The sequence below is a fragment of the Periplaneta americana genome, chromosome 7 (genome assembly GCF_040183065.1).
Source record: "Periplaneta americana isolate PAMFEO1 chromosome 7, P.americana_PAMFEO1_priV1, whole genome shotgun sequence".
NCBI classification, from domain to species: domain Eukaryota; kingdom Metazoa; phylum Arthropoda; class Insecta; order Blattodea; family Blattidae; genus Periplaneta; species Periplaneta americana.
The window spans coordinates 54494975-54567063 of NC_091123.1; the positions used below are offsets into that span (position 1 = coordinate 54494975).

The window sequence follows — 72089 nt, forward strand, 5'->3', positions numbered from 1 at the left end:
CGGACCAGCATATTTCGTTCACTATATCCGAGGTTCACTAAAACCGAAGTGTCTGTTTTTATATTACTGACGTTGTTATACATACAGTATTAATGCCCGTTTGGGACAGACCACGTTCAATATCAGTACTAATGTTCTCTTTATCTTCCAACTTAAACACTTTACACTTCGACATTCTGATGTTCACAGTTCGAAACTTCAATCTAATCTGACCATGTAGGTAGTAGGCACTGACCGATTTCGCACCTCTTCCCTCTAGAGGTATGCTACTGTGTACTCGGCCTTGGAATTTCCTAGGGTTCACTTTTACAAAGATGCGGGAGAAACGGTTGAGGACCATTATACTGAAATCCTTCTTATATTTACCCTTTGGTCATGAATCTACTCCCTTTTACAAAAGAAAACGCTTCCTCTTCCTATTCTTCTAATAACCTCTTTTAAAGGAGTCAGAACTAATCCTTCCTTTATCTCTCACTGCGTACACTATTCTCTTTAACATGATTCAAGCTGTCCAGGAGGCTGAGCAAATCCTTTGTCTTTCAATGCACTTAAGGAGTAGAAGGTTTGAGATTTTGTTCTGAACATATTCTTGGAAGTTTATAGGAGAAATGGTTTCCTAAATCACCATTTTGGCCATTTTAAAATTACATTTTCTTGGGAAAGTTATAGTTTTAGGTTCAATATAACCGAAGCGAGGGTTCTCTATAAACGGAAATATTAATGTACTTTTTAATGTATGCGGGTCGGGACCAACGATTTAGGTTCACTACAGCCGAATGTTCACTATAACCGAGTTCACTATATCCATAGTTGACTGTATTACAATCTTCTATCAGGAAACATGCTAGGAAACGTCACGAATTTCAATAATGCGAATTTTTCGCAGTTCATTCACCTCAAGAGAAAGTTCAGTCACTTCATACCCTTCTACTGGCATGTCATATCTGCGACCAGTTGGAATTCCAAAATATATACATACAGTCCCAATCAGTGCCCTTGAAAGAGTAAAGCCTCTGATGGATGGCCCGCTATACAAAGAAAAACGGAATTCCCTGTTAACCATTTTACCCAAAACAACAAAATACTGAAGGGGTAAAGATCCCACATTGGATCGCTTTCTCCGGTGCAGAAGAGAATAACAATTATATGATACCGTTTGAAATTTCTAAATATAGCTACATGGATAAATATATAATAGCATGCGAAACTCACTGAGTTTCCCGTAACACATACTAGAGGCGCTGTTGTAGAATTGATCGTGCTGCCATCTACATGTGGTTAGAGGCGTTATTACATCTAGCAGCGCACCAAGTAGCGAAAAGAGTAACTACTCCGTGCATCCAGCAGCGCACCCAAGTAGCGAAAATAATAACTAATTACTCCGCGTATCTAGCAGCGCGCCTGGCGGCGAAAAGTTGAACTATATGCAGTAAATATTCCTCCTCCCCCCCCCCGCCCCAAACCCTCAATTTAAAGTAAAACTTTAAAATTTTTATTCCTCACATCATCTTTCACTGAAAATTGTTATTGGAGCCAATAGTTGGAAGAGACGGTCTATTTTACACTACCTTATAATGTAACTAATTAAAATACAGCCAAACAGGGACAGAAAATAAAAGAAAACAAGGTTAGATAATTGGGATTTTATTCTTTAGGTAATAGTGTATAGTGCACTTTAAGTCTGCAAAAACTAGTTACATAATTGAAATTACTATATTACTGTATACTATTTTACAATACATTCAACGACACAATTTTGACAAGGTCCATCATATCACTGTTTAACATACACTACATGTGCACTAGGGTTACCAGATTGTAACAATTTAAAAGCAGGTCATTTTAAATGAAAAAGAATTTTCCATATAAAAGCAGGGCATAATAGACTAACTTGATACTTGACGTGACGTCTTTTTACATTCTGTTATATAATTAGGTAATTTGTTTGTCTTTGTACAATAAAACTGATACAAAACTATTATCATGAATAGAATTGAAGTATACGGATTCTAAATTAGCTTTTACCTTATTTAATTTTCGGATTGTTAATACTTCTCTGGTGACTCGACTTGTTTGAGCAAGAATTTTACAAACATAATTCCTCTAATGGACCCCAACTCAATAGTTACTCTCTTTTGTCCATTGGGAATTGGCAAGAAAGAAAAGCAGGACAATTTCTGATTTTTACGAACCCTGGCAGGATTCAGGACATGTCAAGCGAAATCCAGAACATCTGGTAATCCTATACACACAGATACACTTACATATTTAGTGTGCAGTACATTGGTAAAGTCTATACAACAAATTGAATAATTGAAATTGTGGGGCCCAGTCGGATAAGAGAAAAAGCCACATCTATATATTTATATTTTGGAATGCTCTGCCATCTGTGCTCGTTTACAGATGTAAATGATACCATTTGAATAATGTGTTGTCATATAGTTTAGTCAGAACATATTTCTTCACATTCCAATGAGATATCCTACGTATCGAAATTTATGGTTTGTCCCCTTCTCTGCCTGGACCCATCAACTATTGGTTAGTCAACTGTCCAAAAACAGGTTTGGACCCTACAAGTAACACTCATGGGACAATCAGAGCAGGAGGTAATGAGTAAGAGTGGCCAATTCCTTTCTCCCCTCCGTTGCATACATCGCTGACTAGGTACATATTACATTAATCGGATTTCAGATACTACAAAAAAATGTTTGATAATTGAAACTGTCATATTACTATCTACTATTTTGCAACACATTTTAGAACACTTTTCTAGGATCACATCTAAGGTTCTTAGACATTGTTGTTTGGCATACACATAACGGTAACGTATACAAAAATGTTGTATGTACTGAGGGTCAGAGTGAAATACATGAGCTGCATCACTTACTTGCATTATGTTGGGCAAAAAAGTTTACTAGGTGAACTGAAGGTATGTTAACCCCCAACTTCCAAAGTCAAATATCTCTCTTACATACACACACATGTACCACATACTGTAACTTTGCTCCCTACAATTACACAATATATTTAACATTTGCTAAAAACATTTTTTTCTGGGGCAAAAAATAAATAAATAAATAAAAATTTAAAAAAATAATAAAAAAAGCTATGAACTTTCCACCAATATGATATTATACCTTTTTGTTACACACAATATGAGCTATTTACACTACTTTAAAGACACTGCAATTTTTTCTCCAGTCTCTTCACCTTTGCTTTCAGAGCTGCCATTTTTAGTTTGTTGCTCCTGGGTGAAGATGAGAAGTGAGGACTCGAGAAAAGTTTTCGTTTTGCAACACCAGGACCTAAAGATTACGAAATTAACTTCAGATTAATCTAATTGCTGGGAACTATTTTAAATAAAAAATGAAACGTGACAACACCTTTAGCCTTGTTAAGTTAATGTAGGCCTAACAAAAGGCATGCAAGCTATGGATAGGCTATATAACATACTACAAAATTGACAATACATCAAAATGTGATCAATATTTACCAAGTTTGGAAGGAGGTGTAGCTGAAGCTGAAGGAAACTGTTCCATCTTGGATGTATTCATGTCAGTATCTAAGGAAATAAATGATAAATTAAATTGAAGCAAGAATTGAACAGACTTTGTGCTCCATTCATTTCAAACTGCTCTTAACTGTACAAATTATAACTCATATAAATGTTAAGTAATAGTAACAATCCAAAAGTTTAATGCTGCAACAAATTTGATTGTGTTAATCTGAATTGTTTGTTGTAATGTAATATAAAATATTTTTTTGTTAATAGGCTGGGCTATAGAGGACAACTGACACTAACAGAAAGGGATAATCAGTAGAGGTGTTGGGATATTAAAGAGAAGTCAGTAAGAGGGAATGCTAGTGTACTTCGTGTGTCAGGATATCAGTTGCAATATCGATCGTCTGGTTCAAAAGTGCGACAACTAAAAAAAAAAACAAGTTTTGAGATATCTTCAGTTGAAAGTTTCAAATAAATCCCCTAAAAAGGGACAGATTTGTGGTTCATAACCACGACAATTAGAATTGAGTCAGTATTCAGGACGAGTATATCACGATCTTCCAGTTCATTATTAATAGATTTCGAAATGTAGTAATAATGAATTAATAAAGTCCATAGTTATAATTACTTCTAAAGCAGTTTATTTCGTTTTTATTCTTTTTGGTTGTAAATATGACTTATCTCAATATTGAATCGGCAAGAGCTCCGAAAGGGGCTTTCAGTAGTATAAATAACTAAAAAATGGCAATTTTTGAGTTGTCGCACTTTTGAACTGGACGATCGATATATAACAAGATAAACACCCTGCCCTGTAGTTAAGAGGATTTGTTATTATTCGCTACTGTAAAAGAATGAAGTATGAAAACTGCAGACATATGGCAGGGGGCAATTAACTTAAATGATTACTAGCATGTTACCAGGCTCACAAGACAGTATCGCTTACCTTCAGCTGTGGGAACCACATTGAATAGGAACGATGGTTGCTGATAGCCCCTCAGCTGTTCACCAATCATACTGTTCCCTGTAATAATCACAAAAAAAAAGAAACATAATTAATTATGTATTTTGAAACATGTAATGTAAGAACAGCTGTTGAGAAACTAAGGCATTCCTTGAAATCCATAAACTTGACTAAGTGGAATAATTACCTTGTTGGCATGCATCTTTATTCATTCCGGCATATGCCGTCGAAGCAGTAATCTTTGAAGCTGGAGTACTCATAGGAGCAGGAATTGTTTGAGGCATAGCTGCCAAGCCTGCAGCCTACTCAGTTGCAGCTTGTAAACCTATGAGACTACGCGTACCTGAAAATAAAGAAAAGAGTAATGAAATCGGAAATTTTAAACATGAATGACATAAAAACATTGCTAGTGTACTAATTACCTTCAGCAGCTGCAGAATCAATCTTCGCCCTCCTAGCATACGTCCGCAAAGTCTTTTGATGCCTGAAAGTTGGGGTAGACCCCGGTGATAAGGTCGCTCGAAGCATAACTGGTCTAGATGGTGGGCTCCAGATTTTAGGGTTTGATGGCACCACTAATCCATTAGCATGAACAGTGGGCACTGCAGTTTGCTTAAGTATCACTTTTTGTGAAGAGCTATAATAGTCAGACTCAATGAAGTGGTCCATGCAGATTCTCAACCTGTGTGTGGCATCTGCGGCAACTCGATACCGGTCCTCTAGCCCACAAAATCGGAGCCACTTCCAACACCTAAAGCAATGGATTATAATTACTAATGAGATAAAGTAGAAGAAATATTGAATAGAAATCATGCAAAAATTGGGGAAAAAAATAATAAGTCATCTGCTGCATTTGTGTTATTTTAAGAGATGTCTAATGCGCATCACTAGGTGGTGAGTGACCATAGGAAAACTGGTAGCAGCAAGAGATATTGGGTACAAACTAAATTAAATATTAGGCCTAAGCTTATTATTATTATTATTATTATTATTATTATTATTATTATTATTACTACACATGATTGAGAATTTCTCCAGAATGGCTAACTACATCAAAGAAGGCATAATTTTATTTTCCATAACTGTGACATGTTTATACTAAAAACCACGTGGTTTTAGTTTGCAGCCATGTGGCCTAATGCTACAATTCAGGTTTACGAGGTTTCATTTTCAGCCTTCTTGCTCTTTTTCGTCAATATTTCACATTTCGTTACAGTTTGACTGAATTTCGGAACCATCTAAATTTATACTCCTACTATAATCCTAAATAAATTAGCAGAAAGCAATGCACAGCTCGTCTAACCTACTTCACCAAAAAGTACATTGTTTTCAAGTGTAAGGTTTAGGCTACACAGGACACAATAATAATACTAAAGCTTACCTCATAGGTTCCTGAGGAAAATAGAAAAAATGCTTCCCTCCCACAGTATTAACAGTCTTGCATCCAGGCGCTGAGCATCTTCCTCGAATCTTTCGCATTTTTCTGGAATCCATCTTGCCTTCATAACGCTGTTGGCTAGTCATCGGCCAACGTTCTGACTACTTCGTATCGGAGAGTGGAGAACGCTGGTCCTCACGTAGTTCTATGATTTACCACCTACGACGCCGGGCGCTGATCACCTTATTTCAGAATACCGCATCTAGATCGTGCTGTCCGCAGTTTCGCATCCTATTATATATTTATCCATGATAGCTATATAAAACGCAGTAAATATAGAAAAATAAATACTAATTATTATTTAGATTCTTTTTTTTTTTAGATCCAATTTAGATTTTTTTTTTCAGGTTCAACAGAATTTACATATGATTCTTATGACAATGATTCGGATAATTATCTAATAAATTATTAGTTTAGAAGTAAGGCAAAAAAATAGGCAAAAACCCATAAATCCGGTTCATAACAATGAGATATGAGACATAAAAAAATATAGATACGTATCGATATATAGGGTGATTTACGAGGATTTACCGTCTCTTACGAAGCTTATTTCCGAAGACATTCTTAGCAAAAAATGTCATATAAACATTTGAAGGGTACACGGGAATAACGATCAAGGTCCATTTTAGAAAGTTTCGAGAGAAACGAATTTTAAAGTTTAAGCACTTAATACTTTGTTATGTGTGTATTTAATAGAAATTGGCGTAGTGGAATGCCAAGAACGATTATTTCTTATTACTAGCTAGACCACATGAGAGTACTTCCTTTCCAATATAAGATAGCATTATTAACTCAATTTCGATTTTTGATGGACGTTGATCGTTTTTCCTGTGTATCCTTCATTTGTCCTAATCTCAATATTTTCAGAGCTACACTAATTTGAAGTTGTTTGTAAAATACCATTATTCTTTAGTTTTAAATATAAAAGAATATTACAGATAAAGAATGAACTATTCAGGAGTATCATTTCTTTAATTAGCTAGTATTCTGAAGCTAAAAATGTGTTGTGAATTCCATAGTTGCTTCGTACAGAATTTCTCCCCCCCCCCCCCGATTTTTAACTATAAAATTACATTTTTATGCATTTATCAGAACAATTGTTACGAATCACGCTGTTTTTGTAAATTCTTCAAGACTGTACATTAGGATGCATAATTAAACTGTAAGGAATCAAGTTTCTAAAGTCGTATGATTTGTAACAATGAATTTTTAGTTAACAATTCAAAAATAAAATCTATAAAAAGCAATTACCAACACATTTTTAGCTTCGGAAACTAGCCAATTAAAGAAATGATATTTCTGAATAGTTCATTCTCTATCTACCGTTAAAATTTAAGAAAAACGGTATTTTATTAACAACTTCAAATTAGTGTAACTCTGAAAATGTTGAGATTAGGTCAAGTATTTATATGACTTTTTTTTTTGCTCAGAATGTTTTCAGAAATAAGTGACGGGAAATCCTCGTGAATCACCTTGTATATCGATAGATAAGCCATGTATCAATGCACATCGACATAAATAAAAGATGTTTCATATAAATTAAGTATTTATTATTTTATGAAAGACACATTGAGAAAATTAATCAAATTACAAAGAAAACGTAATATCTGCTAAAGAATTTTTAAATAAGCTTCACTGACTGTGAGTATATAGCATCTTATGTACTTATATAGACTATACTTCTTTATTGTACAATGTTAATTCATTATGTAACAACAGTGCTGTGGTAACCCCGGCTCATTTATTTCTCAATAAAAAAGACCGAATTATAATGTTAATATGCTGTCATGTTAAACTTCTACACGCACAAGTACCAGTAACTCTGATATCACTTTTGTCTTGTACACATCGCTTCACGTACAGAACGTAAAGACAATTATCACTTATTACTGACATCTTGAAAGCAGTTTCACTAGCAACCACTAATAGCATTGTATTCTTATAAAAATTACATAAGAATGAAATACGATATTACAATAGTATACTTTAGCGGTTAACAATCTCTGGTCCGAGGACTCCCGCTGAACCAAGATGTGTTTTCAAACGGTATTTGAACTAAGTTTACTTTTATCACGTTCTCTGATTTCTATCAGCTTGCTGGAATATATTCTCTTTATCTCGGACATCTGAGATTGCGAGTATTAATAATTGTTTTCTCCTTAAGAAATCCTACAATTGTTTGTCCGGGAAGATCCACAAAGTCCATATTTTTTACATATTCTTCTCATTAATTGGTAATTAATGTAGTTGAATGTTCAGATATGTTATATGAACGCCATATTTCATTTAGATAGTGTTGTTAGAAACATTTCTTTCAATAATTTCAAGGGAAGAATTGTTCCAGGGCCGGGTATCGATCCTGGGACCTCTGGTTGAACGTACCAACGCTCTGCCAACTGAGCTACCCGGGAACTCCACCCGACACTGTCTCAACTTCTCACTTGAAATTATTGAAATCTGCATTACAGGGAGCCTTACCTGAAAGACTAGATTTGCATAATATATACGTCACTGTGTACGCTAACAGAAAACCACAATTCAAGTCACACAGAGATTGTGTGCACTCGATGTGGGTCTCTGGCGTTTCGTCAGCCCACGCGAGTTGTGTGGATATAAAGGGAGAAGTTGAGACAGTGTCGGGTGGAGTTCCCGAGTAGCTCAGTTGGCAGAGCGCTGGTACGTTCAACCAGAGGTCCCAGGATCGATACCCGGCCCTGGAACAATTTTTCCCTATAAATTATTGAAATCTGCTTTACAGGGAGCCTTACCTGAAAGACTAGATTTGCATTTGTTTCAAATAAATTATTGCCACTTACATATTTCTATTTTTTTATATTGCTAAATCTTCAACTCCGTTTTTCTCAAAACTTAGAAAAATGGAGTTATGGGGTTTTCGCAGAAACCCCACGATGTATTGTATTAATTCTCTAGTTTATGTTACGCTTATATTTCATCAGTTAAATTCTGAAAACCAAATTATGAAATAATAGATGAAGTATATGGACAACCAGGATTTCTTTTACGTAATTCAAGAAATATTTTCAGGATGAATATATTTTTAAATTACTTTATAACAGTTTAATATATAGAACATTTGAATATACTTCAATTATGTTGTCACCCTTACATAAAAATAATTATTAATTACCATATATAGAAACAAATTGAGACGCGTTTCCTCCGATATGTGTATTTAAAAAAAATAAATATGGTAGTAATTACTAACATTTCTTACTTGTATATTGAATTATTAAAGGAATTTCATTATGTAGGCCTAACTTCAATAACCTTGCGGTAGAAGATTGTTCGCGCAACAATATTATTCTTATATGAAATCGTTAATAGTGTAATTACTATGAGTAAGGAGCTATGACATCTTATTAATTGACTAGAAAGATGCAGTCAAAATAAATTGAACAAATATACAATTACTGGATATTCCTTTTTCCAATCAGCAACCTTTCGGATTTTGGCTTAACATTATAACATAATAAACAGTGGCGTTACAGCCCGTGAAGGGCCCAGACCGAACCAGCCGGCTGCTGGCATCACGCCCACATGCCGACGTGGAAGTGGACGATCATCCAACCAGAATGGAGGTATTGTGTGGTTAGCACGATGATCCCCACAGCCGTTATAGCTGGCTTTCGCAACCGGATTTCGCTACCTACCGTAGCTCCCCAAGTGCATCACGATGCTAGGTGGGCACCGGTCCCATACACTGGCCGATATTTCATGAGAAAATTTCTTCCCCCATGGCGATTCGGACCAGCTCGCATTCCGTAACCCGAGTCCTAGGCAGGATGCCTTAGACTTTAGACCAGAACGCCACGGGGCGGGACATTACAACATACTCTATATAAAATTGCTTTGTGAACATTTGTGCACGACATTTGCCTCAAATCTGTATAAAAATTTCTGATTTTACGTAGGTATAATGTTTTTTTTATTCTCATATTTAATGAGTTTGTGTTTTCTGTTACGCATTATACAGCACAGTATCTTTGGATCTTGCACACGCTGAATTGCTTGCTCGAGGATGCCCTTAATACCTCGAAACAGCACCTAAGTTGATGACTATTACACTGTGTTACTACTACGTAGTAATATTATCAGTAGTATCATATTCCTATTGACTTGGTGCACAAGTTCCTTCGTTTTTCTAGCGTTCGCTTGTTTGTGTTACTGCAGTACTATGAATGAAAGTACAGAAAAGAACCACGTTATGCACCAATTCAATATATTAATATACACTTTGCAAATTTTACTTTCAAAGTTCCATCATCGACCGGTTATGTTTTCCCCATCGTTCGGACAGTCTTTCATTAAAAATAAAACATCGAAGAAGAAAAAGTCAGCGCAGGTCTCGCGTGGCTTAGAAAGGACTCAAGATGATCTCCACCACAAGGAAGGGCTAACCTGGGCTACATTATATGTCTCCCAGATCGCACGACGTACCCCAAAGATGTTGAACAAGCTCACGCATCAGACCTGGCTGACCAAACTGTACAGTATACTTCGTGTTTATATAGTAATATTAGACTAAGCGTACTATGCGCAAGAGATAAAAATTATGCAAGTGTTGCAAATGTTATGTTACATATATAGTATATTCCTTTCATAGGGTCAGGTACTCATATATTTCTCTATCAAATGAGATTTATTTAAATTATCTACCCATGTAATAAAATGTGGGAGAAATTGCACTTTTTGTCCAGCTTAGTACTTATAGACTGCCTCCGTTGTCTGTTGGTCAGCATGCTGGCTTACAGATCTAGAGGACTTGGGTTCGATTCCCGGGCCCAGCTCTCGGTGAATTTTTCTTCAAGAAGGAAAATTACCTGGGTGTCTAGAGTCTAGAAATTTGTATGAGTGCGATTGTGAGTGTCCCGGGTTAATATTAATTAACCAATCATCAAAAATATAAAATACATCAGGACTGTCGCTGGGCAGTAACCTCAACACACGTTTCAGCGTCACATTGTTGACAAGTAACTCCATCTGCTAGCACAACCATAAAACATATAATAGATGCTATAGAGTTACGAAGAACGAAAAAAAAAAAAACGAATGTAAGAGCCATAACATTCTGAAAATACCAGTTCTCGTCCGATCACCGAAGTCAAGCAAAATTCCGCCTGGTCAATACTTGGATGGGTGAACGGATAGGAACACCACGTGCCGTTGGCGAAACCCGAATCACGTAAGGGAAGTGGGTAGGAATTGGACACACAAACACAAAAACACACACACTCATTTTTACAAGAGCCGAACATAAATGGCGGCAGTTATGTTGCAGTGATTACAGTTTCATCTACTGAATCGCCGATGACGTTTACTGAGTTCGAGGGTCGAAAAATTATAATTAGTAGTAGTTCGAAGACAATGAGTTCCTGAGTTCGAGCCCCATACATATATTTTATTATAGGTATAAAAATTGCTGCAAAAATCTAAAAACCTGTATACACAACGCAACTCTTCTGATAAATAACAGTCTGCAGTTTGAAACGGGTGAAGGCATTTCTTCCTGAGTTCGAGACTTGTAAATGTATAATTTGTTATTATAGGTGTAAGGGAATTGTTGGAAAAATTTGAAAACTAAGACAGTATACTCAATTCATCTTTTTCACTAAATATCTACATGTTTAATGGCGGAAAATTTTATGAAAACTATAGGCCTACTTCCTATGAGGTTGTGTGATGTCTCAATTGAAAGCTAATAATATTAATATTGCGGGAAAATCGAAATGTTTTGTAGCGAATTTCATAAAAACCTTTAAACTAATATATATATATATATATATATATATATATATATGCGTCAGTCGCAGCAAATCGTATACCGTAGGTCAGGACATCTTGCAGTCCATTTCGTAGTGTTGTGCAGAGGGCCGTGGTTCACATACTGGCTTTAAATGTAGCATACTTTATCTTCATTTGAGTTAGTAATACAGCTGTGTTAGGTTTTTGAAGGTCATAATGGTGTCAGTACTGTGGGGCTTTTGTGTAGACCTACAGGAAAGGCTATGGTTCAAATGATGAAATTTCAGACAATAAAACATCGAGTTTCTTTAAAACGATCAGAAATGTAGTTATCGAAGCCTTCTGTACATGCGAGAAATTGACGTCACATATATCATGCTTTTCGAAACCTCGATAACAATGGTTTTTTCATCTTTCAATTGTCACATATTTTTTTCGTGTTTCAATATAAGTGTGTTTTTATCTGTTACTTAAAAATTAATAGACTACTTGTTACGTTGTGACTTTAGTTATTCTTTATTAGTTTATTATTATGAGTATAGCTGGTCGACCAAGAAAACATCGTAGAACTTCTAGAAATATAACTGCATCAAGAACTCCTGAACGATTATGTAGAAATAATGTTTGTAACAATATTTCAAGAAATGAAAGAAATTATGCATGAAGACAGTATTACATATTACGATATTAGTCCAATGAACGAAATGTGTCACCACCACCACCACCACCACCACCACCACCACCACCACCACCACCACCACCATCATCATCATCATCAAAGTAGCAGCATTTTATTGTGGTTTTCAATCTCTATGAAGCAGTAGTTGCTGCTATAAGCCACTAGTCAATTTGTAATTTGAACTCAGTGTATGCATTATTTCCTGAGTTCGAGACCCGTGAAGATATAATTCTTTATTATAGGCATAAAAATTACAGGAAAAATATAAAAACTCGTTCACGCAATCCTCCTCTTCCGGTAAATATCAGTCCGTAATTTGAACCCAGTGAGTGCATTATTTCCTGAGTTTAAGCCCAGTAAATGTGTAATTTTTCATTATAGGTATAAAAGAGCTGGAGAAATCTGAAAATTTGTATACACAAAGCACTATTAATACTATTTATTATTATTATTATTATTATTATTATTATTATTATTATTATTCGCAACTATTATTATAACTATTGCTGTTTGTTTGTTTCTTTGTTTACTCTCCGAAGACAGGATTGATTCTAACAAGTGATACCAACATGGCACCACTTACGAGGCAACTAGACCAGGAGATAATGAGGTAGGATAGCCAGTTCCTTTCCTCATTCATTGCATAAATACACTAATTAACCTATTATTATTATTATTATTATTATTATTATTATTATTATTATTACTAAACATTTTTAAAACTACCACTGTAAATAGTAATGCTCTCCATAACTCTTTATACACCTACGAAAATGTTATGTTTGTACACTTCAGTGACGGTAATACATTCCATTCTGGCCAACACAATATTTCATTTTGTCTTTCAGGCGAAAGTTTATTTAATTATTCATTGGCTCGGCCTATTTTTTCAAAATATCCAAATAATACATTGTGCGTATGATGGGAGACGACTACATTGCAGGTGCTATGTAAACACTTCTTTATCCTGTGTGCACATACTTCTGAGTGTATGTGCCTCAAATTCGAAGTCTAGTGATGATTACCTACTGTTTCTATTTCAAAGTCATTTAATTATTTTCAAATTCAGATAATATAATAATAATAATAATAATAATAATAATAAATATTATTACAAATAGGCTATCTTTTTTATATATATTTATTTACTAATATTTTATTGTCCTGTACAACTAATATTGTTTTCATTTCGTTGTAATTATTATTATTATTATTATTATTATTATTATTATTATTATTATATTGTTCCAGTATTTCTGCCATCTTTATATTTACTGTTCTAATATTCGATGACTGAAAGAGAAACTACTACTACTACTACTACTACCACTACTAGTGCTAGTAGTACTGCTAATACTACTACTGCTAGTGCTAGTAGTACTGCTACTACTACTGCTACTACAAGTACTACTATTAATACTACTACTACTACAAGTACTACTATTACTACTACTACAAGTACTACTACTATTAATACTACTACTACTACTACAAGTACTACTACTACTACTACTACTACTACAAGTACTACTACTACTACTACAAGTACTACAAGTACTAGTACTACAAGTACTACAAGTACTAGTACTACAAGTACTACTACTACTAGTACTACAAGTACTACTACTACTAGTACTACAAGTACTACTACTACTAGTACTACAAGTACTACTACTACTAGTACTACAAGTACTACTAGTACTGCAAGTACTACTAGTACTGCAAGTACTACTACTACTACAAGTACTACTACTACTACAAGTACTACTACTACTACAAGTACTACTACTACTACTACTACTACTACAAGTACTACTACTACTACTACAAGTACTACTACTACTACAAGTACTACTACTACTACAAGTACTACTACTACTACAAGTACTACTACTACTACTACTACTACAAGTACTACTACTACTACTACTACTACAAGTAGGACTACTACCACTACCATCACTACAACCAGGACTACTACCACTACCATCACTACAACCACCACTACAACCACTACAACCACCACCACTACCACTACAACCACTATAACCACTACAACCACCACCACTACCACTACAACCACCACGACTACCACTACTATCACCACTGCTACCACTACTGCTACTGCTACTATTTTTTGCAGGGACCAAAATCTCTGAATCAAGCTATAAGTTATATTATTATTATTATTATTATTATTATTATTATTATTATTATTATTATTATTATTATTATTTATAAAAGTTTTAAGCAATAACAAGGTACAAACGATGAATAAACCTAACACAACTACAATGATGATAAAAGTTTTCTTTCTGTCATTAGGATTTAGGATGCTCATTATTATTATTATTATTATTATTATTATTATTATTATTAATTTTTGTTTTTTATTAGTTGTGTTTATTATTAATTGTCATTATTGAGTGTAATTAGTTACCACTGCCACCGGGTATATAGCCATTTGCAGTGTGAATAAATAAATAAATAAATAAATACATACATACATACATACATACATACATACATACATACATACATACATACATACATACAAAACTATCAGCGAAAAAGACAACGGAATGTTAGTCTGTGGAAGTGTCAAGTTTCATTCAATTAAGTAATTCGAAACTTTGAAGGCGACAAATATTTGTACCTTCCTTTCCGCGGTATTTTTTTATTGTTTATTTTACGACGCCGTATGAACATCTCAGGTTATTTAGCGTCTGAATGAAATTAAGGTGATAATACCGGTGAAACGAGTCCGTGGTCCACCACTGATAGTTACCCAGGATTTGCTCAGATTGGGTTGCCGGAAAAACCTGAACCAGGTAAGCTGTCCTGACCGGGTTTCGAACCCGGGTCACCTGGTTCCGCGGTAACACGCGCTAACCATCACTCCACAGGTTTGTACTTCGCAGTATTGTCCTAAGATTTAGTTTAATACACTAAAAGCATGTAACTGGATGAGTCAACTTTTATTTAAAATTTAATTTCAATACTTGTGTGGTTTGTTTTTTTTTTATTGTTTATTGTGGAATCAACATCAATGTTTCACATACAATGACTAAATGTACATACTTACATGCAACAATTCAGTTACTGAACATGTTTTCTGTTCTGTAAAACTTCATGTAATTGACTGCAAACAAACAGAACTTCGGCTTCAGTCTGTGATATTTGAAGAGCACAGGAAAAGAACTTGCTTTGTCCACTTTATCAAATTTTTCAGGAGAGCAATTTCAAAGTTTGAAACCGAATTCCAAGGATACTAACGGAGATATTAATGAACACTTTAAGTCAGTATGAAAGAACAGGTTATGTGAATGAATTTGAATTTAAGTTTGCATCCTTATTTTTGAAAATTGTAGTTTTATTGACATTTACGTAAAGTAATGTCATAAGTTACAGGGAAAAAACGTGCTTCTTATGTACGGAGGAATTAATTTTAGATTAAATATTACAAGTAAAGCTGTTTTCTTCCGGAAACGTGTTTGTATGTCTGCTTGTGCTTATTGTGTGTATAGAAATTTTGAATTAACATTCAGAATTTCAAAATCACGGGATTGACAAACCTTTAAATGATAACATAAGGTTAAACATTTTCTCTTTCCTTTTTTAACTTTTTCTGTAATGAAGTGGAGTGGGGCATAATAATAATAATAATAATAATAATAATAATAATAATAATAATAATAATAACAATAATAATAATAATAATAATAATAATAATAATAATAATAATAATAATAATAATAATAATAAAGATCACTTTTGTCACAAAATGCGCAGGGCCTCATAAGAATAAAACAAGATCAATTCTGTCCCAAGACACACAGGACATAAAAAAATAATAATAATAATAATACTAATAATAATGCTTGAAAGTAATGTAATTGGCTAGATCATGTAAGAAGAATGGAAAATTCAAGAATCCCAAAAATTATGATGCAATATAAACCTAGAGGACATCGTCGACCAGGAAGACCTTTAAGAAGACTGCTAGATGGGCCCGAAACAGGTCTACAGAGGCCTAATTCGTGAAGGATGATGATGATGATGATAATAATAATGCTCACTTTTGACTCAAAATGCACAGAGCCTCATAATAATAATAATAATAATAATAATAATAATAATAATAATAATAATAACAACAATAATAATAATAACGATGATCACTTTTGTTCCAAACTGCACAGGACCTAATAACAATAAAAAACACATTTGACCCAAAATGCACAGCCCAGTCTAGTGTGGAAGGTTTGTGTAAAACATCTATCTTCGTGTCCACGAAATTCCTTCAAAATCTGGAGCTCCTAATACTTTTCCTTCGATATTACCAGAGAAGTTTCTTTGTTAGAAATAATGTTACCGATATTTAAATTATTAGCGGATATAAAATAAATTATTCAAAATAATTTGTGTTTTGCTTCTGTAAGCAGGACATGGGTATTCTTCAGATTGCTGCTCTCGAAATCGCAGTGAAGCTCTCACCACCGATGAAATCCTAGTTCCATTACACATATCACGATGTTGAATGAGGTGAGGGTGTTCTTTCGTGATGATTACCCCTCTGATGGGCCTTGTAAGAAATGAGTATTTCCTCAAATATTTCTTCTGCAGAAATGACTCCCAACTTCCCATCATATCTTGATTGAACACCACAACATCAAAAGGCGTAGTTTTACTTCGAGCTTGTACCATGATCCGCACCCAACCCATTGGAAGTTCTGCTACTGCTTTTGTATTAGTCAGTCCTATATTTTATTACATTCCATCAACGAATGTTTCATTCTGTTCATAAGTTTCAATTCGTTCACAAGATAATTAAGAAACTTCAGAACAATATAATTCTTGCTCTGGCCTGAACATGAATCACAAAAATTTTCAAGATATCGGCTTTGTTGTCCATTATTCCTGTCACAAAGTGATTTAAAAAGGATACGACTTCATTGGCTCCTTTTCTACCATTATCTTCAGTACAACTAAAAAACACTGAAGTTTCATATGAAATTTGATGAATATTGGAAGAGTAAACAGATAATTGCCTTCTGTAATATTAATAGACATCATTGATACTAATGTACGGTAAGCATACATTTTTTCGTAGTCCATGAAAATTGCTTCTGTTTCTTCAAACTTCCGACTTCTTAAACGAGCATTCCTCTTTCTGCTATAAAATATTTCAACTTTGAGTTTATGGACCTTGTTACTGGTGATCTTATTAATTTATTCCAAAACTTGTTTCTTCATGTTGCCATCTAAATTATTTTCAGTCAGTCTTGCATTCAGCACTTCCATCTCAGCTGTGTACTTATCATATGCATGTATCACTCCTTGGATATCCAAATGCTATATTGAATTTGGTGTTGAACATTATTCTGTATGTTTCATATGAAATTATTAAATTTTGGTATTTTTTCTTGAACATTTCATGTATCTTTTTCACTGATAGTTCTTCTGGGAGATACAATTTATTGGTCCTTCCATTGCTGTAATGACTGATCGCTTTCGATAAACTGGAATTATTGTAATGAGCCCAGTCATATGTAATGATTGTTGATTCCAGTCTTCTAAATCATTAAATTGCCTTATAATACTTGATCTTTCTTCAGCACTTACTTCCTCGAAACACTTTAACTAACAGTTGCAGTCTTCTCCTACTTCATGTGATTGAACCCTTAATTTCTTCATGACTGCAGTCATTCTCCCTCGTACTTTCTTTTTCTTAACACTGTTAGAAGTCGAAGGTCTCTGAGTTCCATCCTCAGATGAAGTACTCAACATTCAATAATATAATAATATTAAAATTTAAGTGACAAATTTACAACACTTATACTTCTAAACTGAATTTCTCAAACTAAAAATATTTGTACTTGTACATAAAGTTTATGCAGCAAGAACGAATTTTCTCATTATAACAATAATGAAAAACAATGGAATATTATTTTTACTCCAATTCCCTTCTTCCAGCTATAACATGCATGCCAATCCGTAAGGAAACTATAAATTAAATCACAGAAACAGTGGACAGAGCACATTATTTCCCTGTAGTGAGAGGACTTAGCACGTTCTTTCCCTGTACGCCAAATCTAAAATCTCTTGTAGCACTTCGACTATTCACATTATCACATTGGTCGATTAATAACTTTAAACTACATGGAATCCTGCATCTCATAGCATGCATAACTCATTTTTGAAAAAAAGTGGACAAAGCACGTTCTTTTCCTGTGCTCTTCATTTTCCAGTTTCCATTAAGCGTATTTTAATTCAACAATGCAAAACAGACAGCGCGTTAGTATGGGAATTGTGAGGGCTTTACACAAAGAGTCGTACTATACAATTATTTCTAGTCTGAGAAGAGAGTCAAGGCAAAGGGTTGAGATGGACACTTTTCTGAGAAAAAAATATCGATTGCCTATAACATGATACCACAGGGGAGTATGGAAGAGGAGTGTTTACCGGGTTTGAACCCTGTCCCTTGAACATTTTTTTTGTACGGAGGAGGGACCCGAAGGCTTACACTGCAGCCTGAGGCTTATAGTGCTTACCACTCCTATTCTTGTGAACGATTGGGTAACGAAACGGCCGCGCTGTTGTACAAGTACATCACGCTGCACCGTGAACTTAATCCGGACTATTGTATGGATGATGATGATGATGATGATGATGATGATGATGATAGGTGAATTAATGATGGCGAAATGAGTCCGAGGTCCAACGCCGAAAATTACCCAGTAATTCTGCTTCAATTGGTTGAGGGAAAACCCCGGAAAAACCCCAACCAAGTAATTTGTCCCGCTTGTTTCATAACCAGAATTACTGCCCATTACTCCACAACGGTGGACTTCTTCTTGAACTTAAAAGAAATTACATTTATGGCGAAGTGTATCAACATCGGTTAAAAACGCAGTAATCGTAGATTATGAAACGACGGTTAAACAGTAACAGTGGTTAAAATGTAATTTGTGTGCACCATTCATAATCACAGATTACTTAAACATGGCTAGCTGACACCTCATTTAACCAGAGTAAAGTCTATGCTGGTATACTGTTTCCACAAAATGACTAAAAGAAAGCATCCATACCGCTGCAAAGATAATAGTCAACGTCTAAAAATGACTGCGCTCACTCCGTTCTACATCGAAATGAACGTGTCCTAAATTTTCGCTTTGCATTTGTTTGCCTTTGGGCGCTGTTATATTAGTGAGTTGCATTTCTTTGCTGTTAGGTTAAAATCGTACAAAATAGAAAACTGAATGCAAAAATGATTATATCCCAATGTGTGGTTGAAGTGTCGCTAGACTTAATTACTAGAATTTAAATATATTATATAAAAAGATGGAATATCTATAAAGGAAAAGGATGCAGAAGATTAATAGGAATGTGTATACGATCAAGGACCTCATTTACACGAGGGAACTGTTCATTATCCTAAGATCCATAAATAACCTCTCTTTGTTCAGCCAGTGACACAGAGAAAGAGACATTCGAGTATTACCTCTTAAAATACAGAAAATAACAGTTACATAGAATCGTAATATAAGCAGCCGAACCATAGGAGAAATATGACCTTTTGTGTTATTTCAAGTGATCCATTTGTAGATTTTGATAAACGAAATCCCTCCTGAAATTTTCTGTCACCTAATTCCTCGTAAGAATTCTCTCTTTCCACTAAAGAAACTTCACGCTCACGCTCTATCCAAGTAATTCAAGAACTGTATTATAATAATAATAATAATAATAATAATCGTCTTCGAAATAAACATCTGTGGCTCTGGCCGCCATTTTGCTTTACTTGCTCTACTAATCACTGGTTATCTCTTTTAACCGCTCGAATATGGCCGGTTAGAGATTACTGTGGTTAACCTCCTATTTAAATCGTAACCGAGGTCGATCCACTGTAAAAATGCTTAACCAGAGGTTAGGTGACAATTTTAACCGGTGGTTACACTAACCGACGTTGATGCACGTGGGCATTAGATTTGAGTATTTTTTTTTATCCATAATCGTTTTCCCTTCTCTAATTCTTCACTGTCAGAATAACAAAATCTTCGTCAACATGAGACATAGTCCTTCTACCCCTCCTTCAATACAATCCCTGCGCCTGATGCTACGACACGTTTGAATTATAACAATGCTATGTTTATCATAGAGACCTACCGCCTAGTACCAACCTTGTAATAAAATGAAGCCCACACTATATGAAATTTAACTTGTTGTTTGCTAAAAATTGGATGACTATGAAAAAAATTATGTTTCAAAGATTTTATATTGATACTAATGGCTTGTGCAGCAAATGCCGCAAATTAAGTTCAATACTTACTTACTGGCTTTTAAGGAAGGTTCACTGCCGCCCTCACATAAGCCCGCCATCGGTCCCTATCCTGAGCAAGATTAATCCAGTCTCTATCATCATATCCCACCTCCCTCAAATCCATTTTAATATTATCTTCCCATCTACGTCTCGGCCTCCCCAAAGGTCTTTTTTCCCTCCGGCCTCCCAACTAAAACCCTATATGCATTTCTGGATTCGCCCATACGTGCTACATGCCCTGCCCATCTCAAACGTCTGGATTTAATGTTCCTAATTATGTCAGGTGAAGAATACAATGTGTGCAGTTCTGTGTTGTGTAACTTTCTCCATTCTCCTGTAACTTCATCCCTCTTAGCCCCAAATATTTTCCTAAGCACCTTATACTCAAACACCATTAACCTATGTTCCTCTCTCAAAGTGAGAGTCCAAGTTTCACAATCATAAAGAACAACCAGTAATACAACTGTTTTATATTAAGTTCATTAGACTTTCAAATAAAAATTTTTCAGATTTATTTTCAATGAAGAATACCAGATATTTTGAAAGTTATTTGCTTTCATAACAATGAAACATACTCCCTCTGAATGGTTTTTTTATGGCAAATACTTTTTCTTGAACCTATCCACCTTCAGTTTTTGAGTTTCAACGCGAAAACGCAAGTAACAATGTCAGGACGATCTGTGTGTTTTTCATGCGGAAGTAAAGCAATAACCATTTCAGGTCATTGTGGATTGTAGGTGAAAGTTAAAAATTGTCAAGTTTGCTATGATTTCGAACAATAGACATAGCATCTTGGTATAACTGCTGCATGTAGAACTTGAAATGTAAGATGGTAAAATCATTTTATCCTGCTAAGAGATCTTGCTGAAATGATCGGGAGACTACAAAATTTTCTAGCCCTCTTATTTTATCAGTAATACCTTTTGGTCTTTCCTTAGGAACTGTAATTTTTCCGCTCTCTCGAGCCAATACTGAAGAGAATGACGCATATAAATATCTACACCACACCGCTATTAAGTAAAGACCCAACCCTACTTGATTAATAACTATAAAAATATTTGACTTTTAATAATAATATTATTACTTTACGCACGTTTTGTAGTTTTATACACACATACATACATATTATACTCAGTAAATTACAGAAATGATGATCTAATTTCAGATATTCTCTACATCTACTTATGTAACCCCAAAACATTTTACTTTCATAATATAATCAATATAGCATTAATATGTATAATTAATGAAAAATAGCCACATCATGGCATAATTACAATAATATTTAATTTCTAATGGTAATAATGTCATCAAACCACCTCATGTTTTGTAGATTTTAATACACAACTGTACTCAGAAAATTACACGCCGCAGAATCAGACCTGTAAATTATTTTTAGAAACCCTTTAAGTTTTTAATAACCAATTGAATACGAGCTCTAAATATGTCAGCAATCCTGCAGGTCACGGCCTTCGTATAATAGCCTATTGTTTATTGTAGTGAGTGTTTTGTCTTATTCCAAAACGCAATTAGTTCTCAAAAATGACGAAAGATGGATTTTGGAAAATAGGAAAATTATGTAGAAAAACTAACGCTGCACTGAAAGTTACTATTTTTCTGAAAATCCTTGGATACCAAGCTTCAAAATGAAAGATCATTGATTAAAATCCGTTCAGCCGTTTTTCCGTAATTTCCATTACCAGTTCAAATTACATAGCGTAATAATAATAATAATAATAATAATAATAATAATAATACACGAAATTATAAATACCGAGAATGTAAATTATTAACAATTTCAACAATAACGCCTCCTTCACAAAATTCTGCGTACGCCACTGATGACATCTAACACCAAGAAATAATATTAACAACACTGTTCGGTTTCCTGCACTGTATTCATTACGTGGAGTTAATCACACCCTCTTTCACTTAGGAGCAAGGCAGTTGTTCCATTGATTAGTTGTAGTGTGAAAAATACGAGTGGTGTTATGTGTGTGTGGGCCAGCAGCAGCAGTTGAGTTGGGTGGAAGAAGGGAGACTAACTGGTGAGGAACATTCGAAGTGTTGGGCGGACGGAGAACTGGTTTTAGTACGACGGTATGCCACCCTAAACTCAGCGCTGTAGTCGGAGGGCGCAAGCGAATGGTTGGCGGTAGTGGGACGGCCCCTCTCTCCTCGCCCGAAGGAGAAGACCGACTCCTCTTCCAGCCGCATTCAGTTCGTTTCAATCACCCGCATAGCACGGACGTGTCGACATCTCTCGGTAACATTTTTTTTTTATTAAAAAGTTGTATTCAATGGTCATCTATAGAATGTCTAGACAAACACAGTTACGATGTTACGGAGATTTAAAACAACTGGTAGTGCGGTTTACTCGTGTCAATTAGGTTAACTACGTAGTGACACAAAATAAATGGGCATTTAAAGGCTTTATTTAAACAAAAAAGAGGGGGACGTATTTAATCTAGTAGTGACGACTTTTTTGTTTCAGACAGGATTTATATCTCTGTGTTTCTCGTCCACTTTTAAGTTAATGTAAAGAAGTGTTGTGTAAGAGTGTTAAGTGTTAAATGTTTAATGTATTTAACCCGAAGAGAAGTGATACACGACCAAGTCTTCCAACAAAGTGGTCAATTTATGAAACCTAGCAACCCATTACCTCCCAGGATTAAATTATATATAACTGCCAGAAATGTGAACCCCAATTATGTTACCGAGTTTCCACTGATTTAAATCTGCTTCGATGGGATGGCTTTTCGTTTTCATTTTCCAGTTGTGATTTTCATAGCTTGAAAAAAGTGAAGTGATGTGAGAGGAGATTTTATACGACGTCCTTCCCTGACCCCCCACTTCCACGGCCGGATTATACAGTGTGGTGCATAGTGTGTGATGTGTGAGCGTTTCTAGTCTATGAAGGTTCCTCCCCGCTCGTGTGGCGCAACAATGCGGTGCAACCAGACGCGACGACTTTTCGATATGACGGTGTTGGTGGCCGTCGTCGTGGCTTCGGCGGCGGCGGTCGCGTCGGACGACCACTGCCGGACAGTTTGCAGTTGCATATGGAAGGGCGGTAAACAGACTGTGGAGTGCATAAATCGGGGGTTGATCACCATCCCCGAGAAGGTTCACCCCGAGACGCAAGTGCTCGACATGTCGGGTAACAACCTCAACAACCTCCCGCGAGACATGTTCGTGCGCGCCAAGCTCCTCAACCTGCAGAAGGTGTACCTCAGCAACTGCAGGATAGGCCTGATCGACGACAACGCTCTGCACGGACTCACAAACCTAGTGGAGCTCGACCTCTCGCATAACCTCCTCACCTCGATTCCCTCCGAGACGTTCCGAGACGTGCCCTTCCTCCGAGACGTCACCCTTGCCCACAATCCGATCCAGAAGATCGAAAGTTACGCCTTCCGCACGCTACCCAACCTGGTTAAGCTGGACCTGTCGCGCTGCGAGCTGCAGAGCATCGCGCCCAAGGCCTTCGAGGGCGTCGAACACCTTGAGTCGCTCAAGCTGAACGGCAACCAGCTGCAGGAGCTGCGGCCCCGCACCGTCGAGACGCTGAGCGGCCTCCACGGCATAGAGCTGCACGACAACCCCTGGCTGTGCGACTGCCACCTGCGGGCGGCCAAGCAGTGGCTCATGAAGAACAACATCCCGTACACGGTGGCGCCGGTGTGTCACGGCGGACCCGAGCGCGTCGTCGACCGCACTTTCGCCGAGCTCGATGTCGACGACTTCGCGTGCAAGCCGGAGATCCTCAAGGGCAGCCGCTACGTCGAGGCGACCACGGGCGAGAACGCGACGGTAGTGTGCAAGGTGGGAGCGGTGCCGCCGGCGGTCATCAGCTGGTACTGGAACGGCCGGCTGCTGCTGCACAACTCCGCGTTCAGCTCGCACCAACGCGTCTTCATCTACGAGGACGGCCACTTCGAGAAGAGCAGCACGCTGGTGCTGACCAACGCCCAGGAGACGGACTCGAGCGAGTTCTACTGCGTGGCCGAGAACAGGGCCGGCAACGCCGAGGCCAACTTCACGCTGCACGTGTCCTTGCGCACGGCGGGCATGGCCACGCTGGGCAGCGGCCAGATCGCGGGGCTCAGCGCCGCTCTCGTCATCCTCATACTCTTCATCCTGCTCGTGATCCTGGTGCTGCTGGTGCGCCTGCGACGCCTGCCCTTCTCCGAGAGCAAGACGCCGGGGCAGATCGAGGCCAACGCCACCATCGCGGAGACCGCCAACAACACCAACTGCAAGCCCGCTTCCATAGGCACCGGCCCCAACTGCGATACTTCCTTCTCGGAGCACAAGGTCGTCCCTAACGACCTCAAGGTGGCGTGCAACCCGGTGCAGAAGCCGCCGCGCCTCACGGAGCTGGCCTACACGACGAGCCACTATGACGGCAACGGCAGCGTCATCAACGCCGCACAATGCTTTGCGGCGCCGCCGTCGGGCCCGGCCACCAACAACCCGGACCTCATCAAAGACACCAAGCGACTCGCCAGCTCGGGGGATCTGACCGCCGCGGGCGTCGTGCAGCTGCCGAACGGACACGCACAACAGCACGAGGGCGGCGGCACGGTCGACGAGACGGGGGTGCCCGTCGAGCCGCGCCCCGGCAGCGGCGAGTACAGCCGAGCCACCGGCTGCGACTCGCTATACCCTTCCGGTCTGTGGGACCAGCCGCAGCAATCCTCGCCGGACCTCTTCATCAGGAGGACGACGAGCACCACGGCGACCGGGTTCGGCTTCGACACTTCTGACAAGACGCCCATAATCGGCGACGGCGCCAGTCTCGGGGGCATGTCCACGGAGGACGAGGAGTACAGCTGCAGGACGCTACCGCGGTCGCACCACCACAACCACCACCACGGCGGCTACCCCCCGGACTACGGACTGCCCATCATGCCGACGGCGGTGGACCAGAAGCTGCGGGAGGTGGGGGCCGTCCAGCACAGTCCCTCGTCCACGTCTCCGACCAGCGCGAGCGGCGCACCGCCCAACGCCAAGACGCTGCGGGTGTGGCAGCGCGGGGTGCCCGTCCTGCCGCCCGTCACGGCCCTCAAGCGCGTCCTGTCCAGCAGCAGGAACTCGCCCGACGAGGGCTACCAGGAGGGCTGCGGCACGGACGTGTAGGGCGCCGCAACCCGGGGTGCATTGCACTGCGCATTCAGTTCCTCCGCAATTCTGTTCCACACAGTGAGTCTCGGAAATCTAACATATCCTCACGGAGCACGTGTCCACATGCAAGCGGCTCTCTCGAAATGAAGCACTTGGTAGGCCTTGCTTCATATCCCGTATCAGGCAGAAGACTTTCGCACTTTCGCAATAAAAAGATGCGACATACATCCCTTTTGAATTACGACCCGCTGTGCGACTGATTGCAATTGTCACACGATTGTGTGTGGACTGTATTTAAATATTTTTACTCTAAGTTTTATAAACAAACAATTGAGAGAACAAAAGTATATATTTAATCCTTGTGTGTTATATCACATTAAATAACGCATATGATATATGCCAAAGTTATAATGACAAATAATACGGGAGGGTTTATACATTCAGAGAAACTTGTTGGACTGTTACAAAATAAGACTGATTACAGTTAATTTAAGTGTTAGTCTATTAATAATGATAATTATGATTCCAACAACAGAAGAAATAAATACTATTCATACTGACATAAACCTGCGTATTTATTTGGAACATTATTCAATATCTAATACTTTATAGTTATTTTTTTTATAGTCTGTCTTTTTAATTCTTGTCTAGTACTCGGCCGTAATCAATACTCCTCACCAAATCTGAGATACCAAACTTGAAATATCCAGTTGTGAACAAGACTTGATGAGGTTCTAAGCAGTTTATTCTGTTACAGCTACTTCGATTAATCACATTCAAAGGCAATCGCAACAACCTATAAGGCTTCTATAAGGGGCGGGAACATGATACATTTTACGCATTTTATATTAAATTATATTCATGAAAGCTACCAGCGTCATATATTATGCATATTTATCTATATTAATATTTTATTAGAATAATGAATACTGAAGTGAAATGTTACATCTCAGATATTGCAAACATGCCATGATTACGCACTTAATAAAATATGAAACAAAGTTTGTTTAAAAAAAAATATTGCGAACTCAGCCTATTGATCCATGAGATTTGATATGATTCCGAAAAGGAACGTGCTCGGACAGGTTTTGATTGCCCTGTATTTTCTTAGGTGGTGACCATTAGTTATGCTAATTAAGTTGACAGATGATCTCGAAGCATGTGAATGCCTAGTTCATATTTTCAGAAGTGAGAAAGTAAATTGTGAAATATTTCAGTTCCTAAAAATAAACAACAATACTAAAGTATAAATCATCATCATCATCATCATCATCATTATGAATCGTTTAGATTTTAATAATGTTTGGCTTTAAAAACTTGCAGCCGAGAGACCAAATGATATTGCATATCATCTATGGGCAAATATTTAATTATTATTTCTAACTTGCCCTCAAAATGTCTAATAGGTCAACATACATATTTTCACTCGTCAGAAGACGGATTTTTACAAAACTGGAGTTAGGTGTTTTATTAGAATTGTATTGATTTTTAAAATGTGATTTGGAATTGGATGCACTTATTAGAAAGAGAGAAAATATTCCAGCTTATCATTGTGCTTAATTACAGAATACTTATGCAACATTTTTGGTGGTAGCGTACCATTATAGAGCTGGAATTACTGGAAAATATTTCATTATTCCTTCACTAATGGCGTTGTAAAGACCGTGAAAATAATTCTAGGTACGTTTAAAAGCGTGAAAATACTCACCTAAAAGTTGATAAAGCGTTCACTTGTAGGACTACAATCTGCCAAGCCTCAAATGGCTGCTTCTTCCGACAGTATAGTAGGTCGAACATGAACTTGAGTTAAAGACAAGTATTTTCCCAAGACGAGTAGTTACCCTGGACCAAAAATATAGTAAAAATGGAGTAATAATTAGGTAGGTACTATTTTTATTGTGGATATATTCACCCTGATTATGATGTACGTGTCATTTTAATCGGATTTTACTACTTTTGTAACAATTCAACTTCAATACTGTCCATATGAAATCCTTAAATATGAAACTCCATCTCCAAAAACAAACAAAAGAAATCTCTTATAAACTCAAAGATTTTCACTTCTAATATTACCTGAACTTCTCGTGAGGTAGTTTCTCCGTATTTTTATGTATACTTTCCAAAAGTTTTCAAGTTTTTCACCGTGCCTAAAATTATTTTCATGATCAATGTTATTAGTAAACAATTATTCAATTTTATAAACAATTTCCGACTCCATAATAGTACGCTGTAACCACATCTTCAAATAATTCCACAATTTCTATGGCTTGAAGAACGCTGTGGTATTTCTTACGAAATTTAAACTTATCGTACTACAGATTTGCGTAGTCCGTAAATACTTGGAAGATATTACAACTCTCATACCCAGGGGCAGGTAGTCTATTTATGAAGATTAATTTCATCATTTGTGCTTTCTAATACTGGTGTCGGCGGAGATTGTTTGAGATTGATTTGTACTCTTGGCGGAGATTAATGGTTATTTTAATTAACATTAAAGGTTCACTGGATTCTGGTAAAGGTGCGGTATGGCCAATTTGTTGGCTTGAGACTGTATTTAACACACATTCATTAAAAAAAAAAACTTCAAATGAACACTTTCAAATTATTAGTGAAGTGCTGAATTCTCCGTCTTATGAGTTCACTAATATAATCAGAACACCTGAAATACTGTGTAATGTAGCCTACTTGGCTATATAACAAACTAAAGTGAAAAAAAAAAATCCGAAAAAAAAAACTCAGAATATAAAATTCGCTATAAAACGACGCAATAGTAATAATTCCCGAACGTGTTTATATTTCGCTATTAGAACCGTATTTCTCGATTTGTCATGATTGTTTTATCCGCATATTATTAATCAGAATCATTTAATTCGTAAAGATTAGTAAAAATTTATTATATATCTATTATGTCGTGATTTTCGCGATCTCCATAAATACCCGGCCCTGCTCATAGCCATTGTTTGCACCTAATATTTCTCGGGTGAATCTAAAAACATTATGCTAAAAATTGAAACCAATTATTTCACAGCCTATTTTCATTTTTTTTTCTTTCTTCCCTTTCCCCCCCCCCTTTTTGAAAAATAAATACCCTTAAGCGAATAAGAAGAAAATGAGTCTGTAAAATTTTAGTTTTGTTCTAACTCGAAATTAGGTCAATTTTAGAGCTATCAAATTCTCATACTTCACTTAGTAAAATATGATTGCAACTTCGCGCACTGCCATGGACTAGAATTTAAGAATTACGGGCTCAGCCACAAGACGCATACAGCGATCTCGATGCACTGTGCGGTGAAATCTGAAATTTACAACAAACTCGCGCGTGTTCGCACTTGACAGTGAGTGACATGAATGATTCAGTGTGCTGAAAGGTCCCCCACTTCGAACCTATCATTGTCCCTCACACAACTGCAGCCGCCTCCGTGCGTGATTAGAAATTAGCCCGCACTGCTGAATTATTTGTCGTGAGTTCTATTCAGGGAAAATAACACGGTTAATGATTTGTTCCGCATAGATAGGAAATAGCCTGACTGAGTATTTCAAAGCAAAAATAGTTTCAATCCATCGTTTAACTTACTTCCATTAAGCATTTCAATTTAATATGAGTTTTCACAGTGTTCAATTTTTTTTTTTTCATTGTGATATACAGTAGGCTATATGATTCGAACGGCAGAGAATGGTAAATTTAACTGTTGGCTCTTTTACCAAAGACAGTCACAGTTCATGCTGTTTAGTTGTGGAGAATAGGCCTATCTCTTAGATACGTGTCACGCATAACAAACTTAATATTCTCGCTAGGGTTGCCAGATTGTTTTCATGCAAATTCGCAATTATTTCTTTAAAAGTCGCCTTTGAGAGGAAAAATCGTCCAATATTTTAATTTCACATTATCTGCTATCTTAATGAAAGACAAAAATCATCTCTCGAGTCGTAATTCAGGAAATTGGTATTGATACTTCTTTCATATCGAATACTTGCTCCTTTAGGATTTATTTTATTTTATTGGGTTGTTTTACGACGCTGTATCAACATCTAGGTTATTTAGCGTCTGAATGATATGAAGGTGATAATGCCGGTGAAATGAGTCCGGGGTCCAGCACCGAAAGTTACCAGCATTTACTCGTATTGGATTGAGAGAAAACCCCGGAAAAAACCTCAACCAGGTAACTTGCCCCGACCGGGATTCGAACCCGGGCCACCTGGTTTCGCGGCTAGACGCGCTGACCGTTACTCTACAGGTGTGGACTCCTTTAGAATATTAATACTGCGACCTTAACTATTGCAATGCACTTTGTTCTATGAAGTTGGAGATGTACGCTCCTACACTTGGACAATTTAAACCAATAAGTTAGCTTAAATGATCCTAAGATTTTGATTAGTCACAAAATCGCCAACTGAATTTCAAATTTTGTTAATGATGTGGCAACTGACAATACATCTTTAAGAAGATGGATGCTGAATTTTGTTTGTATTTTTATGAATCTCCATTTTGCTTTTAAGTCCACTTTTTGTGCCCTCCACTCGACAGTTTTTTTAATTGGGTTATTTTACGACGCCGTATCAACATCTAGGTTATTTAGGGTCTGAATGATATGAAGGTGATAATGCCGGTGAAATGAGTCCGGGATCCAGCACCGAAAGTTACCCAGTATTTGCTCGTATTGGGTTGAGGGAAAACCCCGGATGCTGAATTTTGTTTGTATTTTTATGAATCTCCATTTTCCTTTTAAGTCCACTTTTTGTGCCCTTCACTCGACAGTTCTTTTTTTTTAATTGGGTTATTTTACGATGCTGTATCAATATCTAAGTTATTTAGCGTCTGTATGATATGAAGGTGATAATGCGGGTGAAATGAATCCGGGGTCCAGCACCGAAAGTTACTCAGCATTTGCTCGTATTGAGGGAAAACCCCGGAAAAAACCTCAACCAGGTAACTTGCCCCGACCGGGATTCGAACCCGGGCCACCTGGTTTCGCAGCCAGACGCGCTGACCGTTACTCCATAAGTGTGGACTCGACAGTTCTTACTGTACAATTTCCCTCTTTTCCATTGCAATTATAGAAAATAATAATGAACTCACTGTTTACAGTCTTGTAAATAATTATATACACAATAAAATAATAAATAGCTTTTAATTGGTTTATTTTAAGACGCTTTATCACCTCCGATTGTTATATAGCATCTGAGTGAGATGAAGGTGATAATGCCAGCGGAATGAGTGCAGATCCGGCGCCGAAAGCTACTCAGCTTTTGCTCTTAATGGGTTGAGACAAAACCCCGTAAAAATCTCAACCAGTTAATTTGTTCCAACCAGGATTTGAACCCGGGTCCTCTCGTTTCAAGGTCAGACATATTAACAGTTATTCCTCAGCGGCGGGCAATAAGTAACTTATAATAACTATTGCTGCAAATAACACAGACAGCGAATAATACAGTAAAATAGCTGATAAACTATCAAATTTTTCTTGCCTAAACCCAGGAAGTAATTTAATTGAATTCTGAAGATGGCTCCCAAGCCGAAATTAGTCAACTTAGGTATCTATAACTTAGTTTTATTTAACACGTGAAGGTTATATATTGTATTCAAGTGGTATTAATTCTGTGGTGTTCGGGTAAAGAGGGAGAAGTCATTTTTTGCGCAGATGGAATTTTGTTCCCTAGATGAACACACAAGTTAAATTATACAAGTTTGTGTGAAAAAATCAAAAGAATACTAACAATTGATGTGTTTTATTTGTGTAGAAAATTATTTGCAATAAGGGTTCAAAGTTTAGTTTTCATTTATCTCCAAACTCATTTTTATAACTTATCTCCCTTTACCCAAACAACAGAGAATTGACCATAAATTGCAACTTGCATTGCATCTAGTTATTAGAAGAAGTTACTGATTTAGACGTCCAAATATATACTCAAAGAAAAACGAAAGAAAAAGGATTTTTTTAAAATGACAAGGAGTTTTTATCCGCCAAAATTTCGCTCGCCAAAATTTATAGTAGACCAAAAATTTGCAATTCGCCTGAAGTAAAAACAGGGCTTCGGCGTAGCCCAATCTGGCAACCCTGATTCTCGCACAGGTTTAGTATATTAAAAAAGTAAATTAAACCCAGAGCGCGATAGCCCACGGAGCGCCAAGGCCTAGTGGCCTCTACATTCCTCAGCAGAGATGAATGATCATCCAATCAGGACGCAGGTATCGTGTGGTTAGCACGATCGTTCCCCTCCCTCCCCCCGGCTTTTATATTAGTCTATTTTACCCTTAGAAAATGTATTTCTTACACGTAAGTCACGTGGCAAACATTCTCTCATGAGGATTTAGCATGAAGATGAGCTTTTATGTCACAGAACACATTGATAGCGGATATATAGGCCTACATATGTCATACGTTGGATCGGAAACTTGATGTCGACGGTTATTTCTGAATCTGGATAGAAAATTCAGTAAACGAATTCGTGGCTGTAATATTAATAAATGCAGAATAAAATATTTTTTCTACAAACGTATGGAAAGACAGTATTTCCGACAAAACTGGCAGTGAAAATAAGGTTTCCTGTATTGAGAACGGAAAAAATATTTTCAGCACTCACTTTTTGCATTCTTTCTAATGAATGCATCTACACAAGATAATGTTTATAACTAACACTTTATTAATAATAATGATATTGGAATGAAACATTTCTACAGTTATTCACAAATTGCTACTAGTGATTAATATTAACATTGGTTTAATTTTCATCACCAGAATAAATTACTTTATCCATGACCATAACGAAAAACATGCCTTTACTAAATACTTTTGCGTTTGTAAAGTAGGCTTTTATTCAACATCACTTTATTCCACTTTTTTTTTTTTTTAATTAAATTTCGACCGGCCGGAGGCCGTTTTCCAAAGTTATCTATTTTTGTTTTCTGTTTGTTTACCTTTGTTTCCTTTGTTTTACTTATACTAATACAATCACAACACCCATGCCCGAGGCGGGACTCGAACCCACAACCCTTCGGACCAAGCGATAGGGACATGCCGTGCCCCTACCGCTTGAGCCATCCGGGCCGGCATACTAGTGAGATAAAGACTTTACCTCACAGTTCATTAGTATTTTCCTAGTACCTGGGCACACACGTATACTTTTCAATTCAACTATTACTCAAGAAGTTAATATATTAGTTACTAGATGTCACCACCTCTACTTCTTTATTACCATTTCTTAAATATACATACACTCAAGCTCCTTCTATTTTCTCTATCTACTACGTCGTAATTTGTGCATTGCATTCATATCTAATACGTATTTTTTTTAATTTGTAATAATTTACCTTTTGGGAGGCGAGGAGACTTTAATCTACGAAGTTGCGTTTATAGGATTTTATAATTTTATAACACGCGTTAGTCAACTAAGCTAAACAGAAACGATGATTAATTACGTTTTAATATTCCTCTTAAGTTTACAGAAGTAAAATGTGAAATTATTTTAATCACATTAGTCCCGTTAACACTTCTAAATAGTCCCTGAAACTTCAAAAAGACGGAAAATACACGTTTAAAATGAAAAAAATGTACATTAAAATTATATAATTAATTATAATTTATTTATCCAACGCCTTAGATACCATTCTTCACTAATCATGGCCTCCTAAATCTAACCTATCTAGTACACGTATCGATACTAAAATCCATGCCATGATACGTGATTATATGAGGATTTATTTTCAACATATTTTCTTTTATAAAACATAATTTTTCGTTATGGTCATGGATAAAATTACGTATGGTACTTGTGAGCGTGATCTTTATTGCGCTCGTGTAATTTAAGCACTCGGCTGACGCCTCGAGCTTAAATCTTTGCACTCGCGCAATAAAGATGCACTTACCTCACAAGTACCATAAATAACTATTTGATGCAGATTATTGAAACTGTGACTACAGAATTGAATGTCCTACTTAAAAAACGACAAATACTGATTACATAATACACTATTGTTGCCACATCACCGTCTTTTGGAATTGTACGCGTTTTGAGATAAAAAATAAAGGCTATCATTTTGACTTGTAGGCCTATAAATTTTTCCCTGATCTATTTAATTCTGCCATTTTCACAAGAAAAAATAGCGTGTAACCACTTGCTAAAATAGCACTTGCAAAATTCGTATCTTTGGAGCGAAGCTCGTGCTCCAACTTTCACACTCATTTTGCATTAGGGCTCTTTCTGCACTTGTATCACGATATAATATTTACTAGTGGCGACCATAAAGATACGTGATGTTTTATGAAATTTCGTATCAGTTTGTTAGATCTGAGGAGTAGATATCATCACACTTAATGTAAAAGCGTCCACGGATAACCGTTATTTTAAATATTTTCTTAAAGAGGGTGTTATCGCTAGATTTCTCGACTATTATCAGCTGAAATTATTCATACTTCATCAGTGGCGCCATCTTATATGAGCCCGTAAGGTCTGAGCCCACTCAATAATTTATCATCTTATTAATTCATCATCATCATCATCATCATCATCATCTCATTTCCTTTTCCATTCTTTCCTGGCTTAGGTATCTCATAAGTGATGCCTTACTGGTGTCATTTATGAGGTACAAACCTGTCTTCGAACAGTTGGCTAAACAAAAACATGATATGTGATGGTTGCTTATTGAAATCAGTAAATTACAATAAGTAAAATTTCAATAAGTAAGGATGCATTGTTGGTGTGCACTTTATATTATTATCCCCCCACCTCGAAAAAGAAATCAATATCGTAGACATTATTAGTAACTGAAGAGACATCTATCTGGCATTTCAATATCTACCACTGTATTGATTTCTTGTCCACATTTCACTTACATGGTGTTCAATATTTTAAAAGGCAAATACTGTTGAAAGTATAATAGAAATTCGCAGAAATATATAGTCTAATACAGATAGTGACGTACAGCTTTGACATCGTGTAAATACTGTATTTAAGACAATGAGTTCCAAATCCGCGTCATGCATTGACGTTTGATGTGTAATTTCCTGTGTTGTCATATATTTATGCCCCAAGTCGTCATGATTTCACGTCAATGATGATTTCGCCAAATCGTGTTAAGATCGAAATGGTTTAAAGCAAAGACAACCCCATGACAGGTCAAATCGGCCCATAAGGTGGCGAAAGATTAAGTTTTTTTTTTTTGTTATATTAGTAGGTTATTTTACGACCCTTATCAACATCTTAGGTTATTTAGCGTCTGAATGATACAAAGGTGATAATGCCGGTGAAATGAGTCCGGAGTCCGGCACCGAATGTTACCCAGCATTTTCTCATATTGGGTTGAGGGAAAACTCCGGAAAAAACCTCATCCAGGTAACTTTCCCCGAACGGGAAGAGATTAAAGGCTGGTTCACAATATTCCCGGAATGGAAACGACAATGAGAACGAGAACGGAAATAATGTTAAAATATGTATTTTTTAATGTTAGCATTCACAATAGTTAATTGTGAATGCTCCCATTTGAATACATTTATTTTAACATTATTTCAGTTTTCGTTCTCGTTGTCGTTTCCGTTCCCGGTTTATTGTGAACCATCCTTAAGACTCCCACCTTTACAGACAATCGGCATTTAATGGCATTAGGTGCCCGCCGCCTTTACCCACAAGAAAATGTCACTGGCACTCATTTCTGAGAGATCTCAGGTCATAGTGCTACTGGAAATATTAGATCAATTGACGCATCGCGAATCGAACCCGCGATCTTCCGGCTTGCAGCATTACGCCTTAACCGCGACGCTATGGGGCGCCCCCGAAATTGTCTAAAGAGGTGGTTGAAATAACATTAAAAAAATCTATTACTTCATGGAAGTGAATACGAGACTTATCGTAATTCAGGTGTTCTCAACCTGGTGCTCGCGAGCACCTCTGTGCTCTTTTAATGATATTTGGTGTTTTTGACATGAGAGTAATGCAAAATTTGTTGTACGAGCCAGAACAGATAGTGTCCCTGTCCATCCATTATACTACTTCAGCAACCTAATAGGCTTTTCTGTATTTCATGTTGTATAATCCCTTTCAGTTCTGTTTGGATTTAGGCCTAATCAGAAAAATCAAAATATTCAAGACAATAATATCGTTGCTCGTAAAGACCTTCAATTGACAGACCTCCAGTCAGGGTTTAAGCTAGAAAATAAATAATAGTTGCAAACATGCACAAATGAAAAATTATATTTGTGCAAATTGCGAAATGCTTGTGCAATATCATAAATAATTGTGCAGAAAGATACAATTAATAAAGTATGCAGAAACAAAAAGTTATGTAATTTGTTTCTTGGAGTTTTATTACTTTCAATCCATCTTATCACACTCTATATATACAGGGACATCATTTTATTTTTACTAACATTTTTAATATTAACCTGTCTATACCTTTAGAGAACCGGAAACACCGCTTGCTCCCCCCTCCAAGACTGGAGTTCGATGATACTGGCGTAAAACACAAATCACTCTACTAGGTATAGGATGGAAGAAAAGTAGTTCATCCATTTACGTAAACTAGGAAATATCGTGATTTTGAGTTTGATAATTTTCATTAGGTTTTTCTTTAATCAAAGTACAGTACTGTATTAAGAATAAGTGTTTTTACTCACGAAGTGAGTTATCCATGCGAACGTATTCATTATGCAGTGTATATTATACTGTCTACAGCACATTAGCGTACAATATAGAGAAAGAAGTTAAATTGAAAAATAATCATAATATGAATATTTAAACACAATTTTGAAAATGGTGGCCGTTCATTTCGATACAGGCTTCAGTTCTTTCGTGCACATTGTCGCACTATAGACTATTGCATCTAATTCCAATTGCCAGTTTCGTCCTTCGTACTGGTAACTCATGTTGAAATAATTCTGTACCTACTCTATGTACTGTGAATTCAATCTTCACTTCTGCCCGACCCGAAAATATAAAATTACTCAGACATGCTATCTACTGTCCGTCCAAGTGGTTATGCCGCAGGATTGTAGAAAGGGAGGAAATCACGTGACAGTTAATTACTTAACGAGGCCCTTTTATTTAAGTTAAATTAAACAGCTGTATAATATTACGTAAACGTCCAATTCCTAAGAGGAATTAATGTTTTCAGAAAAGAGCTAAGACAGCCCAGCTTTTACAGAGGGGCGAGCAGAAGCAGGTGGGGGAAATCGGGATGCGACGTAGGCAAACGGACAGTACCTGTGCGAAAATATGATTCAATATTGAAAGCTCTTTCGTCACTGGAAAACGCGAACATATTTCTGGAACGTACTATACTCAGTAACTCAGTACTGCTTACTATCTGCGATCTTGGTTCTGTGTGGAGTTGGAACTTCCTTAGTAGAAGGGGTGGGAGTGAAGTACATTCAAAAACTCAGGTACAATAAAAATTGAAGTAAAAATAAAATGATGTCCCTGTACTTATTTAAGTAAATCATTACACGTAGGTATGTTTAGAATAAATTACTGTTGAATTTATATCACATTAAAATAAGTTATACTATGGGCACTCTAAACATTGAAATTCTTTACTAGTAGGCCCTTCAAGATTTATTGTTAGCAGAGTGCTCTTTTTACTGAAAGGCGGTTTCTAATTCCAGTTTTTACAAGATTCATGCAACTAAATCCTCGCTCACAATTTACAGTATGTGATGGAATTATATAAATCAATTAGAAGAAATTGTGCACTTACCTTACATGAATTGCATCAACTCTTTGAAATCAATTCTGAACATCTATCATTCAACAGCTTTTTGAACATTGCCCTTGCCATTAGCATTTCATTTAAATAAATTCAGATTAGTTGAAACATAGGCCTATCTCTGATTTCATTATCACCATTACCATCTTCGTTGAAGTCCTATGTGGTTGTCCTATTTTTGCACATTTACATTCTGAGTTTGTTGTATTTTTAGAAGTCAAGTAGCAAAATGCGATATGAGCGACTGTGTCTTAAACCCTGCCCCCAGTCCTCCTTAGCGCTGAAAATATTTGTTTTAAAAGCAAAAATGAAATTTATAACCTTTTGGATGTAAAAGATACAAAAAGGTTCCAAATACTACGGAGCGTTTCTCACAAATGTGTAGCCTAAGTATGTTCGGACGACCTACCTATGCGAAAGAAAAAAAAATCTTTCTCACTCATGAAATACCTCAATATCAAAGCGACATCACGATTAATTAATTTATTAATTCATATCTAAGCGGCTTATCCTTGAACATCACTGAAATTTTCAATAACACTGAAGTTCAAGAATACCATTACCACGGTAATTGTGTTAAAAATGCGTATTTTATTTATTTAATTTAATTGTATATTGTGGTTGTTCCTGCAATAACTCCTATGTGACATATTTATCGATTTTCAGATTTTTGCTCTATTAAATAACTTAAATAGTGATACATACTTACTTACAAATGGCTTTTAAGGAACCCGAAGGTTCATTGCCGCCCTCACATAAGCCCGCCATGGTTCCTATCCTGTGCAAGATTAATCCAGTCACTATCATCACATCCTATCTCCCTCAAATCCATATTAATATTACCCTCACATCTACGTCTCGACCTCCCCAAAGGTCTTTTTCCTTCCGGCCTCCCAACTAACACTCAATATGCATTTCTGGATTCGTTGATACGTGCTACATGCCCTGCCTATCTCAAACGTCTGGATTTAATGTTCCTAATTATGTCAGGTGAATAATACAATGCGTGAAGTTCTGTGTTGTGTAACTTTCTCCATTCTCTTGTAACTTAATCCCTCTTAGCCCCAAATATTTTCCTAAGAACCTTATTCTCAAACACCCTTAATCTCTGTTCCTCCCTCAACGTGAGAGTCCAAGTTTCACAACCATACAGAACAACCGGTACTATAACTGTTTTATAAATTATAACTTTCAGATTTTTTGACAGCAGACTAGATGACAAAACTTCTCAACCGAATAATAACACGCATTTCCCATAGGCCTATTTATTCTGCGTTTAATTTCCTCCTGAGTGTCATTTTGTTACTGTTGCTCCAAGATTAAATAGTGATACAGCAAATAATAAAATCTCCTATATGTAATTATATTTCTTTCTTTCGAAAATGTAAGAATTCACAATCCCCTATGTACGGCTACCATAGGATGAATAAATGTGTTTTCTCCTGCTACTGAAAAAATCTTATATTTTGCACATAGGAGTTATTGCAGGAACAACGACGATATTCATATATTAAATTGTTCGACTTTATGGTACTCTCTCATTTAGTATTACATGTGGGCGATGCTCACTATCTTAAAAAGGTTGAGAACCCTGTCGTAATTCATGCGCCGCGGCGTAAAGATAAACATGCCTACGCACTTCTCCACAACGTTTTGGTAATTTAAACCCCCATCCCATGAAATGATACATACGATTGTAATACAATTATTACAAGGCACATATACCGGTTTTGCTGATAAAATTTGTCACAGCTTATATTCCTAAGTGAGCGCAATTTACTAGTTCATATTGCACATTTCTTATTTTACACTAAGATGTTTATCTATTAAGGCACAAGTATGTGTAACATGCTTGCATGTCGTGTAGACCCTTAGTGTGCAGGGAGGTAGAATTCCCGTGCTGTCGTAACCTCGTTGCTGCAAGATATTTTCCGACCGCCTTACATTCAAGGATAAAATCACCTGCAAGTATCTGACATGAGAGTAAGCGTGGATTCTATACAATAGACGAAGAGGAAAGCTCTTTTACTTTTGAAATCGGATTAACGATCTAATTCCGTCGCTATATCAATTCAACGAGCTTCTTCAACACCACCTATCTCTATTTTCGATACAACTATTGGGCACTTTTCTAGTTTAAATTGGCACTCAGCATAAAGTACTACATACCAAGACGGCATATTAATAACAAAGTCTAGAGAAGTAGAGAACTTCCTTTTGAGGCGATAATAAAATTATAGAATTTCCACAGAAAAGATATTACAATAAAGATTTCGATGGACAAGCGATGATAATTAGATGTCGACGGACAAGTGATGATAATTAGATGTCGAAGGAGAAGCAGTGATAATTAGATGACGACGAAGCGATGATAATTTGATGCTGACGGAGAAGCGATAATAATTAAATGTTGCCTGAAAAACTTTGATAACTGGATGTTTTAAAGGAAAAGCGATGATATTTAGAATTTGGCGGAGAATGGATAATAATTAGACATTAGCGGAGAAGCGATGATAATTAGATGTTGGCGGAGCAGCAATGATAATCAGGTGTTAGATGTTGCAGCTGAAGCGATGATAATTAGACGGAGAAAAAGACAATTAGATGATGACGGAGAAGCGATGTTACGTAGGTGTAGGAGTGGCGATGATAATTAAATGTTGAAAAATCTATGGTAATTAGATGTTGGAAAAGCGATGATAATTAGAATTCGGAAAAGCCATGATAATTAGATTTCGGAAAAGCGATGATAATTAGATGTTTGAAAAACGATGATAATTAGATGTTTGAAAGGGGGATGATAATTAGATATTGAAAAGTGATGATAATTAGATATTGGCGGAGAAACTATGCTATTAGATGATGACGGAGAAGCAATAATACGTAGGTGGTGTTGTTGGGGAGGCGATGATTATTAGATGTTGGAAAAGGAATTATAATTGTATGTTGAAGGAGAAGAGACGATCATCAGAGTTTGAAGGAAAATCTATTATCATTATTTGGTGATGAAAAAGCTATGATAAGTTAGTATAGCCCTATATGGAGAAGTGACGATAAGTAATGACAATGACGCAGAGACGATGATAAACTTTGACGGGAAAACGACGATAATTAAATGTCGAGAAAGAAGGGATGATAATTTATTATATGCTGGCGAAACGATGATAAATGTTCACGGTAAAGTTAAGATAAGCTGGTTTCTGCGGAAAGACGAACAATAAGACTAGATGTTGATGAAGTAGTTACGTTGGTTAAATAGTGACGGAAAAACGATGGTAAAATAAATGTTAAGGGAGAAGCTATGATTAAATGTTGGTGAAGTGAAGAAGAGATAATTATTAAGTATTAATGGAGAATTGACAGAAGACGGCAGGGAAACAAGAATACCTATCATAAATTTAAATGAGAATTGTCTAACAGAACCTGCGCCACAATCTATCAAAAATTTATTTGCAACTCGTGGGAGTTTTAACTCGGTTGTTCGCAGTGAAAAACCTGATCAAGCTGCTTTCAATAATTAACAGGCAACATATTGCATTTCGTTAGCAATACATGTACTGCAATTAATTTTTTCTAAATTTGATTTAGAAAATTACATTCTGGATTAAATAAAAACTAAATTTTAAAGCAAATTATAGAATAAGCTGCACCTTAAACGCAGAGTTGCTAATGCCGTCTAGACATGACTATGTTACCGTTTTTAATGTGATATCTTTCGTCTTATATGAAAGTTCGGGGTCATGTTCACCTCAAATCAAGGGAATCCTAACACTTCGCTGTATAATGTGTGAGCTTGGAATTTCCTAAAAATATGAAATGTTAAACTTTGAAGAAATTAAGTAACTAAGAAAGAAGAAAATATATAAAACATAATTTTCTTTCAAAACTCTATTCTAAGCGTCTGCTTTAACCACTTCGGTTATTTGAGACATGGCTCTTAAAACAGTGGTATGTAAGCTTGTATATGGTTAACCAGAGCCACTAGCATGCATTTTCTTAATTAAAATTACCTATGGAATTATTATACACGAATAGAAAATTCCATGGACTTTCTTTTGGTATATAAATTATTATAATGTAAGATTAATTGTTGCGAATAAAAAGGAAACGAAATTTAAATATGTTTCCCTTTTATTTAACAAAAAGAATACAATGTATATTTAAAAAAATCATATAGTGTATGATTACTATAAATTTTAATTTTATTCATATCTGACGTTATAACACACATTGTGAACCACTTTGAAGCTCACGCACCCAATAATTACATTTATACGTATTTTTATTTCCAAAAACAAGTTTTATCATATTATATTTCCCCATGAATAATAGTTATTTAACATAATACACCAATTATTATGGTTCAGCCTCTACCAATTGCAGACAAGAATACTGTATGCAAAATTTGAAGCAAATTAAAACGTTGCTTTTTGAGTAATTGTGTTTTTCGTAAACTATTAGGGAAAATATGCTAATTTTATGTCTTTTTTAGTCAAAATTAATCTTAAATAATAATATTTGATGACATAATATTATTGTACAAAAATTACATTAATTATAATACCATATTATTATTATTATTATTATTATTATTATTATTATTATTATTATTATTATTATTATTATTATTAATTCATAGTCTTCTGCCCAAGGGCAGGTTTTTCACTGCAAACCCAGCATTCTCCAATCTTTCCTATTTTCTGTCTTCCTCTTTGTCTCCGCATGTGATCCATATATCTTAATGTCATCTATCATCTGATATCTTCCAATTTACATTTGTGATTTCTCAGAAGAAATATTGAATATTTTAGCCAAAGGGGATTCAAAATTGAACTTCTTGCAGAAATTAATAATTCTTTTTGTAATCGTGCCTCTAGCACCCACTAATAATCCAATAATTTCAACCGTCTCTATCTTATACATATTTAAATAATTATGCTAAGGATTATAAACATATGTAATTATATAACATATTATACCTATTTTAAAGTAAATTCAATATCCTTTTTGTTAAAAAAAATGTAATTGCAGAAAAATGTATTTTAACAGCTTCAGAATAACAACAGAATTATGCAATTGTTTTGAAAATAACGATAACGATTTCTATTCCAGTTACGAACAATGAACTATTCTTCCCCCTTTCGCCTGTAACTTTCAAAACAGATCCGGTATGTATGTGGCATCACATAAAACGGATATCGCAGATCATTTCCCAGGGGATTAAAAAAGTCAAAGCCCAATCAGCTCTATCTCGGGTAAGGATTAGAAAAGCAGGGTATTATCTTGCCATTCCATCTATAGCTTTCCACTGCACTGTGTAATAGTGATGTGAATTGTACGTAGGTTGATTTATGCCTGAGTGAGTGACTAGTGTAGTATCTGATTACTCAAGTAATGGTGCCGACTGTAGGGATGATTTGTGGTTACTTGTCTCTGGGACATTTCACTGCAGGTGTCTTCATTGAAATATGAGGTTGAAAGTATTGCGAGTGTTTATGTATTATGCGGAATACAAAACTTTTAACGGTGACGCATACAATCCACAGAAGGAAAAATATGACATGTTTTTAGGGCCGATTGTATAAACCATTTAATCTTAGATCAGAAGTTAAATTGATCCTCGTTCTAGCTGAACTTGAAATTTTGTGTTGTATAAAGTCTAATCTGAGATTAATTTTGTCTTAAACTAAAGTCAACTTTGACTGAAGAAATTTCTCCGATTAAGTTAGGTGATCCAAGTTCAGTTATTTCTTTTCTGTTTGAAATATACGAGTGGCAGATTGTACAAAAAGAATAACCATTATTATTAATATTAATACATATATGTATATATGTATATGTTCAATTTCTTGCCTTAATACACAAACATTCTTATATTTCATAAGGCTTTATCGTGTTCAGCAGTATCAAATAACATAACCTATAATTATATTATGTTTATAACAACCATTAATTATTAATGGATATGATAGGTACATTAATAAATTTTCAATTAACTGTATTACTAAACGAAAATTGTCGTCTTATAAAGCTTTATTACGTTTAGCAGTATCAAGCACCATAACATGATAACAATTTGGAAAACGGTCAATCTTCTTATTGTCCGCCATTATTTACAATCCACAAAACAAACCAGTGTCTCCAACAGAGTGTATGGAAAGTCGCCAAAAAGTAGTTGGAAAGTCGCTAGATTTCTCATTATCAACAAAGAAAGATTAAATTTTGCCACCATGAGCTGCTAAAAAGGTCGCTAAATCCCTATTTAAGCAATATAAAAGTTAAAAGAAATTGTCGTCGAAAAAGAGTTAAAGTCGCTAAATTGGCTACACTGAACAAACCTGTACAACATGGCCCGCGCTTCACATACTTCACCTGTTTATGCGATGTTGCCAAGTCCTTTCACGTGAACTTAGATTTCATTTGAACCTAGGTAATTTGATTGCAGAAAAGTTTTATACAATAGAAGAAGTGTCTGAACTCGGTTCACTTTCCAATCTTCGATCAAAATTGATCTTTAGTCAGGGATTTTTATACAATTGGGTCTAAGAGTATTTAGACTTTCACGGTGAACATGTACAGAACCAGATCTTTGGTTACTCTGTTGTGTGTTGGAATTTATTTTCAATGTTTCGGGACTATTGTGGGGAGTTCACGAGATCAGCCCTGATAGGAATGTGGAGTAATGCCAATCCTACACGCAGGCAACAGCCAGTATAACGCCACTCTTGCTCGCAGAAAACGACATGACACACTACTAAATATATTACAGTAACTAACCAACGAGAAACATTCGATCAACTTTTAAAATATAAAATAACAGTTTCAATTTACACAACACATCGACTCAGAGCTAGTCTCAAACTACATGATATTTTCAGCTACAGTATAATTAAACATTATGTGGTGACTGAGATGTCATTTGTTTGACGTCATAAGACTCTAACTCATAACAACTTATCTTACCTCTGGTCAATTCTAGGAAGAGCGGTGCTCCATTCATCAATACCTCCCTGCACCACACCAAATTAAAATACATCTCGTCAGCTCCCGACAGCACATACTGGTTCATAACAGGGAGAATAGGTTGATCCGAAAGTCTACTTTCAAAATTAATCTATTTTTTTTTTAATTTGTAATAGTTTGCCCAGAAAAAATTCTTCACGTCTAATGTTTTTGTAAAAGATAATAACAGTATGAAGTTAAGGAACGCACCTGATCAAGTTCACAGGACACAAATCAATAGCCAACAGCATTAAACAGCTGATGTCGATAAGTGACGGTATGACAGTTATGGGCGGGATTGGTAGATTTCCTGTTCAAGAGCTTTTTGATATTCACTTAATTTATGAATTATAAAGAAGCGAGGTGCATCACGGAAATAACTTTTGGATTAAGAACGCTTTCCGGAGCGTCAACTTTCTGCACATTCGACGTTTGTTGCTCATGTACAAATATTAAGATTCATAGGAATTCAGCAATCCGATCGGTTTTCACTATCCCCTCTAGAGAGATAATATTTCTTTCTTTATAATTAAAATATAAATTAAAAAACTTTATGCAAATTTTTTGTTGAATGAACTAGGATAATTTTATATCTTATAACGTTTACACTCTGCATTCCTAGACTATTAACATTTCAGTTAGAGCAATTTAGAAACGTTTCATCCAATCCGGAAATAATTATTATCGTTCTATCAAGTGGTTAACGTCGGCAAGTCAAAGAGTTACTGTTGGCTGTACCGCAAACAAACGCGCGGATCTCCCTTGCAATACTAGCTAATTGTTTTCTTTATCATAAAAACACTATGTAGTAGCGGCTTCCACGTGTCCTTGTAGCTGTTAGGTATTTGTTGATTCTCAGAATCGTTTGAGATAAGATGTCTGTGCATTGTATATAATCGTGTGGCGAAAATAGTTTACTTTCACCTGTCTTATCAGCCTACAATACTGAGGAAGTGTATCTTGTGTAAATAGGGTTTTTATTAACAACTCCACTTGTAGAAAGCTATCCAAATAAGGGACTGCCACCACATAACGATATATCTATATAAGACATCCGAAATGCGACACACTTCTAAGATGGAAGATAAGACTTTGATGTTGACCTTGAACCCTCTCTCTCCAGTGATCGAAACGACTCTGTATTATAATACTTTCTGAATTGAACTAAAAATACAGCAATAAGAGTTGCTGTGAATAAACACACTAGTAAATTATACTTGAACACTCAGGCGTGAGTGGCAATGCTAGTGTTTTGTAATGGTTAGTGACTTTGTGGTAAATAGGATAGGATGCACGATACCATTTTGCTGCAATGATAGAAGTGATATTTCTAAGTTATAACGAATTTGTGGAATGATGTTGGTAAAAACGGGAGTGTCCCAAGAAAATTTACACCATCACTACATGAACAACGTGGCTAACCTGAATAATCAAGTGTCGTAACAAGGTATAAGGGACCCATTTTCGAGTCTGTAAATAGTTCTGAAATGTTGAACATGGTACTAATATTGGCTAGGAACTCAAAAAATGTTCTTTTGAACACAATCACCTTGAAGGTCTGAAATAATCTCGCAGATGCATTCTTTACGAAAGAGATTCAGAATTAATGATAAGGGGATAACGGAGAATTAAAAGCAATCGAGAATTGAAGCCGTGTCTTTATCATAATAATTATCATTCACGGACGTTTCCAATGTTGCAGCAGGTCTCCAAACTTAAACCTTTCCAAAATTCTCTTTAGTTTCCCTTGCTTCGAATCACAAGTATTCGGAGAAAATCTCTTTGCTAAAATTGTAATCAACTATATGCGGACAACGAATAAACAGTGGAATAAAAAATAAAGTGGTTAATATGTACACATTAAGTACACAATCATGTACTCCAGAGGATCCAGATTGAATTCCCGGCAGTAAGTGGAGACATGTATCTCTCATGCAATAGATAATGACAGTGTTGTATTGTACCTTTCCCGAGTGACCTTACGTGGATCCTGGATCAAAGACAAGGGACTTTGCTATTTGTGAACATCTATGTTGATTCTTAGGATGGAACAGGCTAAAATGTTTAAAAGTGAATGATAAATTATAGGCCTATGATCATTACTACAGTATATCAGATTAATAAATAAGAAATACAACCAACTATATCTATAAAATTAATATTTTTATAACTTATGATAGGCTACGAAAATACTGGTAAAATGGTGAAGCTTTCATATTTTCTGATTAGTTGCTGCATTTTTCATTCCCAGAAGAATATGTAGTTTGTAAGCAATATATTATGAACTAGAGGTACAGAATTTTTATCATAACCGAAGGCACTTTTTATTACAGTGTTATTAAAAGCTTGTTCTCTTTTGCTTATTTATTTTTCTGATTTACGAGAAAGTAAAAAACGTACGATAAAATAAGCGTGCAATACTCTTTCAAACGTCAAATTGAAACTATTGTAATATTCTACGTTCAGAATCAAAGAAATGTATAAGTAATGCCATTACGTAACGAGTTCAAATAGATTATGGAGTTTTTAGCATTATAAAATGTGTTAAATAGCCTGACGATTGATGACGTTCCAAATATTGGTCATATATTTTGCAACATTTTGGAATAAAGAACAAATTACAGTATACATGTAATTCAGTAAAATAATATTTTTCTTTCAAGTGTAAATATTTTATTAATAAAATTAATCACGTCTCGGTCTGGATTTCCTACTTAAAAACTCTTGGCATTAAAATAAATATAACATAGTAAAATATAAATTAACATGTCAAAATCATAATAAAATATCTTAACAATAGGACAAAGAAGTTAAGTAAATTTGAATTTGAATTACATCTTACTCAAAATTATACATTGCACATTATATTATTAACTATAAAGTAGGTACAGGAAGCCGAAGTTGTAAATTCATCGCTCTCTTTCTTTTCCTTTCCATGTTCTTCTTCTCATCATCATCATCATCATCATCATCATCATCTTCATCATAATATCAAAAATTATTTTCAATATTGATTTTTACTAAACACAACCTCCTCCGTATATACTTTCTAGGTTTCCTTGTTTATAAACAGAAATACTAGAAGAAAACATGCCTCACAGTTGCTTTGTTTACCAAAACTCTCACAGTCGATGGCATAGCGATGATAGAGGAATGATGGAATGACTTTTCCATTGTTGTGGATTGATTCCAAAGCTCGATAGGAAATTAAATTTTCCCTTTCTCTAAACAGAAGTATTTTGAGAAAGGTAGTTTGACAGCCACTTTTTTAATTGAAATTCTCACCACTCTAGGTCATTTTCAAATCTTGTTAACTGAGATTTTTATTTTTATTAAATACGTGTGGGAAAAGAGTTGTACTGGGTGTCACTTTATTTACTGATATTTTCACTGTTGTAGATTCTTTCCAAAATTCGCTATCACCAAAAATCTTCCTGTGAGTGATAACTATTTTGTCTGTTGTTATTTTCAATATTTTAGGTTGTTTCTAAAGCTGTCCCAAAAATATCGCTCCCTTTTTCGAAAAGAAGTAAGGAGAAATATGTGTTTTGACGTCTATTTTGTTCATAAAAATTTTCACTGCTGTACGCCGTTTTTTATAATTGAAGAGTCCACTGCAAGAATGATGGATGTCATTTGGAATACATTTTGCAGGAGAAGTAATTGAAAGTTTGAAATGCTTAGCGCTCAAAGCTTAACTGTGATTTTCCGATCATTACTGGACAATGACTATCAGTGTTAATGCCATATAACTCTCTAAGTACATTCTATATGTCTTAAGCTATGCATTGACATTCTTGGTTCATTTTTGACAAGAAAGTGACATCCATCATTCTTGCAGTAGACTCTTCAATTATCAAACGTGTTATATTTGTGAAGCAGAAGTGCCGGAAGAAAACCTATCCACTTTTCGGAATAGAAATACTCGCAAGAAATTCTGTGCTTGACAGCTACTTTTCCGATTATAATTTTCATAGTCGTAAGTAATTTTCAAATGTTAGTTATCCCAGAATTTTCCTCATTGTTTGGAAAAGAAATATACTATATGGGAAATAGCGTTTCAACAACCACCTTGTTTATTGAAACTCTCACCATTCTAGGTCATTTTAGAGATAGATATCTTCAGAAATGTTCTCTTTTTTGGAAAGGATTTATTTCAAACCTGTGTTGGTAGACTCTTTGTTGGGATTTTCACTATTGTAAATCATTTTCAGAACTATCTCTATCGGTTTTCGGAACAGAAGTAATCATACTACGATTAAATCTGGTTTTTACAGCCGGTTTATTTTTTTTAATATCTGAGAATTAGTCAGGAATATAACTGCGATTCATATTGCCGTGGTGGAAAATAAATTTGCCAATAACACGATCACTACAGTTTTATAAGGCCATCAAAAAGTTGGCGTGGTAAAGGCCAATAATAATTTTGAGGACACGAAACGAGTCATTGTCGAAGTTGTACTACTCAGATGCTGGCGTCCTGTGGGAACATAAGAGGGCGTTTCAACCCATTATGTTCTTACTTTATTATTCTCGGTTTCGCGAGGTTAATTACTGTGCTCGGGATGCGCCACATTCCCATATGTCTGGGACCCGGGGGGACAGCCATTTTAATTCGTTTGGTCAACAACCCACCGGTCCTTTATATCAAATGGCTCTCATTCTTTCTCCAAGCTCAGAGGGAGGAAAAAAAAAAAAAGCTAAATTCGCATGGTGTAAAGCTTAACGCTATACGCAATTTCCACAGCGGCGTTGGATGAAAGTGGATATTACATTAACGTCCAGGTCATCTCGCGCTTTTAAATTTGTTTCTTTGGTAAGATACGAAATTATATACCGCATATGAAAAAAAAAAAAAAAAATCGATGTCACAGAAATTACATATTTTCTCGTTACACGATTTACGCTTCTAACTGAACTCGTTTATCAAGTTGGGAATGATATCGTTTATACGTGTTCCTGAACCGAAACTCAAAAGACATAAATGAACTACATCATATTTTGTGCACCCGAATAAGAAAATAACTTCTGTTTTCTGAATTGCAGCAAAAATATTCTTTATAATTCCAAAAATAAATACCTGACTTCATGTATAAATAATACGATATAAATAGATGCAATTAATTATTATTAAAAAATTAACAAAAATATCCATTCGAATATTGTAAACATTTCCACTGTTATTTTTATATTTACGTATATCATCTTAAGGATTACAGGAATTTAAAAATATATTAGAGATTCATAATGAGCTCGTAAGTAAATTTCTCTTCTTTAAAATGATCAGCATTACTATGAAATAAAAAAGTTTTAAAAGTGATTACTTCTATAAAACATTCACCCACACATTCAAAAGGGTTAGAGCTAGCCACTACTAACCCTTTAAGAAAGAGCAACCATTTGGTCGGGTTGCGCAGGCAGTACACTCTACACCGTGTTTTGTTTATCGGGGTGATAGTCTTTCAACTTCAAATTACAGTCAAGATACAAACAATTCCGAGATAATTTTTACCTATGTCAAACTATGCAATACAAAATTTACGAAGAAAATATTTTAATGCATCACGTTTGGAGTAAATCGCCATTGCGTGCTTTTGATTTGAAATAATTCCTCATTAATGTTTACTATAAAATGACGGGCCAACACCATGTTTGTAAAATGATATAAAATTAAGTTACAATAACCATATAAATATTGGACATATTTCTCATTTTTTTTAGGTACCGGTACATAATAGTCATGAAAGTACGGAGTTTCCGGCTGCTGCTATTGACTCATCAACAAGCTCTAATGTTCTGTTGTTGTTTTGTTCCAGAATGGAGGAAAAAATCAATTATCTCGATTTTGTGCACGAATATGTTACAATAACAAGACAGGGCGTCGTCACATTTAGCTAAATGTGAGTTCCTTTATAATCACTTCCCTGGATCACGGATTGTTCCAAATGGTCCAGTCTTCTGACCACCGACGTCACCAGATTTCGTTCGCTAGAATTTTTAATTTTGGACTATATGAAGGACGTGATTTAGAGGAAACCATTCATCAATGTCAGATATTTGCGTTACAGAATCATCAATGCCATAATTAAAATTACAAAAAAAAAAAAAAAAAAAAAAAAAAACTTGCTTCAAACTGCATGGGTCGAAATTGATTACGCCTATGAACTGGATATTGTCCCAATAACAAAGTTGCATGTGTGAATAGAAAGAAATTGAGAAAACAACTTCCAACTTCTGTGAATATTATACACGAAAAAGGATAAAATGTGTTTAATGATTGTCAAAATATTGTACATTATTATACAGATGCGCTCTGTATTTCATGTTGATAAACGTAGACAAAATGAATAAGATCTGCCTACATAGGCAGTGATTTCGCTATACAGACAGAGAGAGACAGATGGAATATAGAAAATCATATTTTCGTTAACAGAGATGTTGAGAATATTTTCCTTTAAACTCTGGAAATAGATTTTTTCCAGAATTGCAATACCTTCTCAAGGAAAGTAAATAATAATAATAATAATAATAATAATAATAATAATAATAATAATAATAATAATAAAAACATCATATTCTCTTCTCATCACTATAAAGCAATTAATAGAATCATGATAGCGTAAAGGTAAATTAAACGATAAATGAGTAACTACACACGAAACAAATATCGTGAGAATTTCATACTGCGCTCCAGCATATGTGAATAACAAGGCCATAAACTGACCACGAGTTAACGAAAAATGACAAAACACAACCCTATCGATTAATAGCTACACAATGTTGCTCTTTCCGTCCTCACTCTTGTGAAGGATTATAAAAGCAAACAGAGATTCGCAAATAACGAGAGACCCTTTATCAGGAAAAAAGAATGGAGCAAGCCGATCGTTTACAAGAACACAGGCCCAACATTAAGACAAGAAATACTACACAGTCCCAATGAGAGGGGGACAAATTTCAATCTTTTTATCAGAGACTTTCGAACCAGAGTCCACTGAATTTGTGCAAACGCTACCTCTGAAGACATGGAGAATTTATCCACTTCAGTTCATTGTTATTGTTATTGGCTTTTTTTAAATTGGTTATTTAGCGTCGTTGGGATTAGTGATAGCGAAATGGTATTTGGCGAGATAAGGGCGAGGAATTGCTATAGATTACGTAGCATTTGCCTTAAAATTGAGAAAAACCTCGGAAAAACCCAGCCAGGTAATCAGCACAAGCGGGAAGAGAACTCGCGACCGAGCGCAGCCGAGGCCCCCGGTGCAACTCCGGATCGGCAGGCAAGCGCTTTAGCCGACTCAGCTACGCCGGCGCCGGTGGCTCTACATTTTGGTTTAAGCGGCAAAATATCGCACTACAAATCTAGCAGAATGACGTTGCACAGAAGCAAAGATATAATAGGTCAGTAATCGCAAGACTATCTCGTACAGCTGTGGAGTAACGGTTGGCACGTCTGACCGTGAAACTAGCGGCCCCGGGTTCAAATCCTGGTTGAGGTTTTCCCACAACCAATTAAGAGCAAATTCTGGCCAACTTTCGGTGTTGACCCTGGACTCATCTCGCTAGCTTTATTATAGCCAATGCCAGCGTTTTAGGCGCGTGTCCTTGAGTAAAAAGCCAGTCAGTGAGCACTTGTTGCCAGTGCAGCTGAGAACGGTACCGCCCAACACGTCACGTCAGCAATCTGCCACTGCGTCAAAAGCAAAACACTCGCACTTCGCGTTTCTGGGATGTGTCCTTGAGTACACTGTCCAGTCAGTGGCAATTGTTGCCACCAAGGCTGGTACCACCTCCTAAACAGATGTGACGTCAGCAATCTGCTAATCACAGTTGTCAGCTTTCTCGCCCACATTTTGGCAAAGATAAGATACTCGCTTTCAGCGTTCCCATTACTTATTTCACACGCCAGAAACGGTGGCACTGGCTGTACCTTCATATCATTCAGACACTAGATAACTACAACAGTTTATAAAGCGTCGTGAAATGACCAATAAAAAAGGACTATTTTCTGTATACTTCCTCTTGACTTACGCTTCCAATCTCGTCAGGTCTGATCATTATTGTTAAATTATATCTGGTAGTTCTTCCTCAATTATAGGCCTAGACCTATATACTTTTTATCTGTACTGAAAAACGTAAACACAACATCAGACTGCTACTGCACTCATTCAAATGATGGATTATTATTATTATTATTATTATTATTATTATTATTATTATTATTATTATTATTATTACTACTACTACTATTAATATGCCAAAAGTGGCTTAAATAAGGACAAAAGAGATGGTGAATTATATTACTGAATAGAACTTCGATATGTCAGAATAAGTCAGCTGTAAATTCACGAATACCAAATCAATGCTCAGCACCGTAGCAAATAAAGACCAATGAGCATTATCTCTGCACAGAAGGATGGTAACGCTGATGATAGTAATGTCATTAAAGACGCTAATTACATCACAGATTTGGCGCACATCAGACGAATGATTGGTGTCTAGTTCAACACCTGACGATAACACGTGGAAGTTCTGTTGTAGAGAAATGGTTTAAATCTTTATGTCTGCACCTAGTCTTGTTTTCACAAAACCTAGTTATTATCTGAATAATTATAAACCGATCGGGAGCTAATTAAGACATACTTTTACAATTTAAAACTAATGCACAAGAATTGTTATGAACATTTTATGCAAGTCTGGTCGTATGATTTCCGTACCAAGCCAGTCTTTTAGTGCGAGAAATAGTATCAGTTTTATGAAATAATGTAATATTAGACCGATGATCACTGTTATATTCTCATTAAGTAAGTTGGCCATTTTTGCCAATTGCTCCATCTCCGCGGAGTGGAAATGTTATTGATAGTAGCAATAAATAAGGGACAAGTGGTTTGTGTTTGGAACTGCAAACAGAGTCAGATAAAGAATTTAACTTTAATAGGCTAAGAGAAAAGCATATTGAAGAATACACCCTTGGTAATTTGATAATTGAAAGGTTCGGAGCCATAGTGGGCCAAGCGCCATTTATTACAAATAGAGAAAGCAGGGATTAAAGTTAAGTGAATACTATAGTTTAATGAAGATTGACATGTCATTTAGTTTTATATTATTTGCTATATGTTTTATTGAATTATGGTACGCACTTAATTTTAACCTTTGTTTTCTCCGTTTTTAATATATGGCGTTTGCCCCAGTATTGCTCTGAACCGTTCAATTGACTAACAGTGATATTAGGTCTACTTTCAGCATAAATTTTAAATGAAAATTATGTGTGGTTTGTAATGACAGTTATTTTCTCACAATTAATTATAATTTTATTACAACTTTTAATTATAGGGTAAAGTTGCCTAATTCCGTGATACTCCTAATTCCGTGATACTCCTAATTCCGTGATACTTTTTTTTTCACTGAATGTCACAGGATTGGATATCTTGCTAGGAAGTTCACCGATGTCTCAAAAGTAGGCGAAAGATGCAATCTTTCGAGAAAGATGTCTGTCGCTATAGTCGAACGGCAAAGCTTTGACAGATATTCAATTTTTTTTTAATATCACGGGATTAGGGGTATCACGGAAATAGGCAACTTTACCCTACGTGATGTACCATTATACGCTGAAAATTTCTAGCAAGAGAAAAGAGCTTCTGCTCAAGTCTCCTAGAGTTACTCCTATTCTCTATTACTATATGGGAGAAACATCTCCACAAGTATAATGAGATATCCTACAATATAATACCATCACATAGAGATGAAGTATAAAAAAAGTAAGAGGGAAACCATATTACAAACGTAACTGAAAACGAACTCCAACTACATTAAGTAGATGTATCATGGAAACTACTTTAGATTTCCATAAAAGACCTAACAATTTTTCAATAAGTTCGTGTAAACATAGATCATACATCGCTTCATTTCTAGGGTACAACTATTTATATTCCAGTAACTACTTACTTATCTAAATAGAAAAGTTCCTTCTCAAAAGTTTTACTCTCTGGCAGATGAAGATAAGTAATCTTTCTGTACATAGACATGTGTAAACCTCAGGTAGTAGCGCGTTTGCCTGCTGGTCCGGAGCTGCGCTCGGGTGTGGGTTCGATTCCCGCTTGGGCTGATTACCTGGTTGGGTCTTTCAGAGGTTTTTCCCAATCGTAAAGCGAATATCAGGTAATTCATGGTGAATTCTCTGCTTGATCTCGCCAAATACCATCTCGCTATCACCAATTCCATCGACGTTAAATAACCGAGTAAGTTATACAGCGTCGTTAAATAACCAGGCATAAGATAAAGTTAAGATATGTATATTGCTCTAACTGTTTCGAATTTTACAAGTTTATACATGATATGAATGTCACCTCTTGACGTGAGTAATCTCCGATTATGAAAAAAATAAAATTAATAAGCTTGAAACGTAATTCTTTTTGTTAACAAGATTAACAAAAATAACTAGTAGAACTTTTCAGCATCTTAATTAGGCAGCTACCAACAAGAATATCTATGAGATATCAAGCACCGTTAGCAAACATTTCAATAAAGTTAGCGACCTATAACGGTTATAGTAAATGCAAATATGGATTTCAGGTAATAGCTCCCTGTGAAGCTGACTTGAATAATTTCAAGCGAAAAATTGTTCCGGGGCCGGGCATGAATCCCGAGACCCTTCGCTTAGCGCACGAATGCTCTATCGACTGAGATATCCAGGACGGTGTCGTGTATGGTTCCTGGGTAGCTCAGTCGGTAGAGCATTCGTGCGCTAAGCGAAGAGTCTCGGGATTCATGCACGACCCCGGAACAATTTTTCTCTTGAAGTTATTCAAGTTATAGTAAATGTTTAGAAAATGAAAACTCACATATGTTATCACCGGAAATAGGTATTTACTTTACAAAACTAGGCAGAATATAGGTAAACTAAGTACATATTTATTTCAATTTATTTCTCTGGGTTTTAAAATTTGCTTCGATTTACTTATTGGAAATTGATTTTTTTTCTCCCAATGGCGTCGAACTCAGGTTCCATTTTGGAGCAGGTTAAACGTAATAGAAGGAAATAGGATCATGCCGGAAGATAGAGAAACATTAAGAAAAATTGTGATTCAGGCCAAAAATCTTCTGACGTTTGACGCGTTACAGAGATCAGTCGATCGACTAAACATAATGAACATACTTAATATTCATCAGTGATACTGCTTCGAACATTATTCTTCTGGTTGTTTAGTCTCTTGAAAGACTGTTCTCTAAGATATGTCGAGCAAAAAAGAGCCATAACGCGTCCTGCAAAACAAGGAATTTGTTGGTAATCATTTTTTCGCAATGCACGATACAATTTCAGGCACAGGACTCCTGACGTGTGTTATGTTGCAATATATGTGAAGTATCAGCAGTATTATATGAGAAGTGGTTGTGAAAAAGTTTATCACATTCTTCATCCATTTGTTTCAGATCTTGAAACCTGACAGTGAAATCATTCCGCAATATTCTTATGCTTCTTATACTTACGTAAATTCTGTTGTCTCCATGCCTATAACAGACTTCAGTCACGAATCATTCTTCCTTTTCTCGGGCCTCCCGGCATAATTTGTCGGTGTGATAATTCTCAATATGTATGTTCGTAAAATGTCTTCTCACGTCATAATGTGATGTTTACCTAGTAATTGCTCCACACACAATAATACTCATTCCCGTCTGCTGGCACACAAAAATATTAAACACAGAGCTTCTGCATGCAATCATGTTTCAGATGATCCAGCACTGTTCACCTTGACTGGCAGTGTAGGTTGCGATCTGTATGGGAGCCAGGGAGTGCAAGTGCGCGCCGTCAGCGGCTCTTCTTCCCCCCCCCCTCCCCGAATTAGAGTTTTGCGAACGACTTATCATACGAACTGGACAGCAGATACAGCCAAAACCACCTGCAGTATATCAGACTACAACAGGGGCGTATTTAGGCCTAGGCAGACTATGCAGCTGCCTAGGGCAGCAGATTTGAAGAGGCGGTTTTTAAGCTGTTACTGTTAATTTTATCGTATCCTCTAAATACTCTGGTATCTCTTACGCAAGAGGAAATTTTATTATTTGTTAATACATAGTCCTCTAACTGTCCAAGTATACTTATGGATTTGTTTGTGACGGTAAAACGAGTTAGTAGGTTTAAATCCATTTGTTGATGCAAAGTCGATTAACTTTACTCCGTTGTTATTAATAGTCTGTTCCCCATTACGACCCATAACACCATCTACTGGGACATTGTCTATTCTTGCATTTAAGTCACCTGCTATGACAATATAGTCTGTTTTCTTGACTTTATCCAGTTGTTGTTGTAGTTCATCATAAAACTTTTCTGAATCTGCCGTTTTTCCCCTCTTCTGTTGCATAGACTCCGAAGGTTGTTATAAATCCTTGTCTTCTTTTAACTCGTAGGGATAAAATTCTCTCATTTATAAAGCAATAGGAATCATTTTTTTTTCCATTTCGATCTAATCAAGATTCCACACTGAAATACATTGTTCAAGAAAGTCCGGCAAGACACAATTTTGAAATTCTATAAAACAATGGCCATTCCAACTTTGCTATATGGATCAGAAACTTGGGCTCTAACAACTAGTCAACTGAAAAGAATAGAAGCAGCTGAGATGAGATTACTAAGACCGCTAGCAGGCTACACTCTCTATGTCCATAAATATAATGAAGACATCCGACAAGAACTAAATATCGCAGCTATTACAGAGACAACCCACAAGTATCGGAGCAACTGGCATCCAGCATGTTCTACGGATGCCAAATAATAGACTACCCAAGAGATTATTAAATGACAGACCTCTTGGATACAGAGATCGTGGACGCCCGAAGAAGCGATGGAGAGACCAGCTTTTCACCTGAGATGGAACAGGCCAAATGGCCTAAACCCTGATAGCTATCGATGATGATGATGACTTAATTTTTTTATATTCTTTTTAAATTGTATTCATAACTTTTTAAAAGAGTACATGAACTTAAACGCACAGTGGAAAAGATATGAATAACATTGGCAACAATCAGTTCAAATTTAATCAAGGATCTGTCAACGGAAAAAAGGACAGTTTTTCAATAATAGTGTCACAGTGCGATCATAGCGCTTTTTCAATGTTATCCCCTCTCACTGTGTCTCACGTGATAACTTTAAAAAACATTTCTGGTTATTATAGACAGATTGATATCTTTAAAAAGCATTGGAAGAGTTTTACAGCAAATTTGAGATTCCAAGTAATTTGCCTGGACGAAACAGCACTGAACTATTAGCGCTAGAAGACTGCAAGAGCTTTACAAAGACGACTTGGAAGAATTTTTGAGCGATGAGATTATTCATTTTAAAGAATAGGCTATATTAAGAGCAACGAAATAGAAGTATCCTCCTTAAGTACATTATATAAAGTGTAGCTTAAAAACCACATTCAAGAACTGTTTCCTAATTTAGAAATTGCATTACGGATATTCTTGCCAATCGCTGCAACTAATTGTTCGGCCGAGCGCTCTTTCTCACTCCTCAAAAGACTCGAGAATTATTTATGATCACCCATGTCGCAAGATCGAGTCAATAGTCTTGGCGTTCTCTCCATGAATTCTGACATTACACGGCAACTAGACTATGGAGATGCAATCGACGAATTTGCAGCAAAGAAAGCACGCCGTAAACCACTCATTGCCTGACTTGACTTTGAAGAGTTCAATATGCGTGTATTTGCTATTATTATTATTATTATTATTATTATTATTATTATTATTATTATTATTATATTATAATATTATTATTACTATTATTATTATTCAATTACGGTATTGTTGATGTTGGTTATTTGGTGGTACATTCATGTCGAAATAAGAGACGGAAATATTTTTCTCTTCCTAGAGGCGCCAAGTATCTAGATTCGCTCCCTGGACTACAATATAAATAAACATGACCGCCTTTATAAACATATGCCGTCATTTTAACTACAGGCCTGATACAATAAAGATGGTCTTGCTTTACTTTGTAAAGGAGATGGTAGGGGAGAAGTGGATACAGTAAGACTGGGAGAACAGTGAGACATTTTTTATTAGATGGTAAATTTTGAAGTTGAGATGTTGGTAACAGTGGAGTTGTATGTTGCATGAGTAAAGTAACAGTATTTTCATACTCAATTTGATTCTAGTTATAAAGGTGAGTGGTGAAAAAATAATTCGTAATTTTTCACTCTAGAAGTAAAATTTTGTCTTGTGTTTAATGAAGGTTACATTGGATATACAAATGAGATATAAATAGGAATGTTTTGTTACCTAATACTATGGTATTTGAGATTATGTTTGGCAAAGTTTCGTGTTTCTTGTCTTAATTTTGAAGCGATGGCGTCATTTTTAAATGAATTATCCGTAAAGGGAACAGTGAGACATGCCATTGAAGGGTACACTGAGACGTCTCACTGTCCCCATGTACCAATGATTTGCAAAAACAAACTAATTATATTACATTCACCAGTAACTAACATTAAAAATGAACATACTAGTAACCAATTTAGGAATTGTAGCTTAAAATAATGGGTACATTACATTTTAATGGTTTCATAAATAAAAAATTATTCACAAAATTTAAGAAAATGTTAAAAAATAATCAAGAATTACATTAAATTCTTATAATTATAAGCTTTGTTGTCACCAAAAATTCATTTCATTTTTTCGCAAAAGTTTGAAATGTCATGGAAAATTCACTTTTCCAAATGTTCCAGATGTTTCAATGGTTTCGAAGTCAGACATCAAAATGATTCTAAATAAGCCTACAGAACATGACGTCAAGATAAAGAGACAGCAAGTTTTTGTTTTCTTTTTAAATAAATGTAAATCATTTCAATGTCCGTTAATAGACACTGTGGTGTCTCACTGTACCCTCCTAAATGGGAACAGTGAGACATTTGCATTTTTTTGACAAACATCTTATCTATTAATATTTTTGTTTACGTATTATTATACTCCATGTTTTAATGTCTATTTCTATTGCACTTGTTTTTAAAAATACTTGAATTATCACTTGCATACATATGTCTTAACATTTTGTGTCTCACTGTACCCACTACTCCCCTACTTATGTATATAGTTAATACAGAAGACCGTAGCACATGTCTCTAGAATGTTTCTCATTCCTGCCATCAGGAAACTTACATCAGATTAATAACAGTTATGTTTAGTTTTCATTCCTTGAATCCATGCCTGAAATAGCTGTCACATATTACGGTACACCCTACATATCGTTCGTTTCAATAATTAACTATCGACCTACATATTACTACAGTCCGAATATTATAGATTCTTTGCACAAAGTACATTTCAGCTCTAAAATCCCCGTTCAATTATATATTACGCAGAATCATTGAATAGGCGCTGTCAATAAATCCCATAGTAGATTAAAGTTTAACAATAATGGCGTTATAAAATGTGCACTGTCAACTTATATTGGAAAATATGAATTTTAATTGTTTTTTCGTTCAACTCTCATTAAATATAAAATTAATGTCACACATTACACAATTATAACAGATTATAAAGTGAATGGGGCTTTTATATTCTGATGGTGATTAAATAATATTCTAATGAACATTAATTCCTTGCAAAACAATAAAAATAATTATTATTAATAAACATTGTTTTATTTTACCATATCGGTTACAGTATGTATTTCAATTTTCCCCGTATTTTGAAGGATTTAAATATATTTAGTTATTGATACACGAGTAGTCTATCAGTAAATAACTTTGCTAAATTAAGTTATTACGAACGGTTAAAATACGCAGTAAGGGAATAAGGGTAACAAATGAGGAATCGGCAAGAATTTCGTATGTAAATTGAAGAAAATCACATATAGCGCAATTATTTTTGAACCTTTAGACAAAATTACTGCACACTAATTTACCTAATGATAGTAATATCACAATATAATGTTTTTTTTTTTTACCTAAAGAGGTAACTTTTTCCAGAGACAAAAAAAAACTTTCCTGCTCAGCCTGTGACGAAAAAAAGAGTACTCCGTTTATTTCTTACATGTACAGCAGTATGCAGTATTTTAAAGTAACTACGCATAGGTCTACAAATGCTGATGTAACTTGATTTATGTTCTATTAAAACAAGACGTACGTTCGCTCGGAGAAAAATCAGGGGGTGGCGACTGAAGACAGAGTGACGCCACATAGTCACGAAACTTGAGTTGTGAGGGTGCTAGGAACAATAGACTGTGCCGGTACAATTTCGCATTGTCTGTAATGAGGCGATAGTAGCGATCCTAGTGGTTAGCAACTATCTATGGATACATATTTACTACGTATTGAGCTTCGTGACTGTATATACTAGACTGTGGTGACGCACAAAGTCACACAAGTTACTGCTGTTTCCTTTCTTCCGCGCAGAGGTAAACACCACATAGTTGCCAGTTTTGTAACGACTTGGAGTGCACGTAGTTTGCATTATCTGTTTAATTTTCTTAGTGTATATTAAAGTTAGTGAAATATGTGGCGACCATGGGAGTCTGTTGAAGAGAGTGAACAACATAGTGATGACGACAATAACTGTAATGTTCGTAGTCCTACTTCTTCTATAGGAAGAGATAATTAATCAGATAGACAAGCTCCACATATTATAAAAAATGTGTACCTATTTTTCCGTGAAGGAGAAGGCAGTTCACCAATGCTAAAACTGTTCGCGCTACGGGTGTTTCAAGATCATTAGTGAAGAAAATAATTTCTATCAATATAATAGAGTATAACACTCCTAAAAAGAAAAAGACTGTACTACAAACAGTTACGAATTCAAGAAACTTGATGATTTCGGACGTGATATAGGGGAGGAGTCGGGTAGTATCGGACATCGGGTAATATCGGACAATGCGTTTCTTTCATCTACCACCATATGGTAGTACCTGAATGACATGGTTACGTTTCTCTATGCGACATCACAGAAACGTAACCATGTTAATCAGGTACTATCATCGTGTGGTAGATGAAAGAAACTCATTGTCCGATATTACCCGATGTCCGATACTACCCGACTCTCCCCTAATACGACGCATCATTTATGAATGTTACAACAACCATATATCGCCTACATGGGACATCATTTTAAGTGCAGTGCAAGAAAAGACACAAGGCGCAGGTTACGAATTGCTGTATTGGTAAAAAAAAATATATATGACTCAATTGTTATAGGTTATACTACACTGAAATTTGTGAAATTTACAAATTTTATGATTTAGGCTAACTGAATAGGAGAATAAAACTATTATTATGTGACTCAAATAAATATACTTTTTATCATATTTATAAAATGAGTCTGAGAGATTCAACCGTGCAGTTACGTAACTTTTCAGGATCCATTCACTGGCTGGTTAATAATAATAATAATAATAATAATAATAATAATAATAATAATAATAATAATAATAATAATATCTAACAAGAATGACAAATGTTAATAGGGAAAATAAACATAGTTGGTCAGTGGGACGTTTAAGTGACGTACTCTAGTAGATATTACAACGCTGCTTTCTTTCGCTTGTCGAGTTGTGTAACAGCAACCACAGCTTCGGTAGCTTACTCACTTCGCCTATTGCACCCCTTCCTCTGGTTTTTCTCCGAACGAACGTACAATATTTACATTAAGGGAATACACCTACTCAAGAGACGTGATACTGGCGCAAAGTGATCTAAGTTATATAATGTATACAAATTTTACATTTTCGGATATTACTATCACCTAATACGTTCTCCAGGAACACATTTAAAAAATGTACTATTTCATTACGTTAGTCTATCAGTATTTTATAGACTAGTAATACATTTTCAGCAGAAAATTGTTCAAAGTAGACCAACTTCATGGTAATAATTAAATCAAGAACCTTTCACGGATTTGACACGTACGAGAATGAAGACAAATGAAGACCTTCATATAAAAAGGTCTACAGAGAAAAGACAAGTAACACCACGGTTCACATAAATTCTGGTAATACATTAGAACATTAAAATAATTAAGCTTGGGAGACTGGGGAAATTTAAGTAATAATGAAACAATTTAGTACCAAATTATTAATTCGGAAACGAAGAGTCTCCGTGGCTTTAAATGACTAAGAGGATAATTTAATAATAATAATAATAATAATAATAATAATAATAATAATAATAATAATAATAATAATAATAATTCTGAAGACTCCGTCGTATGGTTTCCACTACGTTTCTTATTCCTGAGCTCTTCTTTTAAATTCTTTATAGCTGTTCTGCTTCATTCTACTGAGTATGTTTTTTTATGTATTTTCTTTTCTGTCTTGCCAAGTATTTGTATTCCAATAGCTATGTATTAATTAAAACTATGTTATATCTGATAGTGTGACCAATATATACATTTTTTCCAATTTCTTTATTAATGTTCTATTTTCATTCACCCTCTTCAAAATCATACTTTTTTACTTTTTCATTCCTCCAACTGATTTTTAGCATTCTATACCATATCCACACTTTGGCTGCTTCTAAATGATTCTTTTCTTATTTTGCAATTTGTCAATTATAGGGTGCTATTCATAAACATTTCGCTAGCCCGCGCTACGAGCGTGCTAAACTAGCCCCGGCTATCGACTGGTTACTTGTACAGGTTTCATGTCATATCATATCATATCGCTAACACTGGTTTATGAATACGAAAGACGTTAGTTCGCTGATCATCCACCGGAAGCCCGCGCTAAGAATGTCTATGCCCATACATTCAAATAAATTCTTTTATAATGTTTTCCTTATTTTAATGTCTAGGTGAAGGCACGTCAGTCAGTGTATTTTATTAATATTTTGCTGAAAGAAGTTTGCTTTTAATTTAGAGTATACTTTATTATTATTATTATTATTATTATTATTATTATTATTATTATTATTATTATTATTTGTAATGGCACTGTAAAGGTAATAGAGAAATTATTAGCCTAATTTATTCTGTTTACATAGTAGCTATATGTACAGAAGTTGATAGACGAAATAAATAAAAAGATGTAATATTTTCTTACAGAATTTTTAAATGTTTGTCACTATCAACAATAATATTTATCAAATCAGACGTAAGCCTTCCAACAGGGTTTTTATACTCGCCAACGAAAGCTCTCTAAATTCTCGTTGAGAAATGTTTTGATGTTCTTTGTTACCCACAAATCCTGATGGATGGTAACGAAATTGTTTTTTTTTTTAACAAAAGGAGAAAAAAACACATTTACATGTTTCAATATTGTAATTATCTATTTTTTTCTGTTTCATAGAAAGAAACAGAAACATGCATCCCGGCCCCTATAGAATGGCATGCATAATATAGGGCGGTGCTTGTGTTTCGTGCTGTACGGATCTAATGAAATTTTTATACCGCGCAAGGGTGGGGGGATACATAGGCCGAGTGCTAACAGATACACGTCATGTCTACTCAAGAAGAGACGTTGTGAGGGGAATGACTGCAGCGTTTTCAATTCACAATGAAAAGTGTCTGCCACGTATTACTGTAACGTTTAAAGCAAAGTCAATACTGCACAAAATACAATGACAACGGAGACCTATATTGACTCGGCGAGGAAAAAAGCACACACATTTGTAATCGCGAAAAAGAAGATAAACGTGCATAGATCAGACTTTCTGTGTATGGAAAATAAGGAAAGACATGTAGGGGTGTGAATTCATTACAATAATTTTAAATTGTTTGTTATCACGCTTGCAATTAGCTAAGACAGAAGTTGATTTTTGAAAACTTCAAAATGTTATTATTACTTACTTACTTATTGGCTTTTAAGGAACCCGGAGGTTCATTGCCGCCCTCACATAAGCCCGCCATTGATCCCTATCCTGAGCAAGATTAATCCAGTCTCTACCATCATATCCCACCTCCCTCAAATCCATTTTAATATTATCTTCCCATCTACGTCTCGGCCTCCCCAAAGGTCTTTTTCCCGCCGGCCTCCCAACTAACACTCTATATGCATTTCTGGATTCGCCCATACGTGCTACATGCCCTGCCCATCTCAAGCGTCTGGATTTAATGTTCCTAATTATGTTATTATGTTATTATTATCAAGACTAAATTCAGAAATCCAATGTTAGGTATCTACACCATGTAAAGAATTTTGTTCCTGAATAGGAAGCCTTCAGGCAAAATTTATCACTAGGTCGATTCAAACGTCAAAATTTAACTGTGTTATTCACTATCTCTCCCTATCATTCTATCGTTGCATTATTGAATTTCGCTTTACAACGTCCCTTGTCTCAGAAATAAAATTAAAGATGTCTTAGTTAATTATATCCGAATGTATTATTTATTATACACTAGGAGATGAAAAACAAATTAAGCAAATAGAGAAGAACTCGAAATATTTAACATAAAAAATGATAGAATGGTAGAAAGGAAACAAAACTGGTACTCACAAATACAAAGAATGAATCCAAATAAAATAACACGTAAAATTAAAAACTATAGACCTACTGGACACCAAGACGTAGGACGTCCACGTAGAATATGGGCAGATGACTTTATTCCAATGTGAGCGGAACGGATCCTTGAGTCAACTATGATGATGATGATGATGGTATTTAGTAACGATATTTTTACATGAATATGTCTTTGTTTGATGTAAAATCTAACATTTTCAACGTAACACTAAGTTCAATAAATCTCCGCTAGATGCATCCCAGCCCAAAGTGTGAACGTGCTGCCATCTGTTGAGTGTTGAGTAATCTACTTGAAAGCAGTGACGTCGCCAGGATCAGAGCAAGGGGGGTGCGAGATTTAAAATGGGGTGCGAGCTGTAAAAATGTGGTACATAAAAAATCCAAAATGTTCTTTCATGCACTTGCGCGCATACTATACATCTGTTTATTATTATTATTATTATTATTATTATTATTATTATTATTATTATTATTAATGCTCATCACATCCATTACGATACACTATGGGACGTAGTTGTTTTTTCACATCCAAGAAATTGTTTGTTTGTTTTTGTTCTTCAAAATAATTTATGCCTAGTATTTTGTTAATAAATTGCCCTTTGGGGTGCGGAAAGGGGTGCTCCGAATTTTATGGGTTGCTTGCGCACCCTTTCGCACCCCCCCTAGTGACGTCCCTGCTTGAAAGTGATCAAGCAACTAGCATAATCATATCCCTAATAATAAAAAATAACAGTAAAAAAGAAGGTAGGGGATTCCCAGAATCCCTATCATTGCGTGGAATGTTTAAGTGGTTATGTTATTATATGAATAGGACATTTATAGGTTATGATGTGCATTAAATAATTTAAAGATCATTATGGATGTTGCATTATTTCTGAGTTATTTAATTTGAAGTCTATTAATTATGCTGTGTTGCTGGTTGCATCGGCCCGCTATAGCTAAGAAGCAATGATGTTACGGACTGCTTCGGCGTGTTCCCGATATGGGGCAAGATACGCGTCGAATGTTATACCTACAAAGATTACCAGTAAGGGACATTTTTCTATAACAGGTGTCCACTTTAACGTTCCACGTTAAAATATAAAACAATAAAACAAGGGTGTGTATACATAATAATCGTGATTCTGTGAATCTTCTATAGCTTTTTCATTTACTGTTACAAATTATTCCATATCTATTTCTAAGAATAATCTTCTTGTCATAAGGATCTCGATATAAGATGAAAGTTTTCTACAGAGGAACTTAACAGAAAATAGCAACGTTAAAATTGGTTGGTTAAGTACAGTTTTCGTATATGTTTTTGAGTAGCTATCTGTTTCACGTCGGTTTACTTCCATTCGTCACAATGTTTGGCATAAGATGTGAGGTTTATCGGTTCAAAATTGGCAACAGTCAATAAATACTGAAGGCAGACAAAATCTCTGACTTGACTATTCTCAGAATAAAAGTAAAAAGACCGTGGACGAGAGAGCTAACGGCAACATCTGTTTGCCGCTTCTTGCCCATATCGAAATTGAACTCGGCTAGACATCATCATCATCATCATCATCATCATCATCATCATCCATTAGGTTTAATGAACTCTGCATTTCAAATCCTGCATCCCAGAAATGAAATTCTTCAAAATATCAGACTAGAAGTGTATAGGAAAGTTTTACTCAACAAGGTCTGAAAAAGCCAATTTACCAAGTTTATGTCAGGATCTTTTGCTAATGTAAAAGAAGACTGAATAGACGGCTCCAAGATAAAAGATTTGTTTGTTTATACAGCTACGTATCAACTCTAATGTGCCAGGACCTACCAAGTTGCTCCAGAACTTATCTACAGAAGTTTGATTTCTGGTTTTCTAACATGAACAATGTACCAGAATCGTATGTGTGTGTGGGCATATGCTCTTTAACGAAACTTGGTCCCACATATCGATATAAAAACGTATCATTTTAAACGTATTAAAAAGTGGTTCATGTGTTTTAAGTCTTCCTTTAGCTGTAGGCTTTTTGACCCATTCAGATTCTGGGCTGTTCAGAAATAACAAAAAGAGTCCCAAACAGTGCTAACACCGAGTGAATTTTTAATAGCGCAGTACAATTGCATTACTATGGATGCGGCCTTTTATATAAAAATAAATATTAAGACCTCAATGTGAACTCTAATGCATTCGTATTATTAAAATGCATCACATGAGTCTAAGTGTTCCTGCTAAGTGGAATGATTACGTGTCTGTAAATAAAGGTATTTAATTAAATACCTGCACAGAAAAGAAAAGAGTGAGTCATACTATTTCAGTAGCCTTATTGGGAAATCTATTTACAAAGACAATTTAAGGATTACTTTGAAGCCAAACAATAAGTAACTTAACAATACAGCATCCATCTCTTCCAATGAAGTACCGTAAACTGAAGTAAAGAGGATCACATGTGGTAAAGTGGATCATATGTGTATTGTTAGATAAGTCAGCGCCACATGGTTCACACATGCAAAGAAAACTATTTTTAGTGGCACTTATAGAAGAAAGGTTTTCTTTTCATGTGTGATCCATGTGGCGCTGCCTTATCTAGGCAATACACGTATGATCCACTTTATCACATGTGATCCTCTTTACCCCAGTTTACGGTAATATTTAATTTTATATATTTGATGACATATTCGCGACATGGAATGAATAATTAAAAACATATTGGCTTTATAAATAACCCTTTAAAATTGCTTAAATAATTCCCATAGACTCATATTTAATAATTATCATCAATGGCCTTAAATGCCACATCATTTGTGAAAGAGGGACGTCAAGTAATTTTACATTATAAAAATTGCCTACACGCTGAGTGAAACTATATGACAATCACATCAAAGTGAAGGCAGAGTGAAAGTGGACGACTACATTTAGAAGATGCGTGTGTACATATGTGTGCATGTTAATACAACATAGAAGTGACATGGTACGCCCATTGGATAATTAAAAAAAGTGTGGTGTATATGTGAATGTGTGTATTTTTTTAAAAACTGACTTAAGTTTCAAGGATGTTACCAACCCCATATGAATATAATGGGGGAAATTTTGTGATTGTATCCTCAGAAACGAGACATTTCCCTGTATTATATGAAAAAAAAAAATTCGATATGACACTTGACGAATGAACTGTTCGACTTTTACAGAATAATTATAATCCAGGCCGCCATCTTAGTTTTAGCAATTAGTACGATTGAGGCAATGGGTGTTTATGTTAATATTAAATCTTATCAAAACCAAATGTTTTGTAATCCACTTCCCTTGCTCAAATTGCCTCAAACGAAATTTTATTTAAATTTTCTAAGTTAAGCTTTGCCATTACTGTATAGAGTTATCGATTTGGTGTTATGAATGGTTAAGCATTAGTAGATATAGGGAGTGGGGAAAATGTATTCCGTTGACATCCAACCTTCAATATGTCTTGCTGAACACTTTTTCATTTGTATAATTTCATAATTTAGACTAGATTATTACCATTTACGCTAAATATATTTAGTTCATAAAACTAATATGGCGGTTTAGTTGAAATTAAAATTTAAAAACTAAGTAAAAACAGAAATAAAGCGATATTTTTAACAGTGTATTGTCAGTTTAACTACGTGGAATGTTATAATACTATTATACTTATGTAAGAGATTTTAGTTAATTATTTATTACCTCAAATAATTACCAATGTAAAGTAATGTACTGCTTAAAGCAGACGACTGAAAAGGAGATGAATCCATTTTTATGACATTAAACACCGCTGATGCTGTATGGGCCTACTTGATTCCATTGGACGTATTTGTAATATGTTTATAGTTGTTAGATTGAGTTAAAGAAACGTTTTATGTTTTGTGAAATGAGTCCGTCGTGTGGTTTTAATATATAAATATATTCATTTCTTTTTAGAATATTTACTTTTAGTTGTTTACTACATCTCCAAGTAGGATTTCATTTTAGTACAACTCTCTGTAAACAAACACAGAGTATTTCTTATATTGAGTGAATAGTACAGAGCAAAACAGGTTTCACGGCCGGCCAGCTATGCGCGCGGAGCTGGGGGACTCAAGGTAGCGCGAGGCAGTGAAACCTGTTCTGCTCTATACTGTTCACCTAGTATAACTCCAACTAAATATTATTAAATACTCAACTGTTATAAGTTGTCATATTTATGCCTGCTTTTGGCGCTAAGCGTCTGTTATATAAGAAATATTCTGTGTCAAAATAAATACAGCAAAGAAAGAATAAAGAACGGTATAAGCATGACTATCCCTTACTCTTAAAAAAGTGTCAACCATTGAGTATTTTATATAAGCTTAATTTTCGGCGAAAGCATTTCTCTTTAAAGTAGGAAGAAATAATTACGATTTTTTTCTTTGTTAAACTTTTCCCACCCTTCAGCTGTTTGCCTCTAATCCTCATTTTTCTCGATAGAGGGAAGCACATTCAGCCAGTTTCGATACTTCTCTGACAGATGGCTGACCTGTTGCGGAAGGTGAGAAGGTGAGAAACAAAATGGTATTATGAAGAGTTGTAGGATTGAGAAGGAAGAGGTTCGTGCCCCTATTAATTGGCAATCGCCTGAAGAGACTTGTGCAACTATGAAAAGCCCAAGTTAGGACAGTCAGCTCGTGGGCTCGAACCCCGAATCTCCCGAATAAAAAGCGGGCGTAAGGTCAAATTTTACTACTCAAAATGCTATTGCGTTTGTTGTTTAGACAATTGTCCGAAGTCAGATCTGAACCTCACAAGTGATACCAACATGGCACCACTTATGAGGCAACTAAGCCAGGAGATAATAGAGTAGGATGACCAGTTCCTTTCCCTCTCCATTACATACATAGCCAATTAGCTACATATTACACTAATCACACTTCAGATACATAAAAAAAAAAAATTATTTTTCCTCTGACACATATCGTCAAGTGAAATGTACTGCCTGATAATATATTTACATATCAGCCAGAACCTCATATGGTTATAATATGTTTGAAGTACCTTGTACACAAAATTATGAAATAGGATATCATTCTACACTTACAATGGCCAAAAATGGTCAATTTTGTCATTTTTTTTTAACTTTGTTGTCATTTTGTACTCTAATTCTTTAGGTTTAAGATGATGTTTGTTTCATGTAAATCCAATAAATATTTTTCCAATTTTTATTTTTAATGCAATGCTGTAGATTTAAAGACCTGAAGCAGGCTCAAATTTCATCCCTTATTTCCTGGAGTATTAATTTTATGATACACTGCTAAATTTAAACAGTAATAGCCCTAAAACTAACAGTAACAAATATAAAGGACACTCAAGAGGAGCTTAAACGCAGAATAAGTATGGGAAATGCCTGCTATTTTTCGGTTGAGAAGCTTTTGCATCCCTACTGCCACTAATGCCAACCTATAACTACCCTATGTGCCTCGATGACTTATAATAGGGATAACTGACTTTTAGTCACTGTACTCGTCTATTAATATATCATGAGGGATAGTAAATTCCGCTTTGAAACTGCTATAGTTGAGAAAAAAAAGAGTTCTTTACACCGACGAACTAACAGATTCCAGATAGGAGGGGTAGGAGGAAGATAATCACAATTAAGACTAAATTGAGTTACGTAGTTACAAAATTTGAAATATCTGAAGGTTTAAAATAAATCTATCTTCCTACTTTAAAGAACGAGTTATTAAAAACTAGAACAGACTTAGAGAAATAATAACTTCATAAAAATACATGTAATAATAAAACATTAATATTTTCGAATAAAATTATTCAATAATTAACGTCTGGTTACTTGCTTCAGCAATCTATTTGAGTTGAATACTAATGACACAATAAATGGTTAAGTGTAGCCCACTGAAAGTATATAAGAAAATACACATTTCAGACGTCAAAAACATAAAGGTAGGGATTACAAAAAGATCGCTGTGACCCAGTTTCAGGGGATACAGTTAGAAGTGAAAAGATCTGTTGAATTAAAACAATGAAACCCACTTGGAAACGTAGTAAACAAACAGTACACCAAGTTCTGCAGGTTAAAGCAGAAATGAGAAGAAGAAAACAGCTGAAAACCAAAGGTAGTGATACAATTACAGAGATGCTGCCTGCAACTTTTATAGGTGGACAAAACAGAGTTTTTCGAGTAACATACATTGCTTCAACCTATACACGATGAACAATGGAAACTTACTTTTAACTTATAAAGTTACATTAAAAATAACTATAAAATAAATAATTACATGAATAATTCTTCGTATCTCAACTCTATGGTATGTTTCCATATTGTTCCATTTACAGTCGAAAGATAAAATCAAATTATTAAATTTAATACTGACACATTAATATTTAATAGCGAAAAGTTTATTTCAAAATAGTATTATGTGCTATAAAGTGTTTTCATAAAGGCATACGTTATAGAGTCAATAATTTCGTGGACTACGGCTATTACGAATATAGAAGATTTAGTTTTGCCACAATAAGCATGCTCACTTTCAAAATAATCTTCCTCACTGACGATACATAATTCTACCAACGTATATAATTTATTGCTAAAGGCAATATTTATTTTTCGAAATATAACGAAAGGCTTGCATTACAGTTCAATTCATTTAGTATGCTAAAAGGAACCTCAGAAAGCTGGCCCTTCCATACAGATTAAGAGATATTCAGGGGTTCTATCAACGATCCTTCATTTAAAGTGCCCCTTGTAATCCTTTTACCGGGCTGCAATTGAAGGGTTCAGAACCATAGTGAGCCAAACGACATTTACTAAAACCGTAGAAAACAAGGGTTAAAAAGAAGTTATTACCATAATTCAATGGAAACAGATAGCAAGTAATATAAAGTATACACATTAAAACTAAATGATATGTCAATCTTCATTAAACTACGGTATTCACTTTCTTTCTCCGTTTTTAATAAATGGCGCTTGGCCCACTATGGCTCTGAACCCTTCAATTGTCCTCATTTAAATTCACGGTTCAATGATTGAGTTAATGAAATGGAATTAGTAATGAAGGAATGACAATCTTATACAGTATTGATAATCAAGTGTAATTTTTTTTTATAAATCAACGGTTTATACTTACAGTTTTCAATTAATTTCGTATGAAATCTGATTTTGATCATTTTTGAAGCGAACATAAACATACAAACGCGTTCACTTGATTTAA

General features: G+C 35.5%; 2 protein-coding genes across 4 annotated transcripts; one reads left to right on the plus strand and one right to left on the minus strand.

The window, feature by feature from the left end:
• Positions 1-1628: 1628 nt before the first annotated feature.
• On the minus strand, positions 1629-6138 carry LOC138703107 (uncharacterized). 3 transcript variants are annotated; one of them, XR_011332966.1, is made up of 6 exons: positions 5845-6138; positions 4886-5214; positions 4651-4806; positions 4446-4523; positions 3494-3562; positions 1629-3305 (listed from the first exon to the last, which is right to left on the minus strand). XR_011332966.1 is itself a non-coding variant. In XM_069830693.1 (6 exons), exons 3-6 carry the CDS (start codon positions 4745-4747, stop codon positions 3175-3177), a joined length of 375 nt encoding a protein of 124 aa, XP_069686794.1. In that variant the 5' UTR covers positions 4748-4806; positions 4886-5214; positions 5845-6133; the 3' UTR covers positions 1629-3174. The 3 variants fall into 3 exon arrangements, 2 of the variants coding, with proteins under 2 accessions (XP_069686794.1, XP_069686795.1); XM_069830693.1 differs by having other exon boundaries at positions 5845-6133; XM_069830694.1 differs by lacking the exon at positions 4886-5214 and having other exon boundaries at positions 5845-6135.
• Positions 6139-22863: 16725 nt separating this feature from the next.
• LOC138703108 (uncharacterized) lies at positions 22864-26356 on the plus strand. Its single transcript, XM_069830695.1, has one exon. It carries the CDS (start codon positions 23577-23579, stop codon positions 25803-25805), a length of 2229 nt encoding a protein of 742 aa, XP_069686796.1. The 5' UTR covers positions 22864-23576; the 3' UTR covers positions 25806-26356.
• The last annotated feature ends 45733 nt before the right edge of the window (positions 26357-72089 follow it).

Coding starts and splice junctions, on each gene's coding strand:
- LOC138703107 (XM_069830694.1), bottom strand. CDS start 4,747: ATGCCTCAAACAATTCCTGCTCCTATGAGTACTCCAGCTTCAAAGATT. Junction 3,563..4,445: donor TGTGGTTCCCACAGCTGAAG/GTAAGCGATACT, acceptor TTATTTCCTTAG/ATACTGACATGAATACATCC. Junction 3,306..3,493: donor TACACCTCCTTCCAAACTTG/GTAAATATTGAT, acceptor CGTAATCTTTAG/GTCCTGGTGTTGCAAAACGA.
- LOC138703108 (XM_069830695.1), top strand. CDS start 23,577: ATGAAGGTTCCTCCCCGCTCGTGTGGCGCAACAATGCGGTGCAACCAG.